Source organism: Rutidosis leptorrhynchoides, chromosome 10 (assembly GCF_046630445.1).
Source record: "Rutidosis leptorrhynchoides isolate AG116_Rl617_1_P2 chromosome 10, CSIRO_AGI_Rlap_v1, whole genome shotgun sequence".
NCBI classification, from domain to species: domain Eukaryota; kingdom Viridiplantae; phylum Streptophyta; class Magnoliopsida; order Asterales; family Asteraceae; genus Rutidosis; species Rutidosis leptorrhynchoides.
Window position 1 is genome coordinate 300,648,774 of NC_092342.1, and position 72,089 is coordinate 300,720,862.

At 33.7% G+C, this 72,089-nt stretch overlaps 3 protein-coding genes across 3 annotated transcripts; 1 reads left to right on the top strand and 2 right to left on the bottom strand.

Moving 5' to 3' along the window:
• The first annotated feature begins 30,613 nt into the window (after window positions 1-30,613).
• Window positions 30,614-33,545, top strand: LOC139872480 (protein Iojap, chloroplastic). Its single transcript, XM_071860363.1, has 6 exons — window positions 30,614-30,715; window positions 31,685-31,844; window positions 31,935-32,061; window positions 32,187-32,325; window positions 32,415-32,503; window positions 33,161-33,545. Exons 1-6 carry the CDS (start codon window positions 30,687-30,689, stop codon window positions 33,280-33,282), a joined length of 666 nt encoding a protein of 221 aa, XP_071716464.1. The 5' UTR covers window positions 30,614-30,686; the 3' UTR covers window positions 33,283-33,545.
• Window positions 33,546-36,241: 2,696 nt separating this feature from the next.
• On the bottom strand, window positions 36,242-41,185 carry LOC139872060 (guanine nucleotide-binding protein subunit beta-2-like). The gene is made up of 6 exons (XM_071859865.1): window positions 40,919-41,185; window positions 40,735-40,829; window positions 39,350-39,774; window positions 38,280-38,646; window positions 37,349-37,462; window positions 36,242-36,447 (listed from the first exon to the last, which is right to left on the bottom strand). Exons 1-6 carry the CDS (start codon window positions 41,022-41,024, stop codon window positions 36,412-36,414), a joined length of 1,143 nt encoding a protein of 380 aa, XP_071715966.1. The 5' UTR covers window positions 41,025-41,185; the 3' UTR covers window positions 36,242-36,411.
• Window positions 41,186-46,819: 5,634 nt separating this feature from the next.
• Window positions 46,820-50,728, bottom strand: LOC139871711 (cyclase-associated protein 1-like). Its single transcript, XM_071859441.1, has 10 exons — window positions 50,303-50,728; window positions 49,625-49,793; window positions 49,465-49,529; window positions 48,271-48,577; window positions 48,031-48,178; window positions 47,825-47,934; window positions 47,685-47,740; window positions 47,546-47,602; window positions 47,258-47,398; window positions 46,820-47,137 (listed from the first exon to the last, which is right to left on the bottom strand). Exons 1-10 carry the CDS (start codon window positions 50,573-50,575, stop codon window positions 47,051-47,053), a joined length of 1,413 nt encoding a protein of 470 aa, XP_071715542.1. The 5' UTR covers window positions 50,576-50,728; the 3' UTR covers window positions 46,820-47,050.
• Window positions 50,729-72,089: the final 21,361 nt, after the last annotated feature.

Here is a 72,089-nt window from a genome sequence, read left to right on the forward strand (position 1 = left end):
TACGAGAAGAAGGAGAATCCTTAATGGTGTACGGATAAAAGGGCAACACGAAGCTACATCTTATTAGTAATTTGAAGGCACAAAAACTAATAAGAAAAGGTTGCTATGCTATTCTAGCACACGTCGAGAAAGTACAAACTGAAGAAAAGAGCATCAATGATGTTCCCGTCATAAAAGAATTTCCCGATGTATTTCTGAAAGAATTACTGGGACTACCTCCAAATCGATCTGTTGAATTTCAAATAGATCTTGTACCAGGAGCTGCACCAATAGCTCGTGCTCCTTACAGACTTGCACCCAGCGAGATGAAAGAACTGCAAAGCCAACTGCAAGAACTATTAGAATGTGGTTTCATTCGACCAAGCACATCACCATGGGGAGCTCCTTTTTTGTTTGTCAAGAAGAAGGATGGTACATTTAGGTTGTGTATTGACTACAGAGAGTTGAATAAACTTACCATCAAAAACCGTTATCCACTGCCGAGAATTGACGACTTATTTGATCAACTACAAGGCTCGTCGGTTTATTCGAAAATCAATTTACGTTCTGGATATCATCAAATGCGAGTAAAGGAGGATGATATTCCAAAAACTGCTTTTAGGACGCGTTATGGTCATTACGAGTTTATGGTTATGCCGTTTGGATTGTCTAACGCACCAGCTGTGTTCATGGACCTTATGAACCGAGTGTTGTAACGACCCGACAAAATCGTCATTGACGGCGCCGTTAACTTAGGTCCCATTACGTGGTCGTAGTCCCTATATGAGACGCGTTTGACCAAAATTATGTCGCATTCATTTGAAACGTTCAAGACTTACAAAGTTAAAAAGTATAAATGAAATAACTTGCGACATAATATAAGTTGAAAATCACAGTTGCTATAAATAGCGTAAGTATGTAAACATTTGTTTGAATCCAAAGGTGCTATCACTAGCGTATGCATGTATGCTTGACTCCAAGCAAGTAATCAAAGTGTATGCATGTATACTTGACCCCAAGCAAGTATGAGTGTACGCGGAAGCATGTATCAAATAGGCAAGTATGAACCTGAGAAACATATAGAAAACTGTCAACAAAAAACGTTGGCGAAATCATAGGTGTATTAGTAAACGTTGTATTTGAACCACATGATTTAATATAAGATGATTATCAAAATCATTTGCATTCCAAATGTGACGACCCGGAAATTTTTGACCAAATTTAAACCTAATCTTTATATGATCTCGACACGATAAGCAAAGTTGAATTTCAAAAATGTTGAACTGTGTTTATGTATTCATTTAATCTCGACCATTCCCGACGATTCACGAACAATTAATTGTAAATAGATATGTGTGTGTGTGTATATATATATATATATATATATATATATATATATATATATATATATATATATATATATATATATATATATATATATATATTTGTCTTGGTCCAACATGAATCCACACCCACAAATTATATTTCTGTTCACTATTACTGTTTTCGGTTTAAATTACAAGTGTCATTCACGTTAAAGTTATTGGATTACTGTTAGTGCTGAAATATTCTCATTAATTTGGTTTCTTCTTAACATTATAGCCAATAATATATACATGCATACAATGATGGTTATACATCAAAATCAAACGTTTTGTTTCTTTCTTGCGATTAGATTAAAATGTTACTATCAAACATATATGTATACACCTCAGCAAGCACTAACCTAAGATACCACCTTTATTAGTTTTACTTCTTTCTATGCTAACCATACAATAAATTCCAAGACACCACCACCTTATTTTCTCATATAAATCTATACATACAACAAGTGCTTAATCAAACCAAACTCACTTATTTTTTTTTGCAAGGACTCAAGCTAATAGATCATTAACCTTGTCTTTTTATTGTTCCTTCATAAACCCATATCCGCCATCTTCACCACTCACCTTCACCACCACCGAAAACGTTGACAAACCTACGAACTACCACCTTGTTACTACTAAAGGTTACAGCTACTTTTATATAACAAATTATGTTTGGAATCCGAGAATATCACTACAAACTCTATATCACTCGTCCCCTCTCTTTCCTATTTACAATCAAAAACCAAACACCATTTTCATCATCTCCCATAATAAAACCCACATCAACCATAACCGGCACCTCCACCATTCGCTATCTTTCTTTTCTTCATGTTTCTGTTTGCAGCCCAAGAACAAACCGGGATCAAAACATTAATGTTACTGCTATGGGAAGCATTCTGTTTCTGCTACAGCTACACGTAACCATTGTAAGCCACCACTACAACTCAATTATGCTACTACTACTTCCATTCATTTACTGTTGTTGCAGCCTAATACCAACCAAAACACCACTGCCACTGTTAACAGTTTCTGCTACAGCTGTTTTTGCAGCAATGAAACCATCATGAAACTGACACCCTGTGAGGACTTTAACTCACCTTCCTTCCCCGTTGAACCACCACCACCACAGCTGGATCATCACCACACCTTCAAGATTGTTGCTCATTTCTTTCTGGTTGGAAAAGTAAACAACAATCAAGAAATCACCACAACCCATCACCATATATGTTCGAACCATATTACTATCTCTGGTAATGCTCGACAATACCATAACTATATATCATCATTCAGTATGCTATTTACTCTGTTTCTGTTTTGACTCACCATCAAACAACCATCATTAAAAACACTACGAATACATTATCTAATATACTTCTGTTCGAATATACTAATTGTTGCAACCATCTTATTGTCCATCTGACTTCGATGGAACCCAAACCCAATTCAAAACAAAATGAACTACTGCTCAGGATAATCAGCTACTACTGGTATTATAAGGGCTATTATTATTTCTCAGATGAACACCATCACCACTTGTACTTTTGTTTTTAATTCCTATCGAGCAAAACCCTAATGAACAACTTCCATTAAACTATCTGTTTTGTTCTGTGATCGAAGCTACTGCCATAACCCTGTTCAGTTTCAAGTACCGATCACAATGACCCACAACCCATCAAACCATGTAAAAAAATAATAAATAAATAAATAATAATAATAATAATAATAATAATAATAATAATAATAATAATAATAATAATAATAATAATAATAATAATAATAATAATAATAATAATAATAATAAATATAAAAACCTGCAACCTCTTCGGACTGCACTATTGCATCTTTCTGTCTCTGATTCAGATCGAAACTCACTCAAGAACAATCCCAAAATTTCTATTTCTGCCTCTACTAGTCGACTGTGATGTGGTGGTAAACAGGATGATTGATGATGACGATAATGATTATGATGATTATGAAGAAAAGAAGAGAAGATGAATGAATAAAAACATGATAACGGTGATGATTATTGATTAATTGAACGATGATGATTTTTTTTCCTGCGTTTTGTTCCTGATGATCTCGACCTAATTTGGGAACCACCAACAAAATGCGTAATTTGCCTTTTTATTAGGTATTAATATTTTATTCTAATTATTATTATTATTATTATTATTATTATTATTATTATTATTATTATTATTATTATTATTATTATTATTATTATTATTATTATTATTATTATTATTATAAGAATCATTATTAGAATTACTATTATTATTATTATTATTATCATTTTTATTATTATTAAAAGAATCATCATTTTTTTTTTAAATTATCATTTTTATTATAATTTTCATTTTCATTAAAATTATAAGTATTATCAAAAGTATCATTTAAAAATTATTGAGATTTATATTATTATTAAAATTACCTTTTTATTTAAAATTTCATTACCATTATTGTTATTATATTATTATAATAAATAAATATTTTGTATATAAAAAAATACTTATACTAAAATTTATTAATATTACCTATGATTATATATTAAAAATATTAACAATTCTATTATGAATATACAAAATAAATACATATATATAATGCAATTGCAGATATAAAATATATTTGAATTTAGTACAAATTGTATATATAAACTACAACACTACATATATAAATACTATATCATTAATAGATGGAATTATTTGATTTTCATTATATGTTTTAATATATATAACTAATATAGGTTCGTGAATCCAAGGCCAACCCTGCATTGTTCAATATAGTCATATGTATTTTTACTACAAAATACATTAGGTGAGTTCATTTGCTCCCTTTTACTCTTTATATTTTTGAGACTGAGAATACATGCGCTGTTTTTACAACTGCCTTATTAAATGCTTTTGAATTATATTTTGGACTGCGAATACATGAAATGCTTTTATAAATGTTTGACGAGATAGACACAATCAAAACATTCCTCGAATGAATTATTATGCAGACAGAAGTTCTGCGGATTATTATTGAATTATGTGGACATGATAATTGCCACCATTGAATTATGTGGACATGATAATTGCCACCATTGAATTATATGGACATGATAATTGCCACCATTGAATTATGTGGACATGATAATTGCCACCAGTTGATGTGAATGTTATATATCGAGAGAATGATTTTATACACAGGTTATGTGTATGTTATTTTTGTGCACAAGATATGTGTACGGTTGCTATGATTTATGAAAATGGTTTCGTACACGAGAAAGATGTACTGTATTTAAAAGATATAGCATGTACATTACAGGTGGGTATAGGATTCGGGCCCATTTGTACCATGCAGCATTTAAATTTTGTGGTCTATCAAAATGATGAATTTTATTGTTTTATGATAAACTGATGTGAAGCGAGGTGTATATAAAATAGCTTATATTTTACTAGGAAAAACTATTAAATACGATACAATTTTACACAAGATATTTATTTATTTATAGAATGGATATACTTAAACCTTGCTACAACACTTATAGGCAGTGTACCTAATCGTACAGTAGTGTAGTTTTTAGTAAGTCCGGTTCGTTCCACAGGGAAATCTTTAAACAAAGCTCAACGCTATATTAGTTTATTTTTATAAAAATACAAACATATATATAAGTAATATTATTATTATAAAGGGGGGTTTTTACCGTTTAATGACCGGTTTGTCGATTTTAAGATTTTAGTCGCAGTTAAAACCTAATGTAAAATATAAAATAAATACAAAACTTAAATTAAAGCGTAAAGTAAATAACGATAATGAAATTGCGAATAATAAAAATGCGAGAAAATAAAATTGCGATAATTAAAAAGTACGATAATTAAAAGTGCGATAAAATAAAATAACAATAAATAAAAGTGCGATAATTAGAAGTGCAATTAAATATAAAATAAAGGAAATTAAATATGAAATAAAAGAATTATGCTTATTTAAACTTCCGTAATCATGATGTTTGACGTGTTGATTTTAGTTTTATGCCCATGGGTTAATTTTCCTTTGTCCTGGATTATTCAATATGTCCGTCTGGTTTTTGTCCATAACAGTCCATCAGTCATAAATATAAATTGCAAGTGTCCTTGTCAAATTATTATTATACCCGAAGTTAAATATTCCAACTAATTGGGGATTCGAATTGTAACAAGGTTTTAATACTTTGTTTAATGAATACACCAGGTTATCGACTGCGTGTAAACCAAGGTTTTACTACTTTGTTAACAATTACACCAATTACCCTTGAATGTAATTTCACCCCTGTTTTAATTATTCTAGTGGCTATTAATCCATTCCCGTGTCCGGTTAAATGAACGATTATTCGTACATATAAATACCCCGCCCATCGTGTCCGATCGAGTGTATATGGTAAATTATAGGGACGCCCAATTGTAAATCTTTATATTAACATTAACAAACTTTCATTTAGTTAAACAAATATAAAGCCCATTAATAGCCCATAGTCTAGTTTCCACAAGTGTCGTTCTTTTGTCCAAACCCCAATTATGGTACAAAGCCCAATTACCCAATTTTAGTAATTAGCCCAACATCATGATTACTTCGTTTTAAATAAGCATAATAATAACTTAGCTACGAGACATTAATATAAAAAGGTTGAACATAACTTACAATGATTAAAAATAGCGTAGCGTTACACGGACAGAATTTCGACTTACACCCTTACAACATTCGCTAACATACCATTATTATTAGGATTTAAAATTAAAATTAAAATTAAAATATAAATTATATATATATATTACGTATATATTGAGAGAGAGATTGAGAAATAAGATATGAAATTTGATCAGAATTCGGTTGGCTTTATAGCCAGAGTTGAAAATTGGGGCTCCGCGACTCGCGGCAAAATGCCCTTAAAACTCCGCGAGTCGCGGAGATGTATTTACAGCTCACACCCTTGGAGTTTCTTGCTGCCGACGGTTTTTAATATATATATATATAATATATATATAATTAATATAATTAATTATATATTATATTATATTTATATACATAGTTAACTTGTAATTTTTAGTCCGTTGCGTCGAGCGTTAAGAGTTGACTCTGGTCCCGGTTCCGGATTTTTGAACGTCCTCGCGTACAATTTAATATCTTGTACTTTGCGTTTTGAATCTTGTACTCTTGTGATTTCGAGACGTTTCTTATCAATAATTGGAACCTTTTTTATTGTCTTTTGTTCTTTTGAGCTTTTTGGTCGTTTGCGTCTTCAATTCGTCGAATCTGTCTTTTGTCTTCACCTTTTATTATTTAAACGAATATCACTTGTAAATAGAACAATTGCAACTAAAAGCTTGTCTTTCTTGAGGAATAATGCTATGAAATATATGTTCGTTTTTAGCATTATCAAATATTCCCACACTTGAGCGTTGCTTGTCCTCAAGCAATATTGTCTTGAAATACTAGAATCACTTCTTTATTCTTCACACTTTGTACATCAGTGATTTCTATACGGCGGTATAAACAATGGTAGTAACGATATGGTTTACAGTCCCACATGACTATAAAAATTTAGATCCATTAAGGAAATTGGATCTTTATGAAAACATTTGATCTTTTGAAATCTAGTTTTTACCCTAGATTAGTTTTCCGGAATAACCCTTTACCGGTGTTTGCAAAATATTTTTGTGGGTTTGGTGGGTTTCAGATTTGAAAATTTTAGCTCAAAACTTGCGGTTTTGTGTCACCCACTTGCTAACCTTGTATTTGGAAAGCAACACGTCCAGTTTACTTGTTCCGTATATTACCTTTCGGCAAACTACCGTCCGGTTGTAAAGGAAAGCGTTGAACAAGCAACTGTTAAGGCAATGTCCCGTGACATGCTTTTGATTATGGTCTATAACGTGTCGGACGCAATTACTATCCTTGGTAGGAGCAATAGTAAAGCTCACCCTTATAATTTGTCGGTTTGGCACAAAGTCCTGTCTTTGACCATGCTATGCAACCACCGTTCTTACGGTTGACACCCGATTTAGTTCAGGTGACCTAATGAATTCCAGGTGAATTCCTAGGATTTTACGTTCAATGGTAATGAACGCATTGAAAATAGGGTTTTCAGAAAACAAATCGGTTTGTAATTTTTTTATCAAAATATTTTCTCGTTTAAGCTCGAGTTTAGATATCATTGAATTCCATGAGTTTGAATTCTCAATCTTTAAGGTCAATCTCTAGGATTGAGTAATATCAGTCTTAAAAGCTGATTTTTAATCTTTAAGGAGATTATCCTTTCTGGGGATCTGATTCATTAGTCTTATCCAGCTAATTTGCATGGTGCCCCCCCATTGTACGAGATAAATCCTTCTCATGGTTAGGATAAATCTGACCACTTGGCGACCCTGTTTAATGCTGAGGTCCGTGGATTTCCTGCTGATTTTAGTGATGACTTTTCTAGATTTTTCGTCAACCTACAGCTGGTCTGGACGACAACTTCATGACCTAAATCAAGAAGCGCGTTTCTTTTTCGGAAGACTTTACTTCCTTTTAATGATGGAATTGATTCATCGTGTAGATCCATTTCTTCTTTTCTTTCATCGGGTAAAACAGTTTAGTTTAGTTCAAAGCAAAAGTTTTTTCGGCTATTTGTTACAGATATATGTGACATATGTTTAAAATAATTTGGTAAATTTTCCCACACTTGGCTTTTATTTTCCTTTTTATCGTCCTCTATTCCATTTTAAATGAATTTTAACATTTTAGTTTGTTTCTCAATTTATGTCCTTTCCGAGGTAACAATAATTTCGGTGTTAAAACCTAGTTTTATCGTTCATAAATATGTATAAACATGATTTTAATTTAATTGAAAATTTTGAAAAATTTTACTAGAATTGGGTAGTCAGTATATAAGACTAGGGCTGTTCTTTTTTATCAGAGAGCACTAGATTCTAATATAACTACTGCTTTACTAGTATTTTTAATGGTAACCAAGTGTTTAATATAAAAATTTTAAAATCCGAAAGAATTTAATCCCTTCCCACACTTAAGATCTTGCAATGCCCTCATTTGCAAGAAATCAGTAACAATTTAAATTATTGAGGGTGATTTGTGTGAAAATGATTAAATTTTTACCAAAGTTTCCAAATATATTGGCGTTTGTTTGCTGAATGATAAATGGTGCACATCATTTGTTCATTCCGTCTTGTTGTTATTTCACATGTATTTTGCATCTTGTCGTCAAAATTAGTTGCTTTTGCTGAACTTAATGCCAGTCTTTGAAAATGCGTTGTTTTACCCTGTTGTGTACATAAGATAAACTGCAAACATATATACATATTTTTGAAGTTTGGTTTATTACCCCACATTCAAAAATTATTAAAGTCTAAGAATAAAAGTTAGATAATTATAAAAATGATTACAATATTAACAAAAATATTAAATGTATCAATAATTACAAATTACAAAATAAAAAAAAATAAGTATACTAAGGATGATATTGGTACCAATAGGGGTTCCACGCATAACCATAAGTGCTATAGAATGCTTCGGCAGGGTCATACGTAGGATATGGTGGCTGCATCTCTATCGACCAAGGAGGGAAGACGGGTTTCGGTGTAGGAATATAGTTTCTACCTATATGTTGGCAATGCGCTATGATCTGGTTCTGATGAACTTGCCAATCTTCAAATGCTCTCTGTCTAGCATTTTCGTATTCCTGAGAAGCTATAAACCTATGCATTTCTTGCATCTCATTCCCCCCTCCTACATTACCTTGTTCCTGGTTTCTCTCCACCTGTGGATGTCTACCATGGTATCGTACTGCGGCGTTATTTCGCCGCTTCAAAACTTTCGCACCATGGTATACATTTAAACCTATAGTGTCGCGGGGTTTCGGCTCTTCTACTAATAATCCCCCCCGACTTATATCCACACCGAGATATTCACCAATTAAAGTAATAAAAATACCACCTCCTATTATGCTATGTGGACGCATCCCCCGAACCATAGCTGATAAATAATAACCCACACAATATGGTATACTTACAGCGCTGTGTGGGTCTCGAATACACATATGGTAAAACAAATCTTGTTCATTTACCTTTTCTTTGTTCTTACCCCTTTGTGTAATCGAATTGGCTAAAAACCTATGTATCACTCTTAATTCGGCTCTATCTATATCCAAATAAGAGTAGTTTCCCCCTTTGAAACGGTGATGGCTTGTCATTTGACTCCACACACCGTGTGTATCAAAATTCTCATCTATCTTTCTACCGTTTAGTATCAATCCTATACAATCGGCAGACGCTAACTCCTCAGGCGTATATATACGTAAAGCCTGAGCCATGTCCAGTAAAGACATGTGGCGCATCGAACCGCCTAACAAAAATCTAATAAAAGAACGATCGGTTAAACTAGCTACCCGATCATTCAACTCTATACTACATAACAACTCTTCACACCATACTTTATATACAGGTCTGCGTATGGTGAATAAACATATACAGTCATTAAAAGAAGAATTACCATACCTCTGTACAAGTAATTCCCTAATTGGCCCGGCCAATTCTACAGCTTCTAAGGGTCCCCATTCTATGACCCTCGGTACCTCAACAACCTTGGAATGAAGAGTATGCAAACCCCGTTGATATTTTGGATAATCTATCCAAAGTCTGTCAAATCTCAGGTTCGGGTGCAACTGTTCCAAGTGCATATCGGAAAAGGTCATGACTGGATGAGGTACATCCTGCTTGTAGTAGTTATCTACCTCCTGTTGTTCCAAATTCTCAGCAGGAGCATGGCGGGCTTGGGATGAAGATTCACCCCTTTCATTCTGCAAAACACATCAAACACAAATTTTGTGCATCCAAATATGCATTAGTGTCAGCAAAATCATCAATCAAAATAATTACAATGACATTATCAATTTATATCAAACTTAAGCTCATTTTCACATTTTTATCAAATCTATACTTTTTCAAATAAGCATATACGAAAATTTTCGCCAAGTTCATAAGCATTCAACTCAAATAACATGTCAAAATAATCATTACTAGCAAATAAACAAGTCTCAAATGGCATTATCTTTCAAAAATCAAGTTCATGAATTTTAGACTTGAAAAAGTCCACTTTAATTCTCAAAATCATGTTTAGGCTCAAAGTTTGGATCATTTAACTACCTAGACATGTTACACTACTCAATTTAGCAATAATTCATGACAAAAATCGGCCATAACCTATTTATATCAAAAAGCCCCAAATTGCTCAAGAACACAAACCCTAGATTATTCAAAATTTGAAGTTTAAGGCTTCTAATCATGTTAAACAACATCAATCTAGGTTATACAAGCATAATACATAAACAATTTAAGTCTAATTACACTAAAAAGCATCAAAATCAAATTGGGGAAAAATAGCTCAAGAACACTAAAATTCGAATTAAATGGTGTTTAGGTGTAGAAATTTACCGTTTTTCTTGAGTAATTCTTAGATATCATCCTTCTCAACATGATTTTAGCAAAAAATTTGGTGATTAACGGTTAAAAATTGAGATTTTTGGGGGTGATTTTCGGGTTTTTTCGCAGTTATTTTCGAGCTGTATGATTCTGTTTTGTGTGTGGGGGAGTGACTGATCGTTTGCAGCTCTTATTTTTTTTTTCTGTAATCCGGTATCTCCGCGAGTCGCGGAGGTTTGCACTTCAAACTCCGCGAGTCGCGGAGTTTGCTCTTTTTTTTTTTTTTTTTTTTTTATAATCATTAACTTATTAAAACAATTAAGTAATTAATTTTAAAATTTTGTTTCCCTTGTTTTTTAGGACGAGGTCGTTTCGGATCGATGTCCTAGTCCGTCCCTCGACAAAATTTTAAAATTTGTCTTTTTGTAGCGATTGTTTTAAAAGCTAAGATTTTTGGGTTTTTTAATGTTTTTGGCATACTTTAAATCAATAAGATTAAAAATAATGATAATAAAAGTTCTCGTCCCTCCCTCGGGTAAAGCAATTTCGGTTCAAAGACCTAGTCTTCAACTTACGACGAATTTTAAAAATCATATTCTTAACTTAATGAGATAAAGTAAATTTTTATTTTTAAATTCACACAACTTAAATATAAAATTCAAAATTAAAAATTAAAAATTCACACCAAACTTAAAATTTGAAATGCATAAAATTAAAAATTCATATTTTAAAAATTAAAAATTCACACCAAACTTAATTTAAAAATTCATATTATAAATTCATACCAAACTTATATTAATTTTTCAAATATTTACAATTTTAAATATATTGTTTTTACAAAATTTACAATATTAATTTAAGATTTAAATATTAATTTTAAAAACATGGTAAAAAATAAATTTAAAAATCTTTTTGTCTTTTTATCCCACTTTAATTAATCAAATATTATCAAAAATATGCGCCCCTCTTTTCGGTAAAGTAATTTCGGTTCAAAGACCTAATTTAACTCATGACGAATTTTTGAAATATTTTGGGTTGATTGATTAAAGATATTTATACCTTAAGAATAAACGTTAAATTTCGCAGTGATGTAATAAATTTTTGAATGATATCAATAATTTCGGTCGCCAAACCTAATTTTATTTAATACCAATTTAATACTTTTTAGCGAACAAATTAGCGTTTATTATCAAAAGGTTAAAAATAAATAAAAATAAAAACTGTACAGACATACCTGTGAAATAGATTTCTTAGTTATATGATCTATTATATTCATAAGATAGTCGGTTTAATTGGTTTTCCATGGCTGCATAGGCGTAACCTCGAGCATTCATTGTCTTTTCTTCTAAACATATGAACGGTCCGTCTCTGCATAAAGTAACAAATTCGGTATTTGAATAGGTTTGATTATTTGAACATTTACCTCCATGTGACCATTTTCCGCATTTGTGACATCTTTCTAGGTGTCGTGCTCTTCTTTTCGCTGCGGATTTTGATTTTCCTTTACCAAATTGTAACTTATTATCTTCGCATCTGGATCCTTTTCTAACTCCGTCCATTCTTTCTCTGATTACTGATACTAATTCACTCGGTAGTATATCATTATTTCTTTTAGTGATCAAAGCGTGTAGCATTAGACCATGGTTTAGTTCACAGGCAGTCTTCATTTCGTAAAAACCTAAAAAAAATAAAAATTCAGAATGGGGGGAGAAGACTAGTTCTTTAGGGTCTGCTAGGGAAAGACCATACGTGTTTCATTTTCGAGAACTACACGAAAACAGACAATCTAATTCTAACAGAAATACATATTATCCTTTAAAGATTTGATTCTCCCCACACTTAGTTAGCTGTGGTGTCGAAATTGTGATTAACTTCGTTGTCGACTTCCATCGGACCATGTATGTAATGTTTAACTCTGTGACCATTAACTTTAAATTCAATCCCATTTGAATTTATTAATTCTATTGTTCCGTATGGGAAAACTCTTTTGACTATGAATGGTCCAGACCATCTTGATTTCAATTTTCCAGGAAATAGCTTGAATCGTGAATTGAAAAGAAGAACTCTGTCTCCTTCTTTAAATTCTTTTGAACTTCTGATTCTTTTATCATGCCATTTCTTCGTTCTTTCTTTATAGATTAACGAATTTTCGTATGCTTCATGTCTTAATTCTTCTAATTCGTTTAGTTGACTTAATCGTAGACGTCCGGCTTCATGTAAATCAAGATTACATGTCTTCAAAGCCCAAAATGCTTTGTGTTCAATTTCTACTGGAAGATGACATGCTTTTCCATAAACAAGTCTAAAAGGTGTGGTTCCAATTGGAGTTTTGTAGGCTGTTCTAAAAGCCCAGAGTGCATCCTCCAATTTAATGGACCATTCCTTCGGATTTGATCCTACGGTTTTCTCTAGAATACGTTTTAAAGCTCGGTTGGTATTTTCAACTTGTCCACTTGTTTGTGGATGATATGCGGTGGAGATTTTATGAGTTACTCCATATCTTTTAAGAACTTTCTCAAGTTGATTATTACAGAAATGAGTACCCCGATCACTTATTAAAGCTTTCGGTGTTCCAAACCTTGCAAAAAGACGTTTTAAAAAGTTGACTACAACTCGTGCATCGTTAGTTGGGAGAGCTTGTGCTTCCGCCCATTTAGATACATAATCAATGGCTACGAGTATATATAGATTATTATGAGATTTTGGAAATGGACCCATAAAGTCAATACCCCAAATGTCAAATACTTCACATACTTGGATGACATTTTGTGGCATTTCATCACGTTGACTTATTTTTCCGGCCCTTTGACATGCATCACAGGATTTGCAAAGAAGGTGTGCGTCTTTGTAAATTGTAGGCCAATAGAATCCAGCTTCATAAACTTTTCTTGCTGTTAGTTGAGGCCCATAATGCCCTCCTGTTGGTCCTGTGTGACAATGGTTTAAAATTTTACTAGCTTCATCTCCAAATACACATCGGCGTATTATTCCATCGGGACAACTTTTAAACAGATGTGGATCTTCCCAGAAATAGTGTTTTATATCACTGAAGAATTTCTTTCGTCTTTGGTATGATAATCCTTTTTCAAGGAATCCACATACTAAATAGTTTGCATAGTCTGCAAACCATGGAATTTCTTTATAATCTATCTTCAATAGATATTCATCAGGAAAGTTGTCTTGTATGGCCGATTCATTCAGAACTTCTAATTCGGGATTTTCAAGACGAGAAAGATGATCAGCGGCGAGATTTTCTGCTCCTTTTTTATCTCGGATTTCAATATCAAACTCTTGTAAGAGTAAGATCCAACGGATTAATCTTGGTTTAGCATCTTGTTTTGAAAATAGGTATCTAAGAGCAGAATGGTCTGTATAGACCACCGTTTTTGCTAGAACGAGATATGATCGAAATTTGTCAAAAGCAAAGACAATAGCAAGGAGTTCTTTTTCAGTAGTTGTATAGTTCGTTTGTGCTCCTTGTAACGTCTTACTAGCATAATATATAGGTTGAAATCGTTTTTCAATCCTTTGTCCTAAAACGGCTCCCATTGCAAAATCACTTGCATCGCACATTAGTTCAAATGGTAGATTCCAATTTGGTGTTATCATGATCGGCGCATTAGTGAGTTTTTCTTTAAGAATATTAAAAGATTTGATACACTCATCTGAAAAGATGAATGGCGCATCCTTTTCTAGGAGTTTATTCATAGGAGTGGCAATTTTTGAAAAATCTTTTATGAAACGTCGGTAAAAACCGGCATGCCCTAGAAAACTCCTAACTCCTCTAACATTGGTGGGATGTGGAAGTTTAGCAATTACATCTACTTTAGCTCTATCCACTTCAATTCCTTCTTTTGAAATTTTATGTCCAAGAACGATGCCTTCTTTAACCATGAAATGGCATTTCTCCCAATTAAGTACTAGATTTGATTTTTTGCATCTAATTAGCATTCGTTCCAGATTAACTAGACATGATTTAAATGTATCTCCGAAGACTGAAAAGTCATCCATGAATACTTCCATGCATTCTTCTATCATGTCATGAAAAATCGCCATCATACACCTTTGAAAGGTTGCAGGGGCGTTACAAAGTCCAAATGGCATTCTTTTGTAAGCAAAAGTACCATAAGGGCACGTGAATGTGGTTTTCTCTTGATCTTCGGGTGCTATTGGAATTTGAAAATATCCGGAAAATCCATCTAGAAAACAATAGTAACTATTTCTGGCTAATCTTTCCAACATTTGATCTATGAAAGGTAAGGGAAAGTGATCTTTTCTGGTGGCGTCATTTAATTTTCTATAATCAATACATACACGCCATCCTGTTACAGTCCTAGTAGGAATAAGCTCATTTTTCTCATTTGTGATGACAGTCATGCCACCCTTCTTAGGTACGCATTGAACTGGGCTTACCCATGGACTATCAGAAATTGGATATATCAAACCTGCATCTAGCAGTTTAATAATCTCTTTCTTAACTACATCTTGCATATTAGGATTTAGTCTTCGTTGGCGTTGCACATACGTTTTATGACCTTCTTCCATAAGGATTTTATGTGTGCAATACGAAGGACTTATTCCTTTAATATCATGAATCTTCCATGCAATGGCTGGTTTATGAGCTTTCAACACAGAAATGAGTTGTGATTTCTCATTTTCAGTAAGAGAAGACGATATTATTACAGGTAATTCAGATTCACCATGTAAATAAGCGTATTCCAAATGGTTTGGAAGTGGCTTTAACTCTAATTTCGGAGGTTCTTCTATCGATGATTTATATCGATATCTGTCTTCTTCTTTTAGCATTTGAATTTCTTCTGTTGTTGGTTCATATCCATTAGCTATAAGTGTAGCTAACATTTCAGCTTCATCAATTGGTTCATTACCTTCTCCTAAAGAACATTCTCCTGTTCCTTGTAATTCTGGAAATTCTTCTAATAATTCTGCATGTGCATCTATAGTTTGAATATAATAACATGTATCATCTGCAGATTGTGGTTGTTGCATTGCTCTATCAACTGAAAAGGTAACACTCTCATCCTCTATACTTAGGGTCAATTTCTTACCGAACACGTCTATCATTGCTTTAGCCGTGTTTAAGAATGGTCTTCCTAATATGAGAGGAACTTGAGAATCTTCTTCCATGTCCAAAACAACAAAATCTACTGGAAATACTAAAGTACCAACTTTAACTAGCATGTTCTCCATTATCCCTCTAGGATATTTTATTGATCTATCGGCTAGTTGTATGCTTATTCTGGTTGGTTTCAATTCTCCAAGGTCTAGTTTAGCGTATAGTGAATACGGCATTAGATTTATACTAGCACCTAAGTCTGCCAATGCTTCTATTGAACTAAGACTACCCAGAAAACATGGAATTGTGAAACTTCCTGGGTCATATAGTTTTTCTGGTATCTTATTCAACAGTACTGCTGAACAATTAGCATTCATAGTAACAGCCGAGAGTTCTTCCATTTTCTTTCTATTCGTGATTAGATCTTTCAAGAATTTAGCATACCTTGGCATTCCTGAAATCACATCAATGAAAGGAAGATTTACATTTATCTGTTTAAACATATCCAAGAATTTGGATTGCTCGGCTTCAAGTTTTTCTTTCTTCATTTTACTCGGGTAAGGAAGTGGTGGTTGGTATGGTTTAACATAAGGTTTATCCTTAACTGTGTTATCTTCATTAACCTTTTCAACTACCGGTTCTTTTTCCTTATCTTGATCAGGTTGTGGTTCTTGTGGAGTAGGAATAGTTTCATCAGAAGTTACAGGTATTTCAGGTGGTTTAAGTGTTGTACCACTTCTTGTGGTAATAGCTTTAGCTGTTTCATTCCGGGGGTTAGCATTTGTATCACTAGGTAGACTTCCCGGTTTTCTTTCACCTATTAACCTTGCTAGGTTACTTACTTCTTGTTCCAGATTTTGAATAGAAGCTTGTTGATTTCTAAATGCTTGAGCATTTTGTTCATTTGTTTGTTTCTGAGATGTGAAAAACTGTGTTTGAGTTTCAACTAGCTTTGTCATCATATCTTCTAAATTCGGCTTTTTATCATCGGTTTGTTGTGGTGGTTTGTTTTGAAAATTCGGTCTTTGCTGATTGTAAGTATTATTGGATACTTGTTGATTGCTAGGACCTTGTTGGTTGTTGTATGGAATATTTCGGTTATAATTCTGGTTTTGATTGTAAATCGGTCTTGGCGGTTGATAATTATTCTGATAATTATTTCCAGGCCTTTGGTTTATGTATGAAATATTCTCTCTTTGTTCCATTGTTAATTCAATACTTAGACAATCTTTTGTCAAATGTGGTCCTCCACACTGCTCACAACTAATTCGTATAGCATGAATATCTTTAGTCATCTTTTCCATTCGTCTCTCGAAAGCATCTATCTTTGCGGAAATGGAATCTAAGTCATGGCTAGAATCGGCTCTAGCTGCTTTAGATGATCCAATGATATCTTTTTCTTGGTGCCACTCATGCGAGTGGGAAGCAGTGTTATCAATAATTTTGTAAGCATCAGTTTCGGTTTTCTTCATAATAGAACCACCAGCTGCTATATCTATGTCTTTTCTTGTAGTGATGTCGCATCCTCGGTAGAATATTTGTACTATTTGACAGGTGTCTAAACCATGTTGCGGACATCCTCTTAATAACTTTCCATATCTTGTCCACGCCTCATATAGAGTTTCATTTGGCTTCTGTGTGAACGTAACAATTTCTGCTTGAAGTCTTACGGCTTTAGATGCAGGAAAGAATTGTTTAAGAAATTTATCAATTAAAACGTCCCATGTATCGATCGCCCCTTCAGGTAACGATTCCAACCAATCTTTGGCTTCTCCCTTTAAAGTCCAGGGAAATAACATGAGATATATCTGTTCATCCTCCACTTCTCGTATTTTAAATAGTGTGCAGATCCTATTAAAGGTACGTAGATGTTCATTTGGATCTTCCTTCGGCGCACCACTAAATTGGCATTGATTAGTCACCATGTGTAGAATTTGTCCTTTGATTTCATAATCTGGCGCATTAATGTCTGGATGAGTAATTGCGTGACCTTGGCCAGTGCGTTTAGCTCTCATTCGGTCTTCCATACTTAAAGGTTCCAGATTCTCCATAATTGAATTTGTTGAATCGGTATCACTAGATGATTCTGATTTAATGGTTCGTTCCTCAACAATCTCTGTTTGAATGATTGGTGGTTCCGGAGGAAAGTTTAATGGTTCAGGATCTACGAACCGTTCCTGAATATTCTCTGGATTCTCAATTGTGAGGTTGGGTTCAAAAAATGGATTATCGGAAATTTGAACTGAAGTACTTGGTCGACTGGATGACGATTCTAAAGAAAAATCAACGGCGGTTATATTTGTTAAACGATGTCTTGATCGAGTTACAGGTGGTGAACGTACAAAAGGTGATGAACGTCTTGCTCGGTGCATTCACTGAATATCCTATTAGTTTTAAAAAAGAAAGAAAAATTATAATAAGTTATCCAATCAATAGACTTTTCTGATTTTGCCCACGTTTCGAATAGCCAAAAGATGCAGCAGAGGGGCAGGATTCGTTTGGTCTCAATATAATTGAGGACTGTTTGGCTCCAATAACCCGGTCCACGTACAAATCCAACTATTACTACGAACCAGAAAATTTTGATGTCTATCAATTTAACCACTTAAAATAAATTTTCGTAATTTTAAGAAATTTAGATAAGAAGTAGAAAAAATTCTAAGTCCTAAAAACTAGAATGGCGAGAAATAAGAAAGAAAAAGAGTTCGTCGAAAAAGGTCGAAAAAGAAAAAATGGTTGAAAAATAAAAGGTGACGGAAAAATAAAAGAAACTTATAAAAACTTAAAAATACTTTACTAACCTAACCTTATTACTACAACTAACTTAAAATTATAATCGCAAATTGAGATTACTAATTGGAATGATAATTGATACATAATAAAAGGTCTAAAAATATTAAAGCTTACAGGAAAAACTAAATCCCAAATGGAAATAACTTAAAAAGAAACTAAAACTTAAAAAGGTGTCGCAAAATTCTAAAGCACCTAAATCTTAGTCTAAAGAAAAAGCACTTAAGGAATTCTACGGCAAAGCCTAAAAATCTAGGAGTAAAAATAACTATAGCAAAAACTAAGTTTAAAATTAAATATGAGCTAAAAAATACAAATATTACGCTACAACGATTAAAAAGGTACAAAATATAAAAATATACAAAAAGTTGTAAAAAGTACAATTTTTATAAAAATATTATTTTTATATTATTTATTTAATAAAACTATTAATTTTACAATTTTAATAAAACTAATTAAACAAAATACATAAATTAATAAAAAGTAAAAATAAAACTAAAACTAATAATAATAATAATAATAATAATTAGGTTTTAATAATAATAATAATTAAAAATAAAACCCGTAATCAATGCTGTTTTAGGGCTTCCTGTGCGCGTGTCAGAGTAGCTCCGCGAGTTGCGGTGATTAATGAGGAAAACCCCGCGAGTCGCGGGGTTCAGGAATTCAGTTGACAGCTGATAATTTTTACGCGTTTTTCTTTATTATTTTTTTTTTATTTTATGTTTTCTGTTTTTTTTATATAAATAAAAGATGTTTAATAAAATTTATATTTTTATAAACTAAAATAGAAATAAAGAAACTTATAAAACTTAAATATTTAACAAAATCTTAAAAATACTAATATTTTTGTTTTTTTTTCTTTTTATATTTTTCGAATATTTAAAACGTATTTTTACAAAAGCGAATAAAAGTAAATAAAAATCTTTTTTTTTTATTAGCGTTGCGCTTCCGGCGTTTAAGAGTTTTCCCCGGCAGCGGCGCCAAAAATACTTGATGTGAAGCGAGGTGTATATAAAATAGCTTATATTTTACTAGGAAAAACTATTAAATACGATACAATTTTACACAAGATATTTATTTATTTATAGAATGGATATATTTAAACCTTGCTACAACACTTATAGGCAGTGTACCTAATCGTACAGTAGTGTAGTTTTTAGTAAGTCCGGTTCGTTCCACAGGGAAATCTTTAAACAAAGCTCAACGCTATATTAGTTTATTTTTATAAAAATACAAACATATATATAAGTAATATTATTATTATAAAGGGGGGTTTTTACCGTTTAATGACCGGTTTGTCGATTTTAAGATTTTAGTCGCAGTTAAAACCTAATGTAAAATATAAAATAAATACAAAACTTAAATTAAAGCGTAAAGTAAATAACGATAATGAAATTGCGAATAATAAAAATGCGAGAAAATAAAATTGCGATAATTAAAAAGTACGATAATTAAAAGTGCGATAAAATAAAATAACAATAAATAAAAGTGCGATAATTAGAAGTGCAATTAAATATAAAATAAAGGAAATTAAATATGAAATAAAAGAATTATGCTTATTTAAACTTCCGTAATCATGATGTTTGACGTGTTGATTTTAGTTTTATGCCCATGGGTTAATTGTCCTTTGTCCTGAATTATTCAATATGTCCGTCTGGTTTTTGTCCATAACAGTCCATCAGTCATAAATATAAATTGCAAGTGTCCTTGTCAAATTATTATTATACCCGAAGTTAAATATTCCAACTAATTGGGGATTCGAATTGTAACAAGGTTTTAATACTTTGTTTAATGAATACACCAGGTTATCGACTGCGTGTAAACCAAGGTTTTACTACTTTGTTAACAATTACACCAATTACCCTTGAATGTAATTTCACCCCTGTTTTAATTATTCTAGTGGCTATTAATCCATTCCCGTGTCCGGTTAAATGAACGATTATTCGTACATATAAATACCCCGCCCATCGTGTCCGATCGAGTGTATATGGTAAATTATAGGGACGCCCAATTGTAAATCTTTATATTAACATTAACAAACTTTCATTTAGTTAAACAAATATAAAGCCCATTAATAGCCCATAGTCTAGTTTCCACAAGTGTCGTTCTTTTGTCCAAACCCCAATTATGGTACAAAGCCCAATTACCCAATTTTAGTAATTAGCCCAACATCATGATTACTTCGTTTTAAATAAGCATAATAATAACTTAGCTACGAGATATTAATATAAAAAGGTTGAACATAACTTACAATGATTAAAAATAGCGTAGCGTTACACGGACAGAATTTCGACTTACACCCTTACAACATTCGCTAACATACCATTATTATTAGGATTTAAAATTAAAATTAAAATTAAAATATAAATTATATATATATATATTACGTATATATTGAGAGAGAGATTGAGAAATAAGATATGAAATTTGATCAGAATTCGGTTGGCTTTATAGCCAGAGTTGAAAATTGGGGCTCCGCGACTCGCGGCAAAATGCCCTTAAAACTCCGCGAGTCGCGGAGATGTATTTACAGCTCACACCCTTGGAGTTTCTTGCTGCCGACGGTTTTTAATATATATATATAATATATATATAATTAATATAATTAATTATATATTATATTATATTTATATACATAGTTAACTTGTAATTTTTAGTCCGTTGCGTCGAGCGTTAAGAGTTGACTCTGGTCCCGGTTCCGGATTTTCGAACGTCCTCGCGTACAATTTAATATCTTGTACTTTGCGTTTTGAATCTTGTACTCTTGTGATTTCGAGACGTTTCTTATCAATAATTGGAACCTTTTTGATTGTCTTTTGTTCTTTTGAGCTTTTTGGTCGTTTGCGTCTTCAATTCGTCGAATCTGTCTTTTGTCTTCACCTTTTATTATTTAAACGAATATCACTTGTAAATAGAACAATTGCAACTAAAAGCTTGTCTTTCTTGAGGAATAATGCTATGAAATATATGTTCGTTTTTAGCATTATCATAAACCTATGAACTCACCAACCTTTTGGTTGACACTTGAAAGCATGTTTATTCTCAGGTATGAAAGAAATCTTCCGCTGTGCATTTTATCAATGTAAAGACATTATTCGGAGTCGATCATCGCAATGGAACCAGATGTTGGTGACTTCGTCCGGACGGATTAGGACGGGGTATGACACCAAAGTTGTTGTTTGTTTCGCGGGCACCCAATTATCAAACTTAACTGTTTTGTACCCTGTTACGTAGTGTTAGAACATACACTATACTCGAAAATATATTTCATCCGCTAACGGTAGCGAACCGTCCGAATGAGGCTCGTCAAGCCCACGTGATCACATAATATAAGTTCTCGTTTACACCCTGCAAGTGTAACTAATGATAATTGAATTGAGGATTTTTCTTCAAACCCGTACGTGGAATGTTCATTTTCGTACTTGTGTTCAAAGTGTAAAGTATGATACGTATATGTTTCTCATCCCATAGTTTAAAGCATAAAAGTTGTTTGAAAGATGGGACTATGATCTCACCTCGAGTGCACGAGTATAAAAGTACTTCACAAAGTAAACGTGTGCATGATAGTTGCTTAGCCTCGACCTAAACAAGTAAGTTGTATAAATTAACCGGTTACGATACAAGGTCGGGCGAAATGTGTTCAATTAGTCCTATGGCTCGTTACAACTCGATTATGTAGCATGTAAATCACATTGTCAAGTTTCATGCAAGAATCAAGTATAAAATAAGATTATAACGATTGAATAAGTGTTTTGTTAAGTTTAACTAAAGTCAAACTTGGTCAAAGTTAACGAAAAAGTCAACGGGGTCGGGTCGGGTCCCGAACTATTTTCCTGAGCTTAGAAGTCATGTATAAGCATGTTGGCCAAGTTTCATATCAATCGGGGGTGCATAGCATACTTAGAGTTGAACGAAAATTGACATTTTTGGGCAGTCTGCCTCAGATGCGCCGCATCTGAGGTAGATGCGCCGCATCTAAGGCAGATGCGCTGCATCTGCATCTGTATCAGCCATTTCTGGGCAGTTTATCACTTAGGCGATTTCAACTTCAAACAACCATAACTTTTGACTCGTTAACATTCAAAACACGTATCTTATATTGTTGGAAAGGTAATTTAAAGAGGAATACAACTAAACACATTTCATGAATCAATTCCATCATTAACAACAAAGGAAACCTCAATAAATGATCATTAAACGTTCAAAATCAACGTTTCAAGTTCATAAAACGCATTTCTTGACTCGGGAATCCAATTCACACATATGATATACCGTTTTGAAGGTATTGAAACATACATTACAACTAATCACTAACTAATAACATTTCATGGCATTCAAAGCATCAAAAGTTCGTTTTAGAGTTCATCAAACCCTAATCAAAATCATGAATTCAACCATTTTGTAAATGAAGCTTTTCTAAATCAACCTACACATCAAAATGAAGCTAATGATGCTAGTAACACATTTAATACATGAACTTTAACATTTAAACAACATTTAATCACCCAAAATTCAAGATTAAGCAAACCCATTTCAAATGTTCAAACTAGTTACTCAAAACAACAAATCGAGCAAGTAAATCATATATTCATGCTAGACACGAGCCATAGACACTAACTAACACCATTTCAAGTATATAAAATGAATTTAGAGAAATCTAGTGTTTTAGAAATGTTACCCAAATGTGATGAAATTGGTACCAAAATGTAGAGGATGAAGAGAGGATTCCAAATATGTAATTTGTTTCGATGTTTGCTTCTCCAATCGGATTTAGATGATGATTGAATGGATTGAGAGAAAAAGAGTGTTCTTGAGCTAGAGAGAAAAAGGGAGAAGAGAGGTGAAGTGAATGAGTAGTGATGGTGGGGTTTGACTAGTTGACCTAGTCAACTAGTTAGGCCCCTTTACAACTTTGGTCCCTCGAGTTTCAAAGCGGGTGCGGGAATTAACCAAACGAATATTTTAAAAACGTTCGAGTAAACGAGTGATGTTATAATTAAATAACGGGAATATTATGAATGTTAGTTAATGAAAGACGCGAATTTAGATAACAAAAGATATTATCTAAAAAAAAGGACGGTGTTAAAAATAAATTTAACGGAAAAACGCGGGATGTTACAAGTGTGTGGGCCATATCTTGACAAGTTTGTCATTGTTTTCATCGATGACATACTTATTTACTCAAAGAATGATCAATAGCACGAAGAACATTTGAGAAAAGTGCTAGAAGTATTGAGGAAAGAAAAACTGTACGCTAAGTTTTCAAAGTGTGCATTTTGGTTGGAAGAAGTTCAATTCCTCGGTCACATAGTGAACAAAGAAGGTATCCAGGTGGACCCGGCAAAGATCGAAACCGTTGAAAAGTGGAAAACCCCAAAAACTCCGAAACACATACGCCGATTTTTAGGGCTGGCTGGTTATTACAGGAGATTCATCCAAGATTTTTCCAAAATAGCAAAACCCTTGACTGCATTAACGCATAAAGGGAAGAAATTTGAATGGAAGGATGAACAAGAGAAAGCATTTCAATTGTTGAAGAAAAAGTTAACTACGGCACCTATATTGTCATTACCTGAAGGGAATGATGATTTTCTGATATATTGTGACACCTCAAAGCAAGGTCTCGGTTGTGCATTAATGCAACGAACGAAGGTAATTGCTTATGCGTCTAGACAATTGAAGATTCACGAGCAAAATTATACGACGCATGATTTGGAATTAGGCGCGGTTGTTTTTGCATTAAAGACTTGGAGGCACTACTTATATGGGGTCAAAAGTATTATATATACCGACCACAAAAGTCTTCAACACATATTTAATCAGAAACAACTGAACATGAGGCAGCGTAGGTGGATTGAATTGTTGAATGATTACGACTTTGAGATTCGTTACCACCCGGGGAAGGCAAATGTGGTAGCCGACGCCTTGAGCAGAAAGGACAGAGAACCCATTCGAGTAAAATCTATGAATATAATGATTCACAATAACCTTACTACTCAAATAAAGGAGGCGCAACAAGGAGTTTTAAAAGAGGGAAATTTAAAAAATGAAATACCTAAAGGATCGGAGAAGCATCTTAATATTCGGGAAGATGGAACCCGGTATAGGGCTGAAATAATTTGGGTACCAAAATTGTAGTGAACCGAACTTTTCCATGTTTATATGTATTAATTGAGATTGATATTTACATGACTAAATGTTTCCAACGTGTTAAGCAATCAAACTTGTTAAGACTTGATTAAATGAAATAAGTTTCATATAGACAATTGATCACCCAAGTTGACCGGCGATTCACGAACGTTACAAATTTGTAAAAACTACATGTTGTGGTATATACAGACATATATATATATATATGGTTGACATGAGATTATGATGAGTAAGTATCTCACTAAGTATATTAACAATGTGTGATATACATAAGAAATGAGATTACTAAGTTAAGAAACTCGAAATGATATATATAACGATTATCATTATGATAACGTCTACTAAATACATATGTATCATATTAAGATATTGATACACTATATTTAACATGATAAAATGATATTTAAATATATCATTAAGTGTGTTAACAATGAACTACATATGTAAAAACAAGACTACTAACTCAAGAATTACGAAACGAGACTTATATGTAACGATTATCGCTGTAATGATATTTTAATGTATATATCATATTAAGAGATATTCATACATCATAATATCATGATAACATAATAATTTAACATCTCGTTTGATATAATAAACATTGGGTTAACAACATTAATTGAGATCGTTAACTTAAAGGTTTCAAAACAACACTTACATGTAACGACTAACGAAGACTTAACGACTCCATTAGAATGTATATACATGTTGTGTTTTGATATGTATTCTTACACTTTTGAAAGACTTCAAGACACATATCAAAGTACTTCTACTTAACAAAAATGCTTACAATTACATCCTCGTTCAGTTTCATCAACAATTCTACTCGTATGCACCCGTATTCGTACTCGTACAATACACAGCTTTTAGATGTATGTACTATTGGTATATACACTCCAATGATCAGCTCTTAGCAGCCCATGTGAGTTACCTAACACATGTGGGAACCATCATTTGGCAACTAGCATGAAATATCTCATAAAATTACAAAAATATTAGTAATCATTCATGACTTATTTACATGAAAACAAAATTACATATCCTAATCCATATACCAACGACCAAAAATACCTACAAACACTTTAATTCTTCAATTTTCTTCATCTAATTGATCTCTCTCAAGTTCCATCTTCAAGTTCTAAGTGTTCTTCATAAATTCCATAAGTATAGTTTCATAAAAATCAAGAATACTTCCAAGTTTGCAAGTCTACTTCCAAGCTTTCTAATCCATTCCAAGTAATCATCTAAGATCAAGAAACCTTTGTAATTTACAGTAGGTTATCTTTCTAATTCAAGGTAATATTCATATTCAAACTTTGATTCAATTTCTACAACTATAACAATCTTATTTCGAGTGAAAATCTTACTTGAACTGTTTTCGTGTCATGATTCTGCTTCAAGAACTTTCAAGCCATCCAAGGATCCTTTGAAGCTAGATACATTTTTCTTATTTCCAGTAGTTTTATCCAGAAAACTTGAGGCAGTAATGATGTTCATAACATCATTTGATTCATACATATAAAGCTATCTTATTCGAAGGTTTAAACTTGTAATCACTAGAACATAGTTTAGTTAATTATAAACTTGTTCGCAAACAAAAGTTAATCCTTCTAACTTGACTTTTAAAATCAAATAAACACATGTTCTATATCTATATGATATGCTAACTTAATGATTTAAAACCTGGAAACACGATGAACACCATAAAATCGGATATACGCCGTCGTAGTGAAACCGGGGGCTGTTTTAGTTTGGATAATTAAAAACTATGATAAACTTTGATTTAAAAGTTTTTATTCTGGGAAAATGATTTTTCATATGAACATGAAACTATATCCAAAAATCTTGGTTAAACTCAAAGTGAAAGTATGTTTTTCAAAATGGTCATCAAGATGTCGTTCTTTCGACGGAAATGACTACCTCTTTAGTAATTGACATGTAACTTAAATTTCTGACTATAAACCTATACTTTTTCTGTTTGTATTCTTAAATTAGAGTTCAATATGAAACCATATCAATTTGATTCACTCAAAACGGATTTAAAATGAAGAAGTTATGGGTAAAACAAGATTGGATATTTTTGATCTTTTTAGCTACGGAAATGTTTAACAAATCTATACAAATCATATCCTAGCTAACTTATATTGTATTATACATGTATTCTAATATATTATGTAATCTTGGGATACCATAGACACATATGCAAATGTTTTGACATATCATATCGACCCATGTATATATATTATTTGGAACAACCATAGACACTCTATATGCAGTAATGTTGGAGTTAGCTATACAGGGTTGAGGTTGATTCCAAAAATATATATACTTTGAGTTGTGATCTAGCCTGAGACGTGTATACACTGGGTCGTGGATTGATTCAAGATAATATATATCGATTTATTTCTGTACATCTAACTGTGGACAACTAGTTGTAGGTTATTAACGAGGACAGCTGACTTAATACACTCAAATCTTTAAAACATAATAAAAATGGTTGTAATTATATTTTGATCATACTTTGATATATATGTACATATTTGTATAGGTTCGTGAATCGATCCGTGGCCAAGTCTTATTTCTGAGGAAGGAAATATCTGTGAAAGTGAGTTATAGTCCCACTTTTAAAATCTAATATTTTTGGGATAAGAATACATGCAGGTTTTATAAATGATTTACAAAATAGACACAAGTACGTGAAACTACATTCTATGGTTGAATTATCAAAATCGAATATGCCCCTTTTTATTAAGTCTGGTAATCTAAGAATTAGGGAACAGACACCCTAATTGACGCGAATCCTAAAGATAGATCTATTGGGCCTAACAAACCCCATCCAAAGTACCGGATGCTTTAGTACTTCGAAATTTATATCATATCCGAAGGGTGTCCCGGAATGATAGGGATATTCTTATATATGCATCTTGTTAATGTCGGTTACCAGGAGTTCACCATATGAATGATTTTTATCTCTATGTATGGGATGTGTATTGAAATATGAAATCTTGTGGTCTATTGTTACGATTTGATATATATATAGGTTAAACCTATAACTCACCAACATTTTTTGTTGACGTTTAAAGCATGTTTATTCTCAGGTGAATACTAAGAGCTTCCGCTGTTGCATACTAAAATAAGGACAAGATATGGAGTCCATGTTTGTATGATATTGTGTAAAAACTGCATTCAAGAAACATATGTCGATGTATTATATTTCTATTGTAAACAATTATGTAATGGTCATGTGTAAACAGTATATTTTAGATTATCATTATTTGATAATCTACATAATGCTTTTAAAACCTTTATTGATAAAATAAAGGTTATGGTTGTTTTAAAAATGAATGCAGTCTTTGAAAAACGTCTCATATAGAGGTCAAAACCTCGCAACGAAATCAATTAATATGGAACGTTTATAATCAATATGAACGGGACATTTCAACTGTCACCTACAACCTTATTTAAGGCCTTCTGATCGACGACCGTCATGAAAGGTGGACTTAACCACTTAGCCACCCCGCCGACATCGTCATGTCGGCTAGGGTTATTCACGGTAGCCGGACCGGAGAGCTAAGTTCTAAGATCCTTAAACCTCTTTAAACGTATTGAGCATGCATATTTACCCTTTGGAAAATATATGCATGATCAAGACCGCTTAAGATTCGGTCCTTATAATATAGTTTGGATCTCTTACCCGCGTACATGCGTGGCAAATGATTGTGAATGTGTTAATAACCTTCCACGTGATGATAACAGCTTCTTAACAACAACAACAACAACAACAACAACAACAACAATACCCAATCCCACGAATGTAGGGTATGGGGGAGGTGGGGTGTAGACAACCATTCCTCGAACCCTAGATTAGAAGAAAGTCCCTACTCCACCCGCGGGTATAGAACCCGTGGCTAGATAAGATCGTCCCTCCCTCTTCTCGAAGAGCCAAGAGATTGCTTCCTAAAGGACCTCCAGCCATGAATGCTCCTCCAAACGGAATAGTGTGGGCATACATACCTGTAAGAGTTAAGTGCAGAAATAGCAACCATACAAAGTATCCATAAAAGAAAACACATATAGCAGTCATGCACAACAGTAGGACAAAAAGCATGGATAATATAATGCGCAAAAAATATGTAAATCCAAGTAGACATGCAAACAATCAAAAAACACAGCCACCCAACCCATAATCTCACCCACACATAAGCATGTATAAAAAACTATACCTAAACATGTATACATATAGAGCCATTCATAGGTATATATACCTAGGTACAGGTACAAGCATACATATATAAACTTAGATACATGCACTTAGATACATACATTCATACATATACAGATACAAACATATACACAGAACCTATATATAACCTGAATAAAAACATATAGATACAGAGGCATATACACTTATACATAATAAATATTGAAGCTATATAATATATAGATATAATTATATAAGTGGTGGTAAAAAAATATATACTACACATTGAAAAAAAATAAATTAAATTACTCAATTATACTAATTCTACTCCTCCACAAACTCCTATCAGAAGTCATGTCCTCCGTCAGTAGAAGCTCTTTCATGTCGAGCTTCAATCTATCCTCCAATCTACGTTTGGGTCTACCCCTTCTCCTTACGCCCCCAACAACGAGAGTCTCGACTCTCCTAACCGGGGCTAAAAGTGGGCGCCTCATAACATGCCCAAACCATCTAAGTCAACCTTCCCTCAGCTTGTTGGTTATGTTCCCAACTTCCAAGTTCTCCTTAAAAACTCCATTTGGTATCATATCTAGCATGGTCTTACCACACGTCCACCTAAGCATCCTCATTTCTGCCACCTCCATCCTCCTCTCTTGGGCTTTCGTCATTGGCCAGCACTCTGAGCCGTACAGCATGGCTGGTCTAATTGCCACCTTGAAGAATTTCCCTTTCAATTTAAAGGGTACCTTCTTGTCACACAACACCCCTTTCACTGCCCTCCACTTCAACCATCCTACTCGTATACGATGCGTCACGTCCTCATCTATCCTTCCTGATTTGTGAAGCATCGAGCCTAAATATCTAAAGGACTCTTGTGGAGGTAAAATCTGATCCCCAATTCGGACATCCACTATATCCTCTTGTTCCTCTTCGTTCGTCTTAAAATCACATCTAAGGTACTCCGATTTAAGTCTGCTAATCCGTAGGCCCTTTGATTCTAGGGCCATCCTCCATTGCTCTAGTCTTCTGTTAAGCTCATCCTGGGAATCTGAAACTAATACAATATCGTCGGCGAATATTAGGCACCATGGGATGTTATCTTGTATCCCGTGAGTTAGTTCGTCTAAGATCAAAGCGAAAAGATATGGGCTAAGGGCCGATCCTTGATGTAAACTTACCTCTACCGGGAAAAACTCTGTGTTTCCTACCGTCGTACGTACCCGAGTCTTCGCCCCCTCATACATATCTCTAATGGTTCTTATATATCTACTTGGGATGCCCCTAACATTAAGAGTCTCCCAAATCAGCTCGCGCGGGACGCAGTCATAGGCCTTTTCCAAGTTTAAGAACGCCATGTGTAGGTTCTTTTGTTTTTCCCTATACTTCTCCATAAGGCTTCTAACGATGTGAATCGCCTCCATCAACGAGCGTCCTGGCATGAAACCGAATTCGTTCTCTGAAACCATTGTCTCGCGTCGTAGCCTCGTCTCAATCACCCTCTCCCATAACAGCTTCTTAAAAAAAAGAAATTTTTTTATCAGTTTTTAACTGTAGCAACGCATACGTCAGCACAGTTAAGTCATTCTTATTATGTTTTGTCATAGATAGATAGATACGCTACGAGTATTTTTCTTCTTTCTTATCTTCACAGGTTACACATCATCATCATCATCGTCTTTCTGGTGACAATGGCTGCTGCTTCTTCTCTCTATACCAGGTATCTCTTAATCCTAATTAGTTATTATTCCTCTTTACTTTATGTATTTACAGTCTTCTGTTGTTTCAGTTTACTTTATGGTTCATTTTTGCCTTAATGATTCTAGTTTTATGTTAAAGTTTTCGGCTTCTTCTATGTTACTTTCAGGAATACGAAATTTATTATTCAGTTGAGGCTATTCGAGTTATATATTCAGATAAATTAGGGTTCATAAATCATAAAACTCTTTGTCCATCGCATATGGGATTACCTTATCGTTCTAATTGCAGATTGCAGGAGTTTTCTGGTTTTATCTATTGTAATTTCGAAACCTCTATTAAATTGGCACCATTTTAGTTATTTTCAACTGAATTAGGGCTCATACCCTTTTTATTTTTTCACACACTGTAATTTTGACCATTAATTTGCATTTTATAATCTTAGCTGTAATTAAATTAATTACTAGTACTAGGTAGATAAATATATGGAAGTTGAGTCTTCTGTTTATCAGAAAAAAAATTAACCTGTCAATTAGAACATGATATACTAAATTTTTGGGGACAAAATACATATTTCATTTGTTTTACCGACTGTACTCATTTGAATCTGTTTAATTCTCTAGACAATTGTGTAAGTGAGTGTAAATAGTGTTGACTTACTTGTGTTCAATTAGTCGTTCCATCAGCGAGCTTAAAACGATCATGTAATCTCAAGGTCGGTTGGATTTATACTTGGGATAAATCCATTCTGCAATCAACCTTTGATATCTTTGTTTTTTATAATAAAGACATCATTGAAAAGTATTACTCATGTTCTTGCATACTTTCTGTTTATGAATACGTCATAAAAGTTTTAAAAGTAAATGTCTGTCATTAATATAACGATTAGATTAACTTGGATCAGTAAACCTAGTAATGCACTTGGGTTCTAACAATGAAAAATAAACTAATATCCCTTAGAAAGCTAATTTTAATGAGTTGTTTTTGCCAGATTTAGTGCCAGCAGTTTGATATCACATGACATGTGTCATTTAAACCCCAACACTAACGGATGGAAATCTTCACATTGGGCCCAGAGCTATAAGTTGGGCAGGCCCATACACAAACCGTTAAGGCGTTCTTTGGTTGTTTCCCCCATGGCTCTTGCAGAAGTACGATATTTCAACATGTTTGTATTCCTATATTTTATGACATTTCAATGCGATTATGAGAAATACTTATTTAGTTTGTCATATTTGCAGAACATGAGTCAAGATACAGACGACATGTATGATGACTTGTTTAAGAAATATGGGAAGGTTGTTTATAGAAAAAATGACCAAAAGTCTCCTATTGCAGAGGTTGATGATGATGCTGAATGTTTAGCATGTAAGCCTTTCATATTATAATATGAGAATCTATCATATATATTAGATATATTTATATTTTATTTCTTCGTTATAGCTAACTTAATTAATTATCGTTCTTTATTTTGCTATACTTGCTATGTATAGTTGCTGTTGCGTTAGCCAAAATTGCAAGTGATGTGAAGGCTGCAGAAATAAAACTTCTGTTTGTGAAACCTTTAGTCTATTGGACCAAATTCTTTCTGATTACCACTGCATTTTCTCGACCTCAAATTGATGCTATTCGGTAACATGATTTTTAGTTACTATTCGTTTATAACTCATTAAGAACCTTGAGGGAATAATTATGTGTAACGTTATGTTGTTGTGCTGCAGGACTAGAATAAATGATTTGGCTGAAAAACAGTACGGGAAGTTTGCTACCGGAGATACAAAAGCTAATTCATGGACCTTGTTAGACTTTGGTAGGTTTTCTAGCAGTTAATTGGTTTAAACTGTTGTATTTATCGCGCAACTAATAAATTAAGGGAACTTAAACTACGGTATGACTTTTCATTGAAATTTTGAAACAATTAATTGCCCCTTGTATATATATATGTATCATTGGAGATTCTCTAGGTATTACAGTATGAAATTTGGTTGATGCACAGTATGATTATAATAATCTCAGTAATGATATGCGTAAGATGATATCTTTTTCTAAAATGAATGAGATCATAAGAGTTGAAACGTGAGTAGATAACTTTAACCTTTTTTTTTCTTTTCCCTAAAATGACTACCACCGAAGCTTATCTTGAGTTATATGGGGTGAGATCCAACTTGGGGTACTGACAACCCAGGTTCGATTCTCGCTCCAAGTAGGAAGTTTTCAACCTTTGATGGTACTGCCAACATCAATGCGATTTGGGAAGGTCTCTGGGGGTTTTGCCAACCTTCGATGGTATTACCCACATCGTTGCGAATTGGGTTTTCTCCTAACGCTTGTGTGGGACAAATGAGAGCATTCGATGTCGATATCGCCGTTAAAAAAATGAACTACCGGAATTATTACAAGTCACTAAATGCAGTTGTTTATGCGTTCTTTTCGTTCTTATTAACATGTTTTTCGTCTATATTTCCAGGTGATATAGTCGTGCACATATTTCTTCCAGAACAAAGAGAACTTTACAACTTGGAAGAGTTTTATGCCAACGCAACTCCGATAGAGCTACCTTTTGAAAACCAACAAAATTACGGTCGTTAGGAAAAAATAGTGATTAAAACCCGATATAGTGTTTCAGTCTCCCTTGAGAAACTAATTTGGTCCGTTGTGAAGGAGCAAAGTAGTTCACGCATTATCAAATGTAATCCTGATACTGGAGATAACGACATAAGGTGTAGATTAGAGTCGTTAAGTTCAAACTATTTGTATTTTAGTGTAAACATAGGGGAAGATTATTTGAAGTTGGACCAAGGGTGAAGTACTGTCACCCCCTTTGGATTATATGTACAGTTTTAATTGCTATCTTTAGCTGTAGAATTATAATTATAATTATGATGAAATACAACCCAAAATAATTGGTGATGGTATGTGGTAAAAGCTAATTATAGATACAGTAACTAGACGTTAAAATCGATTTTTTTAATCAAATTGTAATGATCTGATTTGCTTGAATACTACATTTTCATTAATGCACAAACTGAATTTGATATAATCAACCAATTACAAACCCCAACACTAATTCTACGCAATCGCCAAAGCAATTAACGGCATCCGAAGACTACAAAGATACATCATTGAAGCATACTCAAGTTCCTCCTTCATCATCTCAAAGATCACCGGCGTAATCAGCAACCGCAGAAACATCAAAATCATCAAATATCGAACTTCTTTCTCAACAGAACTCCCTCCAATTTTAATCGAGATCCACAATTGTGTTCTGTTTCCGTTATTATGAACATAAAACGTTGCTGCTTGAATTAGTAATACGATCCGCCGATTCCGGCCGATCCTGAAGCTCAGATCTAACCGTCGGATGTTGAATCGACGTTGTTGGAGATTCGTGTGGTATTCGCGGTGGACACGGTTATCGGAAGTGGCGGAAGACGGTGGTATGTATCGCCGGTAGAGAAAGACGAGTGATCCGAAAGCTAGGGTTCCGGCGGTAATTAGGAGTAATGAGGAAGAAGATGATACCGAAGGTGTAGGCATCGAACTGTTGTAAACATTATTTACTTTTTGATTACTGAAGAAAAAGTTTTTATATTTGTACGGCTGCCGGTGACCGTTTATTTATATAGACAGTGGTGGAGTCCACTTGCGGTGATTTTTCTTTTTTCTTTCTTTTTATTATTATTTTTTGATTTTTTATACACTGTAATGTAGGAAATGAAAGTTCATTTTCTAAAATTCATCTTAAAAGAGATCTTATTAGATTTTTTTCTTCTTTTTTTTTTCGAAAAAACAATAACATTGATAAATCTGAAGATTAACAAGTACATCTGAAACATCAGGAAATTCAAACCAAACCATCCAAGTGGCATAACAAAGCAACCTAACAAACGGTCCTAGCAACATGCCATAGGTGGTTCGTGTCAGATTTGGTATTTAGTTTAGTGTTCATTGATAACTTTAAAGGTAAAAAGTGAATAAGTGATTCGGTGTTCATACTATACTATACGTAGACCAATAAATTAAAAGAATAGAAAATACTAATAAAAAGCTTGAAACATCAAAATTTTGAAGTCCATTTTGAGAGGGAACGCCGAAGCCAAGTTGTGAAACATCGAATCTCGACGTTCTCAATACTAGAATTTGAAACTGATCGATGTAACACTAATCACTCGCGGAGCTCTAAGAAACGCTCACTTATAATAATAGTTGTTTTATATATTCAGGATCAATATTATTAGGAATAGAAAATAATAAAGACAACCATTAACTTGACCCAGTGACGGAACCAGAAATTTTTTCACCGGGGGAGATTTTTTTTTTTTTTTTTTAAAGCGTAGCAACTTTTTTTATTAAAGATATGGACGTTTTTGAGCAAAATATGAAAATTTTTGAGCAAAATCTGAAGGCTTTTGAACTTGGAAGATTTATGGGCAAAATATGTAGATTTTTTGAAGGAAAAAAAAAACTACTGGGTCAAAATGAAAATACCCAAATTTTTTGCACTAAAAAATAAAAATCCACTAGAGGTGACTAGGTGAGTGCCGCACTCTGCCCCTACATATTTACGCCAGTGAATTGACCTTTCATCTACTACTACGATGTATATAACAAACCTAAAAGTGAGTTAATGTGATTTGAAACAAATTTTAAACTTAATAAATTAAGTGAATGAATGATTAAGAACCTTCCATACTACTTCAACTCGGGAAATTGACCAATATACACTTTTTTCAATGTTTTCAAACAAAATACACCTTTTTAAACAAAATTGCCATTATACACCATCAGGGCGACAAAGATTTTGGTCGACTACTATTGTAACATGGTTGACTGCTTAGTCGACCAACTCTAACAAGGTGGTCGACCAACAATTACAAGGTGGTCGACCACTCTTATTCGAACAAAAATTGGATCGACTATCATTATAAGATGGTTGACTATGTAGTCGACCGAATGTGATAAGGTGGTCAACTAAATTGTTTACATCCTAAATTCTTGCAGGAATGAAATTGCCGATTTATTTGTGTAAAAATATAAACGTAGAAACCATCATACATAGCCACACTTCATTATATCGCCCACTGTTGGTTTTTCTGTCATCCCAAATTGTTGTTGTTGTTGTGTCTGTTTATACGTGATGACAGTGGCGGACTAGGAATTGTAGTCGCGAGTGTCACCAGTTAAAAGTTCAACAAAAAATTACACTTTCTAGTAGTGTCACTCAAAAAAATTTACACTATCTAGTGGTGACACTAGTTAAAAGCCCAAAAAATTTCCACTAGATGACGCATTTCACTAGTAGCCCATGCTACCAGTGATATAATACTAGGTCTGCCGCTGCGTGATGATAGACAAAAAATAAAATGTTCGTTCATTGCATGCACATTTGTTTTCTATTCTATGTCTGTAACGTCATGTGTGGTGTTGGTGGTTTAAGAAAGCGGGAAGAGGATGGAATGAATTGTACGTATTCGCAAGCTTAGATTAAATCTTCAATCGGCATACAAGTAAAAGAAAATAAATAAAAAAACATTGCGTAATTGTAATATGAACAATCCCCAACTTTGTGGGTCAAACAGAAAATATTTACTATTTGTTCTACTCCAACTAGTTTATATTCATTCAAAAAGGTAAACAACAACGTACACAGATACATTTGTCAAGAAAAATGCAACTCAGACTCGTTAGTTTTGAACTTACCTCCACGTTTTTAGGTATTCAAATAACTGTCCTGTGACCTCCGAAAGCCCAAATCTGCATAAACGAGAGGAAATTTTCTACAATCAATACATATACATATCCGAATTTAAATACTGCAATGTCTATGTTGGTGCATACTGCGAAGTTTTAAAGATGAATTCTGACTACTGGCCTAAAGTTAATGCCATAAGAGACGGAAAGACAGTAAACTTGATAATGGAAAAATCAGTAGATCAGATTTCAAGTAAAAGTAAATGTTGCAAGATCCATGGAGACGGTAGAAAACATTTATGTTCATAGAAAAACACACAAAGAGAATGAAAATCCTGTTAAAGGTGGCACTATCGCAATAGATAACCGATTCAGTCAATGTTTTTTACCTGTATCTCTAACTAGATCAAATGGGAATGAAGATAGATCTAAAAAACGGGTCGCACAGATAGATTGATATTCACCAAAGCTTTTCTTGTTGGGCATAATAATCCTACTAAACTATTAATAAAGACTATTAATAAGTGCATATAGACATATAATCATATTGTGAAAAATAAAAAACATAAATTTAACTTTAATACACAAGTTAAAATTCTGGTGTGGAAGTGTTGACAGAGTTAATTTTGGAGCTTAATCATTTGAGGAGCAAAAGACCCATTTTGAACATTCAATCACGCATACAAATATGTCCATATAAACACACATATATTTATACACAAAACCATTTGGCTATATGAATTTCCTACTTCTAACTACTTTAAGCAAATGTTCCCTCGATCACATAACAACATGCGAAATAGGGTCTTACACGAATTCAAGTGAAAGTGAAGTAATGTTTCCTATAAATGTTTACTTATTTGACTGCTGTTTGGTCAAAGTAATATCAGCTTTCTATGGACCATCTAATTCATATACAAAATACCTAATAACATGTTATTGAGATGGTTGAAAATGAGCTAACCTTGAGACTCGTATCCCAACTTCCTGTGCACAACGCACTGCCATCAGCGGACAACCCCAGACAGCTAACACGAGCCTCATGTGAGTTCTGGAGTGTTCCAAGATTTAACACAACCTGCAATATATACACCAGAGTAAAGAGTTACTGAAAACGATCCATGGATAACTGTTGCATATGAATAAGTAAAACATAGTGTCTTAAACCCTGCCAGTGTTTTCAGCATTTTGCATTTACACTCGTGGGTCCCATTTATACGAGGCGAGAAGAAATAAGGATGTGATTCCAACTTACTTGATATGAGGAGAAAGCCATCAGACTTATTTCAAATGCTTAAACCTCATAAAATGCTTGATTTATTTTTCACGTCTTTTAACAATAGAAGAGTAAATTATACCAATAGTCCTTGTAGTTTAGTTGAAATTACATCAGCAGTCTTTATCCTTTAAAAAATACAACGATCGCCCCTGTGAGTTTAAAACAATTACAATAACCGTCCTTATCTTTCAAAAAATTACACTGATCGTCCATGACTTGTATAAAAGTGTACATTAATGGTCCCACTTATTCAAAATGTGCATTAATAGGAGGGACCACCAATGTACACTTTTAGGTAAGTCGGGAACGATCACTGTAATTATAAAAAGATAGAGACGACTGTAGTAATTTAATGAAAACCAGGGGGACTATCGCTATAAGGACGTCAGGTGTAATATCATGTAAATCACAAGGAGTATTGGTATAATTTACTACCAATGAAATTTGTATACACTTGCACAATACTACAGCTATTTTAAATTTAACGAAAAAAATACAAAAAGAGTCGACGTCAGGCCAACCCAAACCATTTCTAAAAACTACCTCAATTATCTGCCATCACGACCTGCCCAACCCGCACAATATGTCATCTCTATCCATAACAAATCATACTTACCTCTGCCAATAGAGTATCCCATACAAAGCAATCACCATTAGAGTAACCAGCAAAAAGCAAACGTCCTGACATGGAGAAAGCAATAGACTTTACATTAACGGCGTTATAATCACCCTGTTGCTGCTGAGGTGGCGGGTACACCTGGAGCTGGTGACCCGTTCTAATGTCAAAAAGTCTGCAAGTCCCGTCATCAGATCCACTTCCAAATCTATTTCCATCTGGGAAGAATTTTACTGAATTAACGTCCCCTTGATGACCGTAAAATGTTTTTACTGCGCGACTAGCAACACGTGCATCCCAAAGTCGCACGGTTGAATCACATGACCCGGAGATGAACATTCTTGAGTTGGACCCACTGATTGACACACTGAAACCAATAACACATAGAATAATGAACCAAATATAGAGATAGGAAAATGGGCGGTTCGGGTGGGTTGAGTAATGAGTCAAAAGAAGAAACCTTTTTGTACAAATCAAAATGGTTGAGATGGGTTGACCCAATATACTTTTTGACCCAATATATTTACATACTTTATATCTCAATATTAATAAAATAAATTATGTACGATTCATGAACTTAAAAATAAAGCATAACCTTAGACTAATTCGGCCAATTTTCTTATTAAATAACTACTTTAAGATTACCCGTTTGACCCGTAAGAAATATAATATAACCAAATAGACTCATTCATGAGTATACGGGTCAAAATCTCCACTCCTAGATAAACAACAGAAGCCATGTACTTAAGAACTAAATGATGGGCAATAACAGTTGCACAGTGGAAACCTAGTCAGTTTAAAGAGCAAGAAATTTAGTAATTAAGTCTTTCACATCTTACGTTAGGAATTAAACCTTTTTTCCAAATCATAAACAGAAGACAAAACGATTGATATTCACACCGCATATATGTCCCTCCTCTAACAATCAGCTTTTAGATTGTTGGAAGGTTACAACAATCTACAAAATCCCATACAATGAATAAGGAACGTAAAATGACTCCATTTGTCACTGATAGCAAATCACTAAGTGCTGAAATTAGCTAAAATTGCAGGTATGGATCAAAAAATACCTAAGAATGTCAGAGGTATGCCCTGATTGAAACTCCCCACCAAACACAGATGTTCTTAATCCTGTATTTATATCCCATAATACGCATGTTTGATCACCAGAACCAGTTATTAACCGAGTATCATCATCTGGAACGTATTGACAAGACGATACGTAACCCTTGTGTCCACTAAGCATTCTTGATACTGGCATATTACCATCCTTATCAAGTGGTGAGCTAAGATCGAAGATCGAACATACGCTATCAAGGCCGCCACATGCAACCGACTGTCCATTTGGCGAAAAGGCACATGTCATAACCCAGGCACATGGGAGTTTAATGGCGTGCGTTTTTTGACTTGTGAGAGCATTCCAAACTATTAATCTTCCATCTTGTGATGCACTAACGATACGGTTCTTGTCGGGAGTCCAATCTAATGAATACACCTGCATTAACTTTTGATGTTAATAGTTGCATATTTGGATATTATAGATAATCATATTGACATATGGTAATGCATATATGTAGCAAAAAGATAAGATGGTAAATTTTTGAATTAAGTTGAAGGCAGATAATACACAAAGCATAGTCACATGGTACACCATAGATTTAAAAATGAAAGTAACCATTCTTTAGGGAAACTCAGTAACTCATTACTTCAAAAGAGCAATTTCTGTTTCCTCAATATAAGACTTTTCCTTTCATACCTAAATTGAACAGAAAGAAACTTAAACATTTGATGCTGAACCAATTTACTTCAAGTATACTCTTAAAAAGATGGAATATAACTTCCTCTTTCTTTGAGAGAATTCAATCTTAATCTTGTGATCTTCATTATCCCACATCCATAACACAATTACACCTATCTCAACACCCACATATACCCTCATTTTCACCCATCTGAGATAACTTAAAAGATGTCACAACTTAATCTTGACTTCATCATAGGTAAGGTTAACCCTCTGAATTGTTATAAACTTTGTGTTAAATAATAGAAACCTAACAGTTTTCAAAAAGCTTCGGATGGAACCAACTTAGGATCTGCAGTCTTCACATAAACCCCAATTAGAACTAACTTCAGGATTGTGCACAATATCGGAAATCTTTTATTTGCACGTATCCAAAGGCATCCAAGGGAAATCGATAGCTAAGCATTGTGTCAGGCATACAACTACAGCACTCAGTATGGTACGACAAAGACAGTTAACCGATAACAAAATCCCTCGTAAACGATAAGATTGGTCAACAAGCAAATAGAATTAACAATATAACATTATAAACACAGCTTAATCTTAAGAATTTAATTATGAATGCTACTCATTACACCACTAGCCAAGTAATTATAACCAAAGTTAAGTCAACGCAGTCAATACAAATTGTACAAATTAACATAACTGAAATATCACCTTCCCTGTATGTCCCTGTAAGATGCGACAACAAACCAGATCCGTCGGACCAAAAGCAACCGGCTTCTTCCCTTGCTCTCTTGCATAACTTGCAACTATCAAATTCAATCACAAAATATTAGATCTAATAAGTGCGATGAAAACACAGATTGATATATAAAATAAACAGTTAAATTAGATATACCGTCTGTATCTAGAAGTTGAAGACGCCTTTCACGTAACCGTTCCTTGAGTGAATTTAGGGTTTCTGTAGCAGCTATGTGTCTCTCTTTTAGCTCGGAGACAGACATCGCTGTATATAACTTTGAATTATAAATTGAGAATTAATTGATTATCGTATTCATTTGTGAGCTGAAAATATGTAACAATTTGATCAAATTTAGCTGTGGAAATAAATATATTAATTTGGGCTGTATAGAAGAATTTAGGGGTTTTTCAAAGTTGAGAGGAAAAATGGAAAAGTGTAGTTGCTCATTGACTAAAGTAGCTGGGACCAATTTCTGACGTGGCATACATGACAGGATAGAATTAGGTTGTGAGCTGTGACAATGCAATTCCGGTTCTAATCATCTCCAAGAATCCCATTTGTTTTTTTAAAAGACTACCAGGATCACCTATTACGTTCATCTCCTACAGTTGCATAACTCATCTTCAACTGATGACCAGGAAGAAACAGTCTAATCCGAGGGCATGAGTGGTAAAACCCTCCCCAACTGCCTCCTCAACGCGATGTGCGGAAGGCACTTATTGGTGGAATTTAAGGGTGAATGGGCAACCTTGTGCGCAATGCTGCATTCCACGGGAGTCGAACTCCTGATATCTCGCTAAGAGAGGCATACCGCTGCCACATGAGCTACAACACAAGGTTAAGAATCTCATTTGTTTACGAGTGATATTCGTACATAACTAATTGTTAACCATAGACTATCAAACTTGTTTTAAAATGTTATACTATACAACATCGTAAACCAATATAGGTTGTGTGGCTAAAAATTGGTTGTGTACGGATCACTCTCATTTGTTTATTGACTAAATTTATTATTTTATATAATATAAATTTTTTCAGAAAAAAACGTAAAATTTAAAATTTAATCAGTTCAAGAATCATGTTAATTAAAAATACATAAATAAGTCTTAAGTATGCTTGAATGATCTAACAATTTATAACTGAGCATACAACAATCAAACTTGTAACAATACAAACCACTAATTAGCCCTATTGAAGTCATCAAAATCTCAAGTTTTTACTAGAAAAGGGCCGACAAACACACCGGAGTCAATCGTCGCATACCACTTAAAGACGAACCATGAAAAACTTTTGAGAAAGTCGAGAACAACACAAAAACTGGAGGAGTTTGACAAAATATATGTGAACTGTCCAAAAAGGCCAAGGAGCCACATATAACACCACGTCTTCACCCTCCATCAACGACCAATGGCCGTCGATCTTCTAAATTTACAAGAACATAAAACTCGATATCGATAGACTACCCAACCTGAACAACACTACCGCCTTGAAAATCACCCGAGTCGTTACCACAACCGAGAAACCATCGTGGGAATCCCAAGAACACTATCTCGGAACCAATACCAAACAACCAACCACATAAAAGCCACCTAATGCTTACAACCCTTCTTTAAAATCTGATAGCCAGTGAACACCGCAAAACAGGCAGAAACACTGTCGATCTCCACCAAAAAGAGATCGACGTCGAGCAGGATAGGACGAATAGTGTGAAGATGTAACAATGATAGGAGGAAATGAGGAAGGGAGGTAAGGGAAGATGGACATGTGAAAGATACGGTGAGAAGAAGAGAAGAGGGACACAAAAAGAGAAAAAACTATGGCAAAAAAAACGAAGTTTCGATATCCATAATAAAGTCCAGCAGCCTCCGTCGGTTGAAAATCACAAAACACAAACCGAGCTTACCAACCACAACACAACACACATGATAATCACATCACAACAACAAAAATGTATGGATGTGTTGGCATCGAAGGGAAAAGTTTTCCGATGATCTCGTCGGAAAAACCAAAACATAGATCTAAGATCAGAGACGACGGAAAAGAAGAAAAACATGAAAACGGGAAAGGAAAATCCCAAAAAGTGGCGACAAAGAAAAAAAGTTAAGTCCATCAGGCCCCACTTCGCCGAAAAACACAAAAAAGAAGGAATTCAATCACGCGGGTGGCACACCATCCACCCACATCTCCAAGCCATCACAACCGCCACAGAGAACGATTAACGACTTTCTCGCGCATGTGAAAGAGCGACATAAAAGAGAGAAGTTTAAGACGAGGAGTATAAATTGAAAAGTTTAATGATATATACCAATAATAATAATTATTATTTTACAATAAAAAAAAATTTAAAAAACAAAGTGGACAGGTAGTTTATTTATTACGAAATTAATTAATTGGTAGTGTAAATTTACTGGGTTCTATACAAGTAATTATTTTGTTACTAATTTTTGTTGAGAAAAAATTACGTCGTTGGTACCTGTGGTTTGTACTAGTACCACAACAGCTAAACTATTTTTTTTGCGTCGTTGATACCCGAAGTTTCATCTTATAACGTTCTTGGTACCTATACAAAACGGAAGGGTATTTTCGTTCAAACATAAGTTGTCTTGCATTTAAATTCAGATACCAGTCATTTGGGTACGATTTAATCCCCAATTCATGTAAAACCCTACTTGCGTAAACTCTAATTAAGTTCATGTGACCGTTAGAATCATCATCGAGAGTAAACGGCAGATCTTCTTGGCTATTTTCTTCTTTGTTTTTAAAACATGGGCTTATAGGAAAAGAATATCCGCCAGTTGTTCTTCGTGGCTCCTATCTTTGCATATACCAGAACAATATTTTACAATTTAGCATGCAAAACGGAGAGAGGAGGAGCAAGTGATGGCGACCGGAGGAGCAAGTGTCGGAGATCGGAGGAGCAAGCGACGGCATCCGTTGGTTGACAATCGTTAACATCCAAGGTCTTCGATTAGGTTTCGATTTTACATATAATTTGATGATGACGATTTTTTTATTGTTATTTTTATTTTGATCGAGGGTTTTGTCTGTGAAGATGAAATTGTAAAGGGTAAAAGGTGGAATGAGATGGCCATACGGGGACAGCAGCCCTTTTTTGTATTAATCATATAGCTCCCTATTAAGATGGTTGAGAAAATTAAGTCAAAAGTAAACAAGGTAACTTGGTGACCGAATAACCCCTCTAGAACATTAATCCCAATTAAGTTAAAAGTATACAGACCTAAGTGAGATTATTATTAATAGCTGGAAAAGCACTACCCTTCAGAATTCATCGGGTTTCGTTTGGGTGAAAAATGGGAGTGTAAAAAACTCCTCAAAAGGTAACCTTTCCACTGTGTATCATAATAATCAGATTCACTACAATTAGGATGATAAAACGATCTTGATTCCGTCATAACATAACAATTAGTTTTCTTTTATGCGTTTTGCTTTATTTTATTTTAATACTAACACTAGCCCTTTCATGTTTTTCAATTCTTCTGTTATAATAGTTGCACCATACCTACTTGTTTAAAGAATTGCTTTGAATACCATATATGTCTTTGTTCAATCGTTCCAATTTTTTATTGTTATCTATTTATCAAAATACACTATAAGGTATCTGTTGATTATCATTATTAGACACAGCATAAATAATAGGTGAAAAAATAATTTAACAACTTTCACAATGCTGCACCCTATCTGATCTAAATGCAAGACAGTTTATGTTTGGACGAAAATACCTTCACATGCGTGGTACATGTGAGGAGTTAACTCTCATATACTAACTTCCGTTTTGTATGGGTACCTAGAACGTTATAAGAAGAAACCCTGGGTACCAACGACGCAAAAAAATAGTTTAAGTGTTGTGATGCAAGTTAGTACAAACCACAGGTATCACCGACGTAATTTTTTCTTTTGTTAAATATACATCCATTTTCCTATTCACATTCTCTACCACAATTTTAACTCCCGTTCCCTCGATATCGCATCTTGACTGAAGGTGCAGGCATTAACATATACGCACAACACGAGATAAATGTATATAACTCCTATTTTCATAATTCATCGTCCAAAATTGCTTGATCGATCTGTATATCATGGCTATGTACACCATGGTGCGTATATCATTTACTCTCATCCTAATAACAGCATCATATATATGCTATATCTTTTATTTTTCATTGAACGAGGATGATTTTATGTATATAACATGCTAATGCTAATAAGAAACTAGCAGCATAAAAACAAAATTACACAAGATTATTAGAGTTTTAGGATTGCAACCCAAAAAGTTATCTCTACATTTCATTGAAATATACAAGTTGGCCGTGATTGAACACCGCTTTAATCAAAATAATACCAGATTCCGTGTGTGTATATAATGTAGATATGTATATGGATGTGGATAGTTGAATTAATGAAAGGACGTATATATGGTCATGCAGAATTGTTGGAGATTGATTTCTAGCCACAACGATTTGTATGGAACCATCTCAAAATCACAATGGGTCTTTATTTCCTTTTTTCTTTTAACAGCAATTTGGGATCACCTAGGGGACTAAACCACCCACATGATCATCTCCCGCGGCTGCATAACCCGCCCCAAATGCTGCCCTAAAGGAAACCCGGACAAATCCCTCCCTCTCCTCTTCCCACTGCCCCGCAAGGCAATGTGCGAAAGACGGTCTTGGGTGGATTTCAAGGTCAGAGAATAACCTTGTGTGCAATGTTGTAGTCCCCGGGAGTCGGACTCCTGACCTCTAACAAAGAGTATCAGGTCACTACCACTTGAGCTACAACACAAAGTTACGGGTACTGCTAAAGCCAAACTTAAATCAAGAGCGGATCTTTTCCGAAATATAAACTTTTCTTGGATTTACTGGCGGAGCGGTGTTCCTTGAGGTGAGGAGTGTTACACAACAGCTGGTTCACCACCCTGGTGTGCAGGTGAACAAGAGCAACAGAAAGCTTGGTTTCAGAGGTTTATTGCCCAGATACAGAAGTGGCCCACATTCATCACCAAATCAATACTCAGAAAGGTAGCCCACATTCAGAAACGGGACGACGTTGTCCCCACCGACACACCTGACATTTACACAACACACCAGTTCGTTTCTCATCTTCCATTTATTCATCCGTACATTATTGATTTTGTACAGATTATCAATTCTTATCTTATATACATACATAATACATATTTGCAGATACAAACCTGAAAGAAGTGGGATTGGAACCTAGAGCCAACAGCGGTTGGTTTTCCATGTAATCTTTCTGATGAAGTTAGTCTGACTGAAAGGTTCATCTCCTACTTTTATGCAAGTTTTATTACACATTCAGCTTCATAAATAATGAATAAAAGTTCATATGTAGTAAATATATGTACAATTATTTCACTCAACCACATGGGCCACATTGTGTTTAATGCTCAATACGGTTTGATTAGGAGTTCTAAATGCTGCAATTAATCTAAATTATGAAGCACGTGGCTCTTTTGTAAGACCATTGGTAACGGGGGTAAGTGACCCCGTTACTTTCTGCCAAGTCACCAAGAAACGCCATTTTTGGCCCGTATCCATGTGTTACTCCATCCCGTCACTTTGGCGTTTGTTGTAAAGAAACACCAAAAGAAACACCCGTTTCTTGCTTTTTATTATTTTTTATTATTTTAAAAATATTATTTATATCTCTATTTAATACTTAACCCAATTATATTTTAACACATCATCACAATACTCCTAACTAACACCAAAAAGTAACACCACCAATGCTCCACTCAACAAAGAAACACGTCATACTTATCCAAAAAGTGCAAAAAGGCAAGTGACACCACAAGAGACACTGCTAACCATTACAAATGGTCTAACAAGTTTCCCTTAATTCCATTGAACATGAAAAGCTGACAGTAGATTAATGTGACAGTGCAGCTTTTCTTAGTAGGTCAGTTATGTTACATGCACCCTAACTTTCAAAAATACATAACAATTGAAGAGACACACAGACACACACACTACAACGCCATCATTATGACTCGAAGCGATTTTCAAGAAACAACATATCGAGGATACAAACCAGTACATAAATGGAACCCAGAAACCAAAACTTCAATCAGGAGCAACAGAATCTGCTAAATACACGCAGATTGTTACAATCAATTTTCATATGTTCAAACCTTTAGGTATGAGATGCACCTTCAGCATTCAAAGAAACACAATATTGAAACAAAAAGAAAAGAAAAACGGATAACTATAACAACATGATGATGGCGATGATGATGATAACAGGTAGCAATTAGCCTCCAGAGTGAGACATGGGAGTTGTTACAAACTGTCCATCCTTGTAACTATGAATGTACTGCTGGGGTAAAGCATGCTCCACCTGCAACCACAAAAATAAAAATCAAAGATTCCAAATCATGTTGCTATACTTAAAACCTGAAGCATATCAAAATAACTGAAAACTGAAAAGACAAACAAAATAATTAGACGAGATGCATACCAAATCATTATCAGGACCAGAGGCAACCAACACATTAATTTCACTCGACTTCGCAGTGGTTATAGAAGCTTCTAGAGAATCCTTGCCCAAGTACAACTGGCAACCTGATGAGTTGTCCACTGAAATTGTAGGGGCTGTACCCTATAACAATCATACACATGCAAAACAATGGAGCAACAAAGTTAACTTTAATTGAACTCTAATAATCAAATAAATTCACAACAATTCAGGCTTCTAATATATACAAGAAAATTAACCACCTGAACATAGCAGAGGTAAGAGTAATACCTGACATTGAACTTCAACACTGTTGCAATTCACGATTTCACAAGCAGCAACAACATCCTGTTTTAAGGTTCAAAGTCGGAGTTCATTTTTTATTCAAGTAAATGCTTCAAATGTAAAGAGTAACATGTTATTAACTGACCGTGAATACAACACCCATTTTTGTGCATTTGTCAACAGTTATGTTGTTGACTTTCCCTGCACGAAACAATTAAGTATCTTGAATGTATAAACTTTCTATTTTTACACAATAAAGAAAAGGAATCAAAAAAGGAAAAGTACCTTTAATTTGTAGAACTGAATCTTTGCATCCAAAAATGTACACGGTTTGCTTTGAATCACATTGATCAATCAACAAATCCTTCTTCCCAATTTGATTCTCAACAACCCATCTGCATTTTACAAGAATCGGTAAGCGCCTCTATTTACATCGCGATACCAATATCTTGAGTCAATCATGAAACATAACACAACAAATGTGTACTCACTTGCGGCCCATTTGAAGCTCAAACATAAGACGTCCAACTTTAGAAGCAGATGGTACACTTGCACGAACTTCTTTTTCACCAGCACTGACAAAACCAGCTCTATCTGCACGGTTCTTGGTCTTCATATCATCTGTAACCTTTCTTAATCCTAAACAATTTCAAAACCAAAGTCAATCAAAAAAGTAATTAACTAAACATCAAAATATTAAAATAATATGCATTGAAATCAAGAAATGTTACCAGCAGTAACAGGCTTAGAACCAATTTCTTGAAAAACAGCGGCCATTCCTTCCTTAGGGCGTGAAGAAGATGGCTGGGAAGACTCAGGTGTGAATAGTGACGATGGTGGAGGGGGTGGAGGAGCAGGGGCACTTGGTTTAGGAGCAGATTTTGGTGGGCCCGATACAGCGGGCCCGTTAACACTCCAAACGGGCCCCAAAGGATAATGACTCTTCACGTAATTTCTCAATCCGGGCACAAACAGTTCTTTTAGAGCTCTTGCCCACTCTACATGATTAGCATCTTTATTTTTATATTCTACAAGAACCTAAAAATGCGGGCATCAATATATTAGCAATGCCAAGTTTATAACTTTGCAGCTTTTAACTAAAAGTGTCCAACATTTGTGATATGTACGAGTGTTGAATAGCCAAATGCTACATTTTAAGGGTGAACAAAAAAGTATGTTCCTCTAAAGCATGTGGTGAGATTACCTATTCGTGTAATCAATAGTTACCAAAAATATGATAGAAAATTATTCACAAACACTACAAAGATTCAACTCTAAATATGTGCTATTGCCCACTGTTAAAATAAAGAGAAGCAACTGGTTCCAACAAGTTTATAAAATACAACAGAAGAAAAACATAAAAGTAGTTATCCAAAAGCATCAATACTTGCAAACAAACAAGCACCTGCGCAAAAATGTGGTATTCGACTGCTTATGACCACAACATGAAATACCTACCTTTTAGATATTACAGTAAAGACAATACATCCTATTGAATTATATGAAAAAACAACATACTTGACTTTAATAAAGCACTAAATGTGCAATCACATGGGACTTTCTGCCACGTGTAGATTTGGTATCCATGGCATGCTAGATGAATCATATAATATTGAAATGTATAATTTAGATGTATAAAAAGTCTAATCCAATTAATCCCTGATTTGGTTAATTAATCCGTATACGGTTCAAATTGATTAATCCCTGATTAGTGATCACATGAGTACATCACAGAAGATTATGTCATATACTATGACGTATGACCATTTTTTCAATTCAGATTTGGTGCGTCTAAGTTATCAGTATTTAGAACAATCTGAATGCTTCTGTTAAAAAAAAAAGAAAAAAAGAACAATCTAAATGCTTGAACTTACAAAGAAAACCAACCTTACAAACTTACACTACAAAAAGAGATAGTATAATACCTTATTGTTGTAGAATTCAGCTGCTTGCCAAGATTCTTCAACGTGTGCAATAGGCATACTCATTCCTGTGGACATAAAATCAACAATAAGTACCCTGATGCAATATGCAATATGTAATAGGACCTTTGTCTAAACACAAAGTATAGAAAATACTTCTCACCACAATCTTTGCCCATGTAGGCAATCCATGCTAGAGCTGTTAAACTCTCTGCAACAGCTTTTAAGTGGTTATAAAAATCAGACCGTCTTCCTTCTGTCATGCTAATCGCTTTCATTAATTTTTCATTCAATGGTTTCAGAAATTCCCCCAATTCTACCATGTCAGGTTTCTGCATAATTAACACCCTAATATTCAACAACATAGCGTAACTCCAAATATTGAATAAGAAGAACTATGTAGTATGGCATAATATTGACATTCATCAACACTCCCTGGCTCAATAACAAAACACATTGTAGCAATGTAATGAATCAATCATTAATTAAATATACACTACACTAATTTTAGATACATTGTAGTAAATTTCAACAGCGGAAAAAAATGTAATACTGAAACATTCTAAACATAAAAGTAAACTTCACAACAAGTGATCTGAATCAAACACCTTATTTACACAATAACTAACCTAACTTCTAAAACACACAATACGCATGGTGTTAACTACACATACGAATCACACATGGAGTACAACATCAAATGATCCATTTCTAAGAACTCTAGCAATATCAGATACCTAAATTCTAAGCTTCACTAAAACTGACCTAACGTCTAAAATACATAACAAATACAACATAACATTGATTATAAATTCAAACTCATAAAGCTAACAAAAGTAACCTTAGTTTGCTTGATTTTGATGAGAAGCTCTTTTTGAACATTAAAGGCTTCATTAAGCACATTAGTGACGTCATTAACCTGTCCGCCAATCTTCGTCGCAGCACCGCAAACTTTGCCGACGTATTCCGTCAAAAATTCATCAAATGCGATAATCGATGGATCCGTTGAAGCGGCAATCGCATCAACGTCGATGTCGCGTGACTTCGAACCAACTGAAAGTGATTCCAACCGAGCTACAGCAGATTCTAACCGCTGTATCAATTTCTCGTCCATTTGGTTGCTTTCTCTCTCTAGAAGTTGAGGTTGATGTTGAAGGTTCTCTCTCTAGAAATTGAGCACATAAAAGCAGATCTGGTATAACTGGCAGTGAGTTGTGGGAATATAATCTGGTTTTTTGTGTAATTTTAAACGCCGAAAGGGAAAGAGTGCGTTTTGATGATCTTGAATATTTGGTTTATGTTTTATTATATTTTTTCAACTTGATTTCATATTTTAATTAAATTAATTTTATATATTTAAATAAATATTTATATTTATATATTTATAATTTATAATAATTTTTATATTTTATATAATTATATATAGTTAGCTTATTTCAAAACATCCCTAAAAGTGCACTTGCGTAGTTTAGCGGTCATGCTTGTACCTGCACGACTCTTTATTTCACCTTGAAAACCGAGTTGGAATGCTTTTAGAATAGAATGCTTCGTAACCTCGCCATTTTCCATCGTTAACACTCCTAAGCTTCGCTAAAGCGAGTACCTCGCTGCTGCTAAGTGTGAATATCCTGAGGCTATCGAGAGTAGGCAGAGGACTATAACATAGAAGAATGGCTACCCGAGCCAAGAAGGGTGATATATTAGCACGCACCTAGCAAGTCAAGCGTCTGGTTTAGATATAAAGAGAACCCATAGCATCATGTTTAATCTGGAGCAGATTGAGTTCACTGTCTCACCATTGGTTCTCTCTAGATCCTCACCCATATATATATATATATATATATATATATATATATATATATATATATATATATATATATATATATATATATATATATATATATATATATATATATATATATATATATAGCGAAGGGATCTAGAGAGAACTTTTGAGAGGAGTGAACCGAGAGAACTCACAAATTTAATGCACATGCACCTACCATATGCAAATATATTTTTTTTTTATTTTTTTCGATCTGCCACATGTCAGTATATGTTGTAGTGACCCGAACTTTTCCATGTTTATATATATTAATTGAGATTGATATTTACATGATTAAATGTTTCCAACATGTTAAGCAATCAAACTTGTTAAGACTTGATTAATTGAAATATGTTTCATATAGACAATTGACCACCCAAGTTGACCGGTGATTCACGAACGTTAAAACTTGTAAAAACTATACGATGACGTATATATGGTTATATATATAGTTAACATGTTTTTATTATAAGTATGTATCTCATTAGGTATTTTAACAATGAGTTATATACATAAAAATGAGACTATTAATTTAAGAAACTCGAAAACGATATATATAACGATTATCGTTATAACAACGTCTTACTAGGTACATATGAATCATATTAAGATATTGATACACTTGGTTAATTATGTTAAATGATAAGTAAATATATTATTAAGTGTATTAACAATGAAATACATATGTAAAAATAAGACTACTAACTTAATGATTTCGAAATGAGACATATATGTAACGATTATCGTTGTAACGACATTTAACTGTATATACATCATACTGAGATATATTATATATCATAATATCATGATAATATAATAATTTAAAATCTCTTTTGATATTATAAACATTGGGTTAACAACATTTAACAAGATCGTTAACCTAAAGGTTTCAAAACAACACTTACATGTAACGACTAACGATGACTTAACGACTCAGTTAAAATGTATATACATGTAGTGTTTTAATATGTATTTATACACTTTTGAAAGACTTCAATACACTTATCAAAATACTTCTACTTAACAAAAATGCTTACAATTACATTCTCGTTCAGTTTCATCAACAATTCTACTCGTATGCACCCGTATTCGTACTCGTACAATACACAGCTTTTAGATGTATGTACTATTGGTATATACACTCCAATGATCAGCTCTTAGCAGCCCATGTGAGTCACCTAACACATGTGGGAACCATCATTTGGCAACTAGCATGAAATATCTCATAAGATTACAAAAATATGAGTAATCATTCATGACTTATTTACATGAAAACAAAATTACATATCCTTTATATCTAATCCATACACCAACGACCAAAAACACCTACAAACACTTTCATTCTTCAATTTTCTTCATCTAATTGAACTCTCTCAAGTTCTATCTTCAAGTTCTAAGTGTTCTTCATAAATTCCAAAAGTTCTAGTTTCATAAAATCAAGAATACTTTCAAGTTTGCTAGCTCACTTCCAATCTTGTAAGGTGATCATCCAACCTCAAGAAATCTTTGTTTCTTACAGTAGGTTATCATTCTAATACAAGGTAATAATCATATTCAAACTTTGGTTCAATTTCTATAACTATAACAATCTTATTTCAAGTGATGATCTTACTTGAACTTGTTTTCGTGTCATGATTTTGCTTCAAGAACTTTGAGCCATCCAAGGATCCATTGAAGCTAGATCCATTTTTCTCTTTTCCAGTAGGTTCATCCAAGGAACTTAAGGTAGTAATGATGTTCATAACATCATTCGATTCATACATATAAAGCTATCTTATGCGAAGGTTTAAACTTGTAATCACTAGAACATAGTTTAGTTAATTCTAAACTTGTTCGCAAACAAAAGTTAATCCTTCTAACTTGACTTTTAAAATCAACTAAACACATGTTCTATATCTATATGATATGCTAACTTAATGATTTAAAACCTGGAAACACGAAAAACACCGTAAAACCGGATTTACGCCGTCGTAGTAACACCGCGGGCTGTTTTGGGTTAGTTAATTAAAAACTATGATAAACTTTGATTTAAAAGTTGTTATTCTGAGAAAATGATTTTTATTATGAACATGAAACTATATCCAAAAATTATGGTTAAACTCAAAGTGGAAGTATGTTTTCTAAAATGGTCATCTAGACGTCGTTCTTTCGACTGAAATGACTACCTTTACAAAAACGACTTGTAACTTATTTTTCCGACTAGAAACCTATACTTTTTTTGTTTAGATTCATAAAATAGAGTTCAATATGAAACCATAGCAATTTGATTCACTCAAAACGGATTTAAAATGAAGAAGTTATGGGTAAAACAAGATTGGATAATTTTTCTCATTTTAGCTACGTGAAAATTGGTAACAAATCTATTCCAACCATAACTTAATCAACTTGTATTATATATTATGTAATCTTGAGATACCATAGACACGTATACAATGTTTCGACCTATCATGTCGACACATCTATATATATTTCGGAACAACCATAGACACTCTATATGTGAATGTTGGAGTTAGCTATACAGGGTTGAGGTTGATTCCAAAATATATATAGTTTGAGTTGTGATCAATACTGAGATACGTATACACTGGGTCGTGGATTGATTCAAGATAATATTTATCAATTTATTTCTGTACATCTAACTGTGGACAACTAGTTGTAGGTTACTAACGAGGACAGCTGACTTAATAAACTTAAAACATCAAAATATATTAAAAGTGTTGTAAATATATTTTGAACATACTTTGATATATATATATGTATATATTGTTATAGGTTCGTGAATCAACCAGTGGCCAAGTCTTACTTCCCGACGAAGTAAAAATCTGTGAAAGTGAGTTATAGTCCCACTTTTAAAATCTAATATTTTTGGGATGAGAATACATGCAGGTTTTATAAATGATTTACAAAATAGACACAAGTACATGAAACTACATTCTACGGTTGAATTATCGAAATCGAATATGCCCCTTTTTATTAAGTCTGGTAATCTAAGAATTAGGGAACAGACACCCTAATTGACGCGAATCCTAAAGATAGATCTATTGGGCCTAACAAACCCCATCCAAAGTACCGGATGCTTTAGTACTTCGAAATTTATATCATATCCGAAGGGTGTCCCGGAATGATGGGGATATTCTTATATATGCATCTTGTTATTATCGGTTACCAGGTGTTCACCATATGAATGATTTTTATCTCTATGTATGGGATGTGTATTGAAATATGAAATCTTGTGGTCTATTGTTACGATTTGATATATATAGGTTAAACCTATAACTCACCAACATTTTTGTTGACGTTTTAAGCATGTTTATTCTCAGGTGATTATTAAGAGCTTCCGCTGTCGCATACTTAAATAAGGACAAGATTTGGAGTCCATGCTTGTATGATATTGTGTAAAAACTGCATTCAAGAAACTTATTTTGTTGTAACATATTTGTATTGTAAACCATTATGTAAAGGTCGTGTGTAAACAGGATATTTTAGATTATCATTATTTGATAATCTACGTAAAGCTTTTTAAACCTTTATTGATGAAATAAAGGTTATGGTTTGTTTAAAAATGAATGCAGTCTTTGAAAAAACGTCTCATATAGAGGTCAAAACCTCGCAACGAAATCAATTAATATGGAACGTTTTTAATCAATAAGAACGGGACATTTCAGTTGGTATCCGAGCGTTGGTCTTAGAGAACCAGAAAATTTGCATTAGTGTGTCTTATCGAGTTTGTTAGGATGCATTAGTGAGTCTGGACTTCGACCGTGTTTTCTTTAAAAATGATTGCTTAACATTTTTGTTGGAAACTATATATTTTTAACATATGAATATTATGTGATATATTAATCTCTTAACGTGTTTGATATTATGTGATAGATGTCTACCTCTAGAACAAGTCCCATTGACTCACCTAATAATAATGAAGAGTCAAATGTAAATTGGAATGATTTGTGGACTGATTCACAAGTTCCCGAAGAGGAACCGGAAGAAGAGTCGGAACCGGAAGAAGAATCGGAACCGGAAGAAGAATCGGAACCGGATGAAGAAATAGAACCGGTGGGGGAAATAATAAAACGGTTAAGTAAAAGAAAATCCTCAACCAACCGACCAAAGTTAATTATGGTCAATGGTGTTTCCGCCAAGGAAGCAAAATATTGGGAGGATTACCAATTCTCCGATGAATCGGATTCCGACGAGAATTCCGATGATGTTATAGAAATTACCCCAACTGAATTTAAAAAGGCAAAAGAAAATAATAAGGGAAAGGGCATAAAAATAGAGAAATCTAATTCCAACCCCGATGAACTTTATATGTATCGTCAACCCCCGAAGTCCTTAAGTTGTAACAATGACCCGGGAACCTCTAAACCACCAGGTTTTTCTAAACCAATGTGGACAACGACGGCTCGTATTAGGGGAACATCATATATCCCTAGAAACTTGGCAAAACGAACCAAAACCGAAGAAGAAGAAACGAGCGAGTCGGAATAAGATAGTTGTATTCGTGTGGTGTAATATATGGAATATAGTGTTCTTATGCTTTATGATATATGTAAAAATTGCTTGTATTAATAAGTATTTTTTTTATGAATCTAACTCTTGTCTATTTTACAGTTTAAAAACACAAAATGGATAGACAACCCAATATTTTAAGAGACCTACCCGGAGACATGATTGATGAAATCTTGTCTAGAGTCGGCCAGAATTCTTCGGCACAACTATTTAAGGCGAGATCAGTTTGTAAGACATTCGAAGAACGTTCCAAGAATGTCTTGGTTTATAAGAGACTTTCGTTTGAAAGATGGGGGATATCACATTGGGAAACCCATAAGTTACGATGTGTTTACTTTGACGCATATATTGCGGGGAACCCAAATGCTATTTTACGCAACGGGTTAAGAAATTATTTTGACTCAATATATCCGAATATTGGACTTCGTGATTTAGAAAAAGCGGCTAACATGCAACATAAAGAAGCATGTTATGCTTACGGATTAGTAATGTTCGCTTCTCACCAAAGTGAGAACAAGAACATAGGGCTACAACTATTAAACAAAACATTTCCACAAGTGACGGAGTCGGTAAGTGGGGTAAGAAATGAGGTTTTTAGATTATTACGAGACTGTTGGACATTACGTAACCCTCGTCCCTTTGATGACGTTACAACACGCTGTCTTATCAACGGCCATAACGGTTATGTTGCACAAGACCAAGGATGGGAAGTAGTCCTAGTAAAACCAGAATGCATGACTTGTTTCTGGACGTATGAATTACGTGTCTTTATTGCCTTTGCTGAACGACTTGTGTACTAGCTAGAATTGTCTTCACAACTATCTTGTATCAAAGTTATTGTGTGCTATATTTCATGCTTTATGTAAAATAAGCGGTATTGTAAGTTTGTAAAATATTGTATAAAAGTTTGAACGCGAAATATTATTATAATCAGTTTTTCATATAGAATTGTAGTAGTTGAATTGTATATTAGCTACTAAGTATGAACTTAACGGGTAGATACTACCCGAATTTAAACTTATAAAACGCTAATATGAAGAAAAAGCTTTTATAAATGAGTTCATATTATGCTACGAAATACTATTAACTACTCTTAATATTCTGTATGATTAACTTGTTCCATTTAACTATTTTGAAGGAAATGGCACCGACTACTCGACACACCGTGAATATGAATGAAGAGGAATTCCGTACTTTTCTAGCTTCAAACATAGCCGCAGTACAGGCTGCGCTACATACCAACAATAACCTTGGATCTAGCAGTACAGGAAATCGTGTAGGATGCACCTACAAAGAATTCACTGCCTGCAAACCTTTGGAATTTGATGGAACCGAAGGACCGATCGGATTGAAACGGTGGACCGAGAAGGTTGAATCGGTGTTTGCCATAAGTAAGTGTACTGAAGAGGACAAAGTGAAGTACGCTACGCATACCTTCACAGGTTCTGCGTTAACATGGTGGAATACCTATCTAGAGCAAGTGGGACAAGATGATGCGTACGCACTACCGTGGTCAGCATTCAAGCACTTGATGAACGAGAAGTACCGTCCCAGAACCGAGGTCAATAAGCTCAAGACAGAACTTAGAGGGTTACGAACCCAAGGATTTGATATTACCACGTACGAAAGACGATTCACAGAATTGTGCCTATTGTGTCCGGGAGCATTCGAAGATGAGGAAGAGAAGATCGACGCGTTTGTGAAAGGATTACCGGAAAGAATCCAAGAAGATATAAGTTCACACGAGCCCGCCTCCATACAACAGGCATGTAGAATGGCTCACAAACTAGTGAACCAGATTGAAGAAAGAATTAAAGAACAGACTGCTGAAGAGGCCAATGTGAAGCAAGTCAAAAGAAAGTGGGAGGAAAACGGTGATAAGAATCACCAATACAACAACAACAGCAATTACAACAATAATCGCAACAATTATCCCAACAATCGCAACATCAATCGCAACTACAACAAACGGCCCAACAACAACAACAACAACAACAACAACATCAACTACAACAATCATCCCAACAACAATAATAACCGCAACAACAACAACAATCAGAAGCAACTATGCCAAAGGTGTGAAAAGAATCACTCGGGGTTCTGTACCAAATTTTGCAACAAGTGTAAAAGAAATGGTCATAGCGCGGCGAAGTGTGAGGCCTACGGACCAGGGGTTAATAGAACGAAAGGAACAAATGGTGTCGGAACGAGTAATGGCGGAGCAAGTAGTGTCGGAGCAAGTTATGCCAATGTAGTTTGTTATAAATGTGGAAAACCAGGCCACATTATTAGAAATTGCCCGAACCAGGAGAACACGAATGGACAAGGCCGTGGAAGAGTTTTCAATATTAATGCGGTAGAGGCACAGGAAGACCCGGAGCTTGTTACGGGTACGTTTCTTATTGACAATAAATCTGCTTACGTTTTATTTGATTCGGGTGCGGATAGAAGCTATATGAGTAGAGATTTTTGTGCTAAATTAAGTTGTCCATTGACGCCTTTGGATAGTAAATTTTTACTCGAATTAGCAAATGGTAAATTAATTTCAGCAGATAATATATGTCGGAATCGAGAAATTAAACTGGTTAGCGAAACATTTAAGATTGATTTGATACCAGTAGAGTTAGGGAGTTTTGATGTGATAATCGGTATGGACTGGTTGAAAGAAGTGAAAGCGGAGATCGTTTGTTACAAAAATGCAATTCGCATTATACGAGAAAAAGGAAAACCCTTAATGGTGTACGGAGAAAAGGCAACACGAAGCTACATCTTATTAGTAATTTGAAGGCACAAAAACTAATAAGAAAAGGTTGCTATGCTGTTCTAGCACACGTCGAGAAAGTACAAACTGAAGAAAAGAGCATCAATGATGTTCCCATTGCAAAAGAATTTCCCGATGTATTCCCGAAAGAATTACCGGGATTACCCCCACATCGATCCGTTGAATTTCAAATAGATCTTGTACCAGGAGCTGCACCAATAGCTCGTGCTCCTTACAGACTCGCACCCAGCGAGATGAAAGAACTGCAAAGCCAATTACAAGAACTTTTAGAGCGTGGTTTCATTCGACCAAGCACATCACCGTGGGGAGCTCCTGTTTTGTTTGTCAAGAAGAAAGATGGTACATTCAGGTTGTGTATCGACTACCGAGAGTTGAACAAACTTACCATCAAGAACCGCTACCCACTACCGAGAATCGACGACTTATTTGATCAACTACAAGGCTCGTCTGTTTATTCAAAGATTGACTTACGTTCCGGGTATCATCAAATGCGGGTGAAAGAAGATGATATTCCAAAGACTGCTTTCAGAACACGTTACGGTCATTACGAGTTTATGGTCATGCCGTTTGGTTTAACTAATGCACCAGCTGTGTTCATGGACCTTATGAACCGAGTGTGTGGACCATACCTTGACAAGTTTGTCATTGTTTTCATTGATGACATACTTATTTACTCAAAGAATGACCAAGAACACGGTGAACATTTGAGAAAGGTGTTAGAAGTATTGAGGAAGGAAGAATTGTACGCTAAGTTTTCAAAGTGTGCATTTTGGTTGGAAGAAGTTCAATTCCTCGGTCACATAGTGAACAAAGAAGGTATTAAGGTGGATCCGGCAAAGATAGAAACTGTTGAAAAGTGGGAAACCCCGAAAACTCCGAAACACATACGCCAGTTTTTAGGACTAGCTGGTTACTACAGAAGGTTCATCCAAGACTTTTCCAGAATAGCAAAACCCTTGACTGCATTAACGCATAAAGGGAAGAAATTTGAATGGAATGATGAACAAGAGAAAGCGTTTCAGTTATTGAAGAAAAAGCTAACTACGGCACCTATATTGTCATTGCCTGAAGGGAATGATGATTTTGTGATTTATTGTGACGCATCAAAGCAAGGTCTCGGTTGTGTATTAATGCAACGAACGAAGGTGATTGCTTATGCGTCTAGACAATTGAAGATTCACGAACAAAATTATACGACGCATGATTTGGAATTAGGCGCGGTTGTTTTTGCATTAAAGACTTGGAGGCACTACTTATATGGGGTCAAAAGTATTATATATACCGACCACAAAAGTCTTCAACACATATTTAATCAGAAACAACTGAATATGAGGCAGCGTAGGTGGATTGAATTATTGAATGATTACGATTTTGAGATTCGTTACCACCCGGGGAAGGCAAATGTGGTAGCCGATGCCTTGAGCAGGAAGGATAGAGAACCCATTCGAGTAAAATCTATGAATATAATGATTCATAATAACATTACTACTCAAATAAAGGAGGCGCAACAAGGAGTTTTAAAAGAGGGAAATTTAAAGGATGAAATACCCAAAGGATCGGAGAAGCATCTTAATATTCGGGAAGACGGAACCCGGTATAGGGCTGAAAGGATTTGGGTACCAAAATTTGGAGATATGAGAGAAATGGTACTTAGAGAAGCTCATAAAACCAGATACTCAATACATCCTGGAACGGGGAAGATGTACAAGGATCTCAAGAAACATTTTTGGTGGCCGGGTATGAAAGCCGATGTTGCTAAATACGTAGGAGAATGTTTGACGTGTTCTAAGGTCAAAGCTGAGCATCAGAAACCATCAGGTCTACTTCAACAACCCGAAATCCCGGAATGGAAATGGGAAAACATTACCATGGATTTCATCACTAAATTGCCAAGGACTGCAAGTGGTTTTGATACTATTTGGGTAATAGTTGATCGTCTCACCAAATCAGCACACTTCCTACCAATAAGAGAAGATGACAAGATGGAGAAGTTAGCACGACTGTATTTGAAGGAAGTCGTCTCCAGACATGGAATACCAATCTCTATTATCTCTGATAGGGATGGCAGATTTATTTCAAGATTCTGGCAGACATTACAGCAAGCATTAGGAACTCGTCTAGACATGAGTACTGCCTATCATCCACAAACTGATGGGCATAGCGAAAGGACGATACAAACGCTTGAAGACATGCTACGAGCATGTGTTATTGATTTCGGAAACAGTTGGGATCGACATCTACCGTTAGCAGAATTTTCCTACAACAACAGCTACCATTCAAGCATTGAGATGGCGCCGTTTGAAGCACTTTATGGTAGAAAGTGCAGGTCTCCGATTTGTTGGAGTGAGGTGGGGGATAGACAGATTACGGGTCCGGAGATTATACAAGAAACTACCGAGAAGATCATCCAAATTCAACAACGGTTGAAAACCGCCCAAAGTCGACAAAAGAGCTACGCTGACATTAAAAGAAAAGATATAGAATTTGAAATTGGAGAGATGGTCATGCTTAAAGTTTCACCTTGGAAAGGCGTTGTTCGATTTGGTAAACGAGGGAAATTAAATCCAAGGTATATTGGACCATTCAAGATTATTGATCGTGTCGGACCAGTAGCTTACCGACTTGAGTTACCTCAACAACTCGCGGCTGTACATAACACTTTCCACGTATCGAATTTGAAGAAATGTTTTGCTAAAGAAGATCTCACTATTCCGTTAGATGAAATCCAAATCAACGAAAAACTCCAATTCATCGAAGAACCCGTCGAAATAATGGATCGTGAGGTTAAAAGACTTAAGCAAAACAAGATACCAATTGTTAAGGTTCGATGGAATGCTCGTAGAGGACCCGAGTTCACCTGGGAGCGTGAAGATCAGATGAAGAAGAAATACCCTCATCTATTTCCAGAAGACTCGTCAACACCTTCAACAGCTTAAAATTTCGGGACGAAATTTATTTAACGGGTAGGTACTGTAGTGACCCGAACTTTTCCATGTTTATATATATTAATTGAGATTGATATTTACATGATTAAATGTTTCCAACATGTTAAGCAATCAAACTTGTTAAGACTTGATTAATTGAAATATGTTTCATATAGACAATTGACCACCCAAGTTGACCGGTGATTCACGAACGTTAAAACTTGTAAAAACTATACGATGACATATATATGGTTATATATATAGTTAACATGTTTTTATTATAAGTATGTATCTCATTAGGTATTTTAACAATGAGTTATATACATAAAAATGAGACTATTAATTTAAGAAACTCGAAAACGATATATATAACGATTATCGTTATAACAACGTCTTACTAGGTACATATGAATCATATTAAGATATTGATACACTTGGTTAATTATGTTAAATGATAAGTAAATATATTATTAAGTGTATTAACAATGAAATACATATGTAAAAATAAGACTACTAACTTAATGATTTCGAAATGAGACATATATGTAACGATTATCGTTGTAACGACATTTAACTGTATATACATCATACTGAGATATATTATATATCATAATATCATGATAATATAATAATTTAAAATCTCTTTTGATATTATAAACATTGGGTTAACAACATTTAACAAGATCGTTAACCTAAAGGTTTCAAAACAACACTTACATGTAACGACTAACGATGACTTAACGACTCAGTTAAAATGTATATACATGTAGTGTTTTAATATGTATTTATACACTTTTGAAAGACTTCAATACACTTATCAAAATACTTCTACTTAACAAAAATGCTTACAATTACATTCTCGTTCAGTTTCATCAACAATTCTACTCGTATGCACCCGTATTCGTACTCGTACAATACACAGCTTTTAGATGTATGTACTATTGGTATATACACTCCAATGATCAGCTCTTAGCAGCCCATGTGAGTCACCTAACACATGTGGGAACCATCATTTGGCAACTAGCATGAAATATCTCATAAGATTACAAAAATATGAGTAATCATTCATGACTTATTTACATGAAAACAAAATTACATATCCTTTATATCTAATCCATACACCAACGACCAAAAACACCTACAAACACTTTCATTCTTCAATTTTCTTCATCTAATTGAACTCTCTCAAGTTCTATCTTCAAGTTCTAAGTGTTCTTCATAAATTCCAAAAGTTCTAGTTTCATAAAATCAAGAATACTTTCAAGTTTGCTAGCTCACTTCCAATCTTGTAAGGTGATCATCCAACCTCAAGAAATCTTTGTTTCTTACAGTAGGTTATCATTCTAATACAAGGTAATAATCATATTCAAACTTTGGTTCAATTTCTATAACTATAACAATCTTATTTCAAGTGATGATCTTACTTGAACTTGTTTTCGTGTCATGATTTTGCTTCAAGAACTTTGAGCCATCCAAGGATCCATTGAAGCTAGATCCATTTTTCTCTTTTCCAGTAGGTTCATCCAAGGAACTTAAGGTAGTAATGATGTTCATAACATCATTCGATTCATACATATAAAGCTATCTTATGCGAAGGTTTAAACTTGTAATCACTAGAACATAGTTTAGTTAATTCTAAACTTGTTTGCAAACAAAAGTTAATCCTTCTAACTTGACTTTTAAAATCAACTAAACACATGTTCTATATCTATATGATATGCTAACTTAATGATTTAAAACCTGGAAACACGAAAAACACCGTAAAACCGGATTTACGCCGTCGTAGTAACACCGCGGGCTGTTTTGGGTTAGTTAATTAAAAACTATGATAAACTTTGATTTAAAAGTTGTTATTCTGAGAAAATGATTTTTATTATGAACATGAAACTATATCCAAAAATTATGGTTAAACTCAAAGTGGAAGTATGTTTTCTAAAATGGTCATCTAGACGTCGTTCTTTCGACTGAAATGACTACCTTTACAAAAACGACTTGTAACTTATTTTTCCGACTAGAAACCTATACTTTTTTTGTTTAGATTCATAAAATAGAGTTCAATATGAAACCATAGCAATTTGATTCACTCAAAACGGATTTAAAATGAAGAAGTTATGGGTAAAACAAGATTGGATAATTTTTCTCATTTTAGCTACGTGAAAATTGGTAACAAATCTATTCCAACCATAACTTAATCAACTTGTATTATATATTATGTAATCTTGAGATACCATAGACACGTATACAATGTTTCGACCTATCATGTCGACACATCTATATATATTTCGGAACAACCATAGACACTCTATATGTGAATGTTGGAGTTAGCTATACAGGGTTGAGGTTGATTCCAAAATATATATAGTTTGAGTTGTGATCAATACTGAGATACGTATACACTGGGTCGTGGATTGATTCAAGATAATATTTATCAATTTATTTCTGTACATCTAACTGTGGACAACTAGTTGTAGGTTACTAACGAGGACAGCTGACTTAATAAACTTAAAACATCAAAATATATTAAAAGTGTTGTAAATATATTTTGAACATACTTTGATATATATATATGTATATATTGTTATAGGTTCGTGAATCAACCAGTGGCCAAGTCTTACTTCCCGACGAAGTAAAAATCTGTGAAAGTGAGTTATAGTCCCACTTTTAAAATCTAATATTTTTGGGATGAGAATACATGCAGGTTTTATAAATGATTTACAAAATAGACACAAGTACATGAAACTACATTCTACGGTTGAATTATCGAAATCGAATATGCCCCTTTTTATTAAGTCTGGTAATCTAAGAATTAGGGAACAGACACCCTAATTGACGCGAATCCTAAAGATAGATCTATTGGGCCTAACAAACCCCATCCAAAGTACCGGATGCTTTAGTACTTCGAAATTTATATCATATCCGAAGGGTGTCCCGGAATGATGGGGATATTCTTATATATGCATCTTGTTATTGTCGGTTACCAGGTGTTCACCATATGAATGATTTTTATCTCTATGTATGGGATGTGTATTGAAATATGAAATCTTGTGGTCTATTGTTACGATTTGATATATATAGGTTAAACCTATAACTCACCAACATTTTTGTTGACGTTTTAAGCATGTTTATTCTCAGGTGATTATTAAGAGCTTCCGCTGTCGCATACTTAAATAAGGACAAGATTTGGAGTCCATGCTTGTATGATATTGTGTAAAAACTGCATTCAAGAAACTTATTTTGTTGTAACATATTTGTATTGTAAACCATTATGTAAAGGTCGTGTGTAAACAGGATATTTTAGATTATCATTATTTGATAATCTACGTAAAGCTTTTTAAACCTTTATTGATGAAATAAAGGTTATGGTTTGTTTAAAAATGAATGCAGTCTTTGAAAAAACGTCTCATATAGAGGTCAAAACCTCGCAACGAAATCAATTAATATGGAACGTTTTTAATCAATAAGAACGGGACATTTCATATGTGACACGGACAGAGCCACGTGTATTTATAATTTTTTTTTTAATCCGTGATCACAGATTGTATAAGATAAACGACATCATCTAAACTTTTTTTCAAAAATAACGCAAACTATATCAAAATGAAAACGTTTTTCAAAAGAAAACGTTCACAACTAAATAATACAACAATTGATCTCCAAGGCTCGAAACTAGAAAGTGATACAAAACTAAACATATCTCATCATCATCATCATCATCGTCATCATCATCCGTTAATTCTCCATCAGAAGACGTGTCTAATCTCTTTAATGTCTTGGATGATGTCAGTGGCAAGGTGGCACGGGGAATATGCATCACAAATCGCTCGTCCAAGTCTAATATATCCACTTGTCTGGTCATATATCATCCTAAATGTATGTAACATCATTGCTCAATTTCATTGTAGTTGTTACTTGTTAGATTTGAAGATGGAACCTAATCTAACCTAAGTTTCCCTTAGCTGTGTACCCTAAACTAAATTGTTTATGACTTGTGTTGTTATAAATTTGAATATATTTGTTTGTTTGATTCTGCTAACATATCTTCGTATTCAGGTTCGTTTTCTACATTTCAGCCATATGCGATGATGCCCTTGAAGGAACAACATGTCTGCGTATGGTAATCAACATTCTTTTCTTGGTAAACGCGTCTGATAACATTTCAACCGATCCAACTAAAAGTCCAGAAGGAAAGCCTAGGTTGCTTTGGAGTGCATTATACACAAGATGAGGATGTGATTGAGGTGAGGTGCCTTTTGTAAGAAAATAGTCTCAACATGTATATTATTTATTTATATAGTGGCAATAAAAGAATAGCCCAATTGCACTTCCTTCTCTATTCTTATACTATTGAACATTGAACATAAAATAATAAAAAAAAAAGAATATGCTTATATATACTTACCTTATGCTTATTTCTAATAATAAAAACCTTACACTTTATGCTATGCAATTCATTAAAATGTGGTTTAGTACTACATAATTATGTTGCATTGAAGAAAATAACACTTGTCTTTGACATATTTTGCTCAAACCGCAACTCTAATATTTCTTTTTATATTTTATTAATAATTAATAATTTCTATCCGTTGCTTATGACAGCTCTTTAAGAAGCTATACCCAGAATATGAATTCTTCCCAGATACAAGCAACAAAAATTTGTCCGATAAGCTTGAAGATGGTGATGCTCAAGTGGTCGGCCCAAAGTTTTAGTGACGATATTCTCAATTTCAACACCTTTAAGGCTTTAAGTCTTTAACCCACCACGAGAGATGACAAACATGTAGATCTGCTTCAAGTAGTAAAAGGCACTATTTGTTTATTTATCTATATATTTATTTATTTATTTGTCTTTTTATTTGTCAAAGTCACTAACTTCACTTGTAAAGAACAATAGATTGAACATCGAATATAAACACCTCAATCACAGAGGTTCATATTTTAAGATTAATCACCAGAATCAAAGTGTAACGACCCTGGATTTTTCAACGTTTAATTAAAAATATTTATTATTAATGCTTGTGTTTAATGAATGTATTTTTATACATTTACTTGTTACCGTACGTTACTTTGCATGTCCCGATTTGTCTTTGTGACACACGAACTTTTCACGAATAATATTTAGAATATTATTTGCATTCATGATTAATTTTTATTAATCATTTTTATTTAACTAAGGTTATTAGTTAATTACTTGGGCTTATTTATTTATTTTGTTACATACTTGGACTTGGGCCTTTTATTAATGAACATGGACTTAGAAGCCCACCCTATTTATCTTAATGGACTATTAAGGAGTCCAACATTATGCTAATGACTTGTTAAGCTTAATACAAGATTAATTAAGTGAATGGAATCTAGTTACTTACACATTTACACCTTGTTCCCATGCCAATTTACTTTAATACCAATTTGAGCTCTCACCATTCTCCCATGTTTGAAAGTTGATTTTTGACTTTCCCTTCTTGGCCATCCAAACCGTCCACTATGGTGGTGTGGGAGGGAGTTTTGTTTTCATTTTTTGGTGACTTATTTACTTGTATCTCATCTTATTTCTTCACACACACATACTTACATTTTCTCTCAACTTTCTCTCATCTTTTCTCTCAAAATATTGTAAGTAACAAGGCTTCTTTTTCTCTTCTTTTTCTTGTTAAAAACCGAAACATGAACCCTCATCATCATCATTCTTACTTGTTGATTACTTACTAGTTATTTGTTGTTGTTAAAGATCAAGTTTTCTAACTTGTATCTTCATGAAATCTTGTTACTTCCATCTTTATTTGATGAAGTCAAGAACAAGGAATCTAAACTTTCTAGTTTATGTTCTACACTTAATGTTTTAAAAGATTTAAAGTTCATGAGTTTATAATCATACTTGTGTGCATGTTTGTAAACTTAAGGTTTACTTTCCTAAAGATCAAAGCCTTGGCTTGAATCTTTAAAGTATGAACAACCATGAACTTATTACTTGTAGATTTAGTTTATTTCTTCATTTCATTTATTTAAAGTTGTAATATTGTTAATTTGGTCAAGTATTACTAGTTAATCTTGATCTCATATTTCTTGAAACTACTTTATAAGTTCAAGAACATGGAAGTATAACTTTCTAGTTATAACTTCATATACTTGTGTTGGATCTAAGTTTCTATAGCTTATGGTCTTCTAATTTTGTTGTAAATAAGAGCTTATGAGCTTACATACACTTTTCAAGATGAAAATCTAAGTTTCATAACTTATGGTTTCATTAAAGTAAAGATCCAAGTATTATAACTTAGGATCTAACTTAAGAACTTTAGATCTAGACTTTTGGGTCTAGGATCTTCAAGATCTAACTAAGAACTATGTTCTACAACTTAAGATCTTGTTCATTTAGTTTACTTTCAAGTTTATAGCTTAATATTACTTTTGTAACTCATGTATGTGTCGGATCTAAGATCTTGATGTAACTTTGGTTCATCAAACTACATACAACTCTTAAGTGAGTTGTGCAACTTATCTTAGACTTACACTAGTGTTATGATGGTCAAACCTTGGTTAAGATGATGTAAACCCATCAACGAGTTGTACACTTGAAGCTATACGCATCAAGGATGAGAACCGTGATGAGCATCAAGCACCAAAAACCCACCGGAACACCTTTCTTACTGTTTTCTGGAACTGATCAGACCACCTGTGTGACGACCCGTCCTAATCCTCCTGGACGAAGTCTTCAACATCTGGTCCCATTGCCAGGTACTGACCTAAATATGCCATGAATGACTCCAAGTAATATCTTTCAATTGAGCAAATGCACAGCGGAAGACTTAATTCGTACCTGAGAATAAACATGCTTAAAAGTGTCAACCAAAAGGTTGGTGAGTTCATAGGTTTATTATAACAATCATTTCAGTATATTAGTAGACCACAAGATTTCCGTTTATAAATATATGTACACTCGCAAGTGTATAAAACCGTTCTGCTTATGTTGAGGCCTCAGTAACCAACCTTAACAATAATATAATAAGTCATCTTCGCAAAGATGGATATGTACACTCGCAAGTGTATAAATAATCCTCGAAGTACTAAACATCCGCCCACTAGCTCTTATGTCTAGTGCAGCCTACAGGATGGGGGTGTTAAGCCCGGTAGATCTATCTTTGGGATTCGCGCTTACATGCTCTTATAACATGTAACTAAATTACCTAGCACATCAATCCGTAGAATATCATTTTTAATCACTTGTCTCTATTTCGTAAAGCATTTATAAAAGCAGAGCATGTATTCTCAGCCCAAAATATATATTGCAAAAGCAATTAAAAATGGAGCAAATGAAACTCACTATACTGTATTTTGTAGTAAAAATACATATGACGTCATTGAACTAGTGCAAGGTTGGCATCGGCTTCACGAACCTATAACAGTTATATATATTAAAACTTATAATAATATTCAAACGAATTTATTTATTAATGTTAATATACTTGTTATCTTGAAAATTTATATGTTATTGTAATAGCTAGATTAATTAAAACTATTTTATATTTTTATAGATAATAACATTTTATTTTAAAAATTAGTATGTAATATTAATTTAGTTATGATATATGAAATGAATATATATCTTTTTATATAGATAATAATAATAATGATGATAATAATAATAATAATAATAATAATAATAATAATAATAATAATAATAATAATAATAATAATAATAATAATAATAATAATAATAATATAAATATTAATAATAATAAGTAAAGAGTTGTAATATCTTTATAATGATAATAATAACAATAACTACAATTGTAATAAAATAATTTTTTTATAAAATAATGTTAACATTAATAATGATAATAATCATAATAATACTTAAAATTATAATTTCTACTAATAATTATAATACTAATAGTAATAATGATAATAATAATAATAATAATAACAATAATCTTTAATAATAATAATAATAATACTTATTAATAATAGTAATAATATTAATAATAATTAGAATAATAATAATAATAATAATAATAATAATAATAACAATAATAAGACTACCTTAGAATATCAAGCGCTTAAAAAGAATTAAATGCCACTGCCCGGGTTCGAACCCGCGACCTCTCATTTAAACCAAACAACCCTAACCATCCATCTGTTTTTCTTTTTTGATTTTATAACACCGATTAATATATATAACTCACATTATTTATCTGTTTCCTTTCTTCTTCTTTACCTTCTAAAACCAATCGACCGGAACCATCAGGAAGAAGTTTGTATTCCACTTTAATTTAAGATGGGCTTAGGGAAGTTGCTTGTTGGGCTTATCACTTAATTGGGCTTATCAAGTAGGAAACCAAAATGATATAAATAGATCCACGAATGATGCAGGCTTCGGTTTATCCTCAACATCATTCTTTATTTAAATTAATAGAAACAGCAGCGAAATTGTGCTGTAACAGAGAATAGTAGGGACGAAGGGAAAGAAAGAAGAAAAGAAAACTATTGAGGGTGGTTATGGAGGTTAGTCTCGATTAATCAGAAAAATGAACAGTCGTAGAAGTGAAAGCAGTACAGCAGTGGCAGTTTTGAATCCTGATGGTCTGTGATTAAATGGTTCGAAACAGAAATAAAAGTAGCAGCACAGTAAGTAGAGTAAATTAAAGATGGTTTAAAGAAAGACAACTTGAGTGGTCTTGAATAGATGAACAGATGTTATAATACTTGCAGGTGGGTTGTTCTTGGTGTGTTGTAGTAGTTGTTTGGGAGATCGAAAAAGGTGGTGTTAGTGGTGGCGGTTGGCTACTGTAGCAAAATAGTAATAAAGTGGTGATGGTACACGATGGTTTCATGGTGGTGTTTAGGTGTCAAACGAACAGAAAACAGAATCCATAGCAGTAGCTGTACGTAGCAGTGGTCTGGGTGGTGGTTGTTCGATGATGGGTCTCGATACAAAACAATGAGTTGAAGAGTGGTCGATGGGTTGATTGTGTTGGCCAGTTAGTAGAGAACAAAGAAAAAAAATAAAGGTTGTGGTGATTGAAGATGGTGATGATATACATGTATATCTCATGTGTATATGTATATAGATATTTTGGAGTAACATAAATATTTTAATGAATTATTGTTTTAGTTATATTGTTAGTTTACTCAAAAAGTTGAATTGGTAGTATTTGATTTAGTAAAAGCCACACCATAAGTTTAGGAGTGTAGGTCACAATGGGGTCAAGAAAAATGTGTGATAGTTTGTTTTGTTGCTAATTTTAAAGGCATTAAGAGCTAGTAGGTTGATGGATACATTTGTATCATATATATATATATATATATATATATATATATATATATATATATATATATATATATATATATATATATATATATATATATATATATATATATATATATATATATAGCATAAAATTGACAGAACGCAATGTAGGCTTTTTCTTGTTTTGTTCTTAAATGCTGTCATGTCTCTAAATTAATAATAGTAGTACCATTGGATCCTATAATATATATATAAGTATAAATATAATGATAAAATTTAAGAGTAGTGGTTTTGAGAAAGGTGATGTTGATTGAATCATGAAGATAGTTGATGCATGAATCTATATCTATATATATATAATAATATAAATATAATGATAATAATTATACTAAGTGATATGTTACATCTTCGTGTGATGTATCGAGTAAAACATAAACATATATAAAAGGAGCATTTAAATTCTACACATGCAACATCATAATATTTACACAATATATAACGTCTTAATAATATGTTTTACTATATCGTAAATTATTTAACAACAAAATCATATAATATTATATACGTTTTTCAAGTTATTATATATTATTATTATTTTACAACATTAATTATAACAATTACAATATATAATATTTCATATTATTATATATATTAGATATATGCATATCTATTTACAAGTAATCGTATCGTGAGTCGTCGGAAATGGTCAAATGTAAAATGAATACATTAAAACAGTTCAAAAATTTTGAGACTCAATATTACAGACTTTGCTTATCGTGTCGAACCCATATAAAGATTAAGTTTAAATTTGGTCAGAAATTTCTGGGTCATGACAGTACCTACCCGTTAAAGAAATTTCGTCCCGAAATTTGATCGAGGTCGTCATGGCTAACAATAAGAATGTTTTTCATGACGAATATGAGTTGATAAATAGAGTTTTATCACTATTGAGTAATTGGGATAAAATAATTCGGTTACTCGAATAGTATGAGTGAAGCTATCGCAAAAGAGTGAAATGAGGTAATAAATATTAGTCTTGACTTTTGACGTAGTCACAGTTGTTTTCAGAATTCAAGGAATTTAAAGAAAATCTTTGAAATCTATATAAGATTTGATTCTTCGGTAATTTAGGAAATTAAGATCTTTTTACTTAAATGCGATGATCTGCCTTGATTGCCCTGTCCGATACTTTCATTTTAAATTGACCTCTTCCGTTTCATTATTTTCACCATTCTAATACTTTACTTCTCAGTTCATACATCCAAAAGATTGTGAAAATGCTTCCTCCAGTTCTAATCCTTGATATTTTCTTAATTATCATTTCGATTATCCTTCTTTTTAATCTTC

Excerpts from the sequence above, each read along its gene's own strand:
- LOC139872060 (XM_071859865.1), bottom strand. The coding sequence starts at position 41,024 with ATGTCTGTCTCCGAGCTAAAAGAGAGACACATAGCTGCTACAGAAACC. Across the intron at positions 38,647-39,349 it reads CATACCTCTGACATTCTTAG|TGTGTCAATCAGTGGGTCCA; the intron begins GTATTTTTTGAT and ends TATTGGTTTCAG. Across the intron at positions 36,448-37,348 it reads GTTGGGATACGAGTCTCAAG|ATTTGGGCTTTCGGAGGTCA; the intron begins GTTAGCTCATTT and ends TCGTTTATGCAG.
- LOC139871711 (XM_071859441.1), bottom strand. The coding sequence starts at position 50,575 with ATGGACGAGAAATTGATACAGCGGTTAGAATCTGCTGTAGCTCGGTTG. Across the intron at positions 49,794-50,302 it reads TCAAAATCAAGCAAACTAAG|AAACCTGACATGGTAGAATT; the intron begins GTTACTTTTGTT and ends TTAATTATGCAG. Across the intron at positions 47,741-47,824 it reads TTCAGTTCTACAAATTAAAG|GGAAAGTCAACAACATAACT; the intron begins GTACTTTTCCTT and ends TGTTTCGTGCAG.
- LOC139872480 (XM_071860363.1), top strand. The coding sequence starts at position 30,687 with ATGGCTGCTGCTTCTTCTCTCTATACCAG. Across the intron at positions 30,716-31,684 it reads GCTTCTTCTCTCTATACCAG|ATTTAGTGCCAGCAGTTTGA; the intron begins GTATCTCTTAAT and ends TGTTTTTGCCAG. Across the intron at positions 32,504-33,160 it reads ATGGACCTTGTTAGACTTTG|GTGATATAGTCGTGCACATA; the intron begins GTAGGTTTTCTA and ends CTATATTTCCAG.